General features: G+C 48.3%; 3 protein-coding genes across 3 annotated transcripts in view; 2 read left to right on the top strand and 1 right to left on the bottom strand.

Annotated features, from left to right (window-relative positions):
• Nucleotides 1-12,063, bottom strand: part of mau2 (MAU2 sister chromatid cohesion factor) — a 75,892-nt gene extending 63,829 nt beyond the window's left edge. The window contains exon 1 of the mRNA XM_086004404.1: nt 11,710-12,063. Within this exon, the coding sequence (XP_085860530.1) occupies nt 11,710-12,063 (354 nt within the window). The remainder of the gene's footprint in view (nt 1-11,709) is intronic.
• Nucleotides 12,064-14,741: 2,678 nt separating this feature from the next.
• Nucleotides 14,742-46,014, top strand: ndufa13 (NADH:ubiquinone oxidoreductase subunit A13). The gene is made up of 5 exons (XM_086004403.1): nt 14,742-14,900; nt 38,380-38,458; nt 41,476-41,547; nt 44,044-44,113; nt 45,776-46,014. The coding sequence occupies exons 1-5, from the start codon at nt 14,807-14,809 to the stop codon at nt 45,893-45,895; spliced, it is 435 nt and encodes a 144-aa protein (XP_085860529.1). The 5' UTR covers nt 14,742-14,806; the 3' UTR covers nt 45,896-46,014.
• Nucleotides 46,015-58,528: 12,514 nt separating this feature from the next.
• The window catches only part of yjefn3 (YjeF N-terminal domain containing 3), a 210,265-nt gene continuing 196,704 nt past the window's right edge, over nt 58,529-72,089 (top strand). The window contains exon 1 of the mRNA XM_086004401.1: nt 58,529-58,808. Within this exon, the coding sequence (XP_085860527.1) occupies nt 58,744-58,808 (65 nt within the window). The 5' untranslated portion in view covers nt 58,529-58,743. The remainder of the gene's footprint in view (nt 58,809-72,089) is intronic.

The raw sequence follows: 72,089 nt of genomic DNA, 5'->3' as shown, positions 1-72,089 counted from the left end.
TGCGAACACTAAGTACTGTAGGGAAAAAGAGAACACTTCAGCCATAACCTAATGGCAGTAACAAGCTCACGGCTGTGCATTCATCCAGGATTAAAACCCTTGAAAACTATTCCCAATGTGTTGAAATCTAGGAAATATTCTCGTTCAAAAATAAAAACAGGAATTGCTGAAAATACCAGCATGTCCATAAAGGTGTAAAGAAATAAAAGACAGGACAACGTTTAGGGAGCAGGCCTCCAGCCAAAACTGAAGGACCTAATGTGTATTTCCAGCTTTTTCTGATTTTATTTCTGATTTTTCTATTGATTGGCTTGCAGATGAGTTACCCAATTAGTTCGATCAAGGCCGAAGCAGCTCACTCGCCTCACCGTCACTCTGTGGTACACGGCAAAAAACTGCTGGCTTCTCGCTCCACCGGCACCATTCCATCACGTGTAGCCAAACCAACAGCAATTTCACACACCGCAAGATCGCAGAAGCAGCAACGAGAGGAACGGTAAACTAACTGGCGTTGGCTGAAAGAGGACTCGTGACCAAGATGCCGACAGATGCCAGTCCTTCTTTGCCGCTGGATCAAACTATTGGAATTTGGTACCCAACACCATTGCGGGAGCACCACCGGCTCAAGGACTGCAGCGGCTCAAGCAGAAAACCCACCACCACCATCTCAGGGCAGCCAGGGATGGCATTCAAAATGGAGCCTTGCCAGCATCACCAACATCCGGAGCGCAAATTAAATTAAACAAAATACTGCTCTAGGAACAAGGGTGGAGTCTGCAAACCAGCTAACATTTTGCCTGGAAGGTTGTCTCTCTAACAGGTTGGTCATAGTAATTCGCAAAGCAGCTAAGGAGCAGGCAACACGTGATAGCTATCTTTCAAAGAAACATTTACGACACCACAAGACACTGCACCCGTTACAGCGACTGCAGCTTTAACTTGAAAAAATTTGAAGTGTCAATAATTTGCTACCCATCAGACAGCATTCCTGTACGCTAGATAGAGCTTAAACAAAAGTTTTTAAAGTATATTTAACTCCCTAGTGTTTGGATTCTGTCTCGGTAATATTCTGCCATGTATAATATGGACTCAACATTAATGCTAAATTGCGGTGTGCCGTATCATAACCCATCGTTTCCCACTTCTGAAAGTGTTGTAGCACTTCCACTTACCATCGCAACGTGCACCAACAGCCACCCAAAGCAGTACATTTTACATTTTGCAAACTTTATATCCCGTAAACACAAACCACAAGCTATAAACCGAAACCCAGCAGAAAGTCACATACCAACAAACAGAAACTAACTTCAAATTACAAAATTCTGACGAGACTGTGAAAGGGACTCTGATCAGCAGACTGGAAACAAACTATTACAAAGAAACAGAAGCTCGCCATCGAAACACAAGGAGATTAAACTACAAACTCCAGTCCGATAGGTCAATAAGTGTACTGTGGGGTGTAACACCCAGCCGCACAGACCGGGTTCAGTCCCTGATCTGAGCAGACAGGCACAATCGCAACCAAGACACCAGTGAAGTACCACAACTGGTCTCACTCACACTGCCCCCAGATTAAAAGGGGAAATAGATCAGTCAGGGCTACCACTCCGGATCACTTCCTGGTGGAAATGCCCATTCGTAGACTTCAAGGTGAGGCCAGATACTATTTGTGATCCACTCCCCAATTCTCGCTCCACCCTTGTCAAATAGCCCGACAACACTCAGTGTCCCAGCTCTCTCACACAACAACAACTTGCCTTTGTAAAGCATCTTTAACGTGGTAACGTCCCAAGGTGCTGCACAGGAGCGTTATCAAATAAAATTTGACACCGAGCCACAGAAGGAGAAACTAGGGCAGATAAAGAGGTCGGTTTTAAGGAGCGTCTTAAAGGAGAAGAGAGAGGCGGAGGGGTTTAGGGAGGAATTCCTGAGCTTAGGGCCTCGGCAGCTGAAGGCACGGCCACCAATGGTGGAGCGATTAAAATCAGGGATGCTCAAGACTGGATGTTGGACAAGTGGTCTGACAATTTAGAGACAGTGGAGGGGTCGAGAGAAGTGGTGGCGAGGTAGGGCTGGGTGTCATTCGTGTACATGTGGAAACTGACGCTCTGTTTTCGGATGATGTCGTCGAGGGGCAGCATGTAGATGAGAACGTCTACTTGGTACTGGAAGGTTGCTGCTGGTATGGAACCATACTAATGTGGGATCGCTGCGCTCAGTTAAAGGAGAACGATAAGAGGAAAGAAAAAAAATGAACACGCACGCTGCCGATGTCAAAACATACAACAAATCCTACACGACAACCAGCAGCTCATAGAAACATAGAAGACAGGAGCAGGAGTAGGCCATTCGGCCCTTCGAGCCTGCTCCGCCATTCAACGAGATCATGGCTGATCATCCAAACCCTAGCACCCGGTCCCTACACCGACAGCCATCCCACCCAAGCCCTATCCGCGTAACCCCACGTATTTAATCCCCCCTAACACTAAGGGTCAATTTTTTTTTATCATGGCCTATCAACCTAACCCGCACATCTTTGGACTGTGGGAGGAAACCGGAGCACCCGGAGGAAACCCACGCAAACACGGGGAGAATGTGCAAACTCCACACAGACAGTCACCCGAGGCCGGATTTGAACCCGGGTCCCTGGCGCTGTGAGGCAACAGTGCTAACCACTATGTCACCGTGCTGCACAGAGTGCTGGAGCTTCAGTACACTGCATACTCTAGCCCGATTTTATTTTGCTTTCCTGCTGACCCACATTGACCAGGTCACTGATAAGGAACTTGGTACAACTGCAACAAATACAGGAAAGCTAGTCAGGATCTGCACCCCCAATGTCACACCAACCACCCAGACAACATTAGACTCTTTTGAAATTCAGAAACCACAAAGTGATGGAGCAATTATGCCTGCGGAACACAGAACATCTACGGAACTGGACAACACACTACAGCACGATAGTTCCAAACCTCATCGTTGGCTGGTACAATACAGATGCTTTTAAGATAAAATTGTGCATAATCATTAACAATCAGCCTCAAATTTTCCAACACATACCTTGACAGCTTTATAAAAGATGCTCGGAAAAGGAACTCAATCATACACCACAGACAGGGGATAAATGTCACGGGAAGATAGGAGCAGGAGTAGGCCGTTCGGCCCCTCGAGCCTGCTCCGCCATTCAATGGTGGAGCAGACGCGAGGGGCCGGATGGCCTACTCCTGCTCCTATCTTCTATGTTTCTATGTTAATGAGATCATGGCTGATCATCCAAATTCAGTGCCCTGTCCCTGCTTTCTCCCCATATCCCTTCCCTTTAGCCTTAAGAAATATGTAAAGATATCAAACCGGGAGAACTCAGCCCCCAGATACCTCAAGCAATAAAACAGCGATTCTATGCGCTGAGCTGTCGCTTCACAGAACAGCAGATGCTAAAGCGGAGAGACAATCGATTAAAACACAAGACCAAAGAATAGTCCTAACAGTCGGTAGGAAGGCAAAATAAAATTGGGGTACAGTGTGCAGTAGCTCCAGCACTCTGTGCTGTGAGCTGCTGGTTCACAATCAAGCCTCACAGCAAGCTACAGCTCTCCGCTGTGGTCAGTATGGGGGAGACCTGGTATTTCCCCACATGAAAGAAATTGAGAGAGACTCCTTAGGCCACTCACAAACTTGCTTACCAAATGTTGCAAAGCAGTGGGCTGGAACTGCCGGAGCACCCAGCTAGTGATAATGGATGGCACTGTGAGGACACAAGAATGCAAAGAAAATATATACCTCATACATTTACCATGGGGCAGCGTTTTTTTTCCAATCTTCCTTAAAATTACACCTCTCCCCAATCACCACAATCGCACGTCAGAAGCTGGCTCTCTCAGATATCCCTTGTTAAAGACAAAGTATTTGTTTACTTCCTGGTCCCCGCTCTCATTGTTCATCTCGGCTGTGCCTCAATTTTTCCGCCTGGGCTTTTATTCCTCTCGTCGTACTCTACAAATGTCAGTTTGGCTTAGTGGTGCTAGAGTCAGAAAATAGCCCAAGATGTCAGCAGCACATAACGCAGGCCGACGCATCCCAATGCAGTACTGAGGGAGTGCTACATTGTCGGAGATGCCTTCCTTCGAATGAGACGTTAAAACGGGACCCTGTCTGCCTGCTTCGGTGGACCAATGATGCCCTGGCTAACATTTACCCCTCCCTCAAACACCACCAATAAGGACAGATTAATTGGTCATTCACCTCACTGTTTATGGGATCTTGCCGTGCATGGAAATGGATGCTGCTTTTACCCACGTAATTTATTTCTGCGCGCGAAGCGCTTTGGAATGTTTATGGTAAGTAAGGATTCTTCCTTTCTGTTTCAATTTATTACATTCTATAAGCTTGACCAACACTTTATAAATCTATAAATGCAGAGAGTAGAAAAGCCAGGAACTTATGCTAAACCTATGTAAAACACTAGGTCGGCCCCAGCTGGAATATTGCACCCATTCCTGGGCACCACACTTCAGGGAGGAAGGCGACTTTGGAGAGGGCACAGGAGAGATTTACGAGAATGCTTCCGGGATGAGGGATTACAATTACACAGACGGACTGGAGAAGCTGGCGCGGTTCTCCTTTAAACAGAGAAGGCCAAGAGGAAATTTGATCGAGGTGTTTAAAAATCAGGAAGGGTTTAAATAGAGCAACTAAAGAGAAACCGTTTCCAATGGTTGAAGGGTCGAGAACCAGAGGCGACAGATTTAAGGTGGTTGGCAAAAAGAGAGGCAGCAGGAGGAGAAACTTTTACGCAGCGAGTGGTGAGGATTTGGAATGCGCTGCCTGATAGGGCGGTGGATACAGATTCAATTGTAGATTTCAGAAGGGAATTGGATAAATGCTTGAAGGAGAAAAAATTGCAGGGCTATGGGGAAAGAGCGGGACTGACTGGATTGCTCTTCGAAAGAGCCGGCGCAGACTCGATGGGCCGAATGGCCTCCTTCTGTGCTGTACTATTCTATGATTCAACACCCTGACAAGTTATAATCCAGTTGCTGCAAAACAAGCCACTTCACCTGTAATAGCCAACACCACCCAAACAAATATCACCCTCTCTCCACTGATTCAATTCTTACTTCTCTCTTTACTCACCCCTACCTCAGGTCCCAAACAGCTGTCTGGATGGACAGGTGGATGCTCTTTAATAGGGATATATTCTCAGACACCTTCTCCATTGTTTAAAACTCTACCGCCTGACAGGACTTCATAAGAAGTTGCTCTTCCACAACACAGTTGGTATTAAATCCTTTGTACATATTTTAAAAAGTTTGCCGCTTACTTAATTACATATCCGAGTGTCTAACACAGTTCTTTAAGTTTAAATCAGCGCAGGGCTCAAATTAAAGACCTATTACTAGAAAAGGCTTGGTTCAAAATTTATGTAAATTAATTAGAATTTATTATACGTATATGGATGGGGCATTAACCCATCCTCTTGTCTCCAAGCACTGGAGAAAATGATTGCATGAATGATTACTATTGTCTAGACTTCCTGTTCCCAACAGTGCCCCATTCAGGGATTAAAATCACAGGTTAAAATTACAATGATGCAATTGACAATCTATCTCTTGGGAAAGTAGATCACTTTGCTGTCAATGTCAATTGGCACAAATGACTTCAGGCAGGAATAAGAGAAACCAACACAGCATCTCTAGGTACCAGCAGAACAAGGATGGGCAGTTCAACTGCTTATACCACACTGATCCGATCATACATATTGCCCAGGAGCTTAGAAATAATTAGCAGTGACACAGCGACTTAACTTGCCCCCAAGGAAGCTCCAAGGTGCTACACTGCCAATGAACTAAATCTCACACAGGTACGGTTTAGGTGGGACAGATGATTGCTTTGCTCCGAATAAAATGAGGTGCTGTCCCAGTGTTTCAGGTCCTGGAGCACTATTCAAAGAACAGGGAGCTCTCTGCGTCCTGTCCAACATTCCTCCCTCAATCACACCAAAAGACAGATTAACTGGGGGTTGATCCCAGCACGAGACGTTAAACCGAGGCCCCGTCTGCTCTCTCAGGTGGACGTAAAAGTTCCCATGACACTATTTCGAAGAGGAGCAAGGGAGTTCTCCCCGGTGTCCTGGGGCCAATATTTATCCCTCAACCAACATCGCTAAAACAGATTATCATGGTCATGATCACATTTCTGTTGTGGGAGCTTGCTGTGTGCAAATTGGCTGCCGTATTTCCCACATTACAACAGTGACTACACTTCAAAAAGTACTTCATTGGCTGTAAATCGCTTTGGGATGTCTGGAGGTTGTGAAAGGCGCTGCAGAAATGCAAGTCTGTCTTTCTTTCACTGCCACAGAATAGCTGTCACATTCGCCCACACAAAAGTCCCCACACTTCAAACTAATGAACGCTATGAAGTACTTTGAGACATTTCAGTGTGATAAAGCACCATAGAAATAGAAGTATTATTTTCTGGTACTTCATCAAAACAGCATCTCCCCTCCCACCCTTTTCCAAATTACCATAAACCCACATCGCAGCCACACTTCAGAAGCTGGTAAAGCGCGATATCTTCCTGTCCCTCACCGAATACTTGTTCTTTGTTCAAAAGGCAAAATACTGCAGAATCTTGAAATCTGAAATAAAAACAGAAAACCCTGGAGACACTCGGCAGGTCAGGCAGCATCCGTTGGGAGACGTTTTAGGTATAAATTATCTCCTTCTCCTAGGATTAGCCTGACTTGCTGAGTGTCGCCAGCCTTTTCCATTTTGTAACAGTTACTTCCTGGTCCTCACTCGCTGTTGTGTTGTGCCTCATTTTTTATGACCCTGTTACAATAAATATATCAGAGAATCTATTCCTGCAATCTCCACTTATATAGCATCCCTGCCTGGCAGGGCAATGGAGAAAGAACAGGGGGTGGGACTAATTGGATACCGGATACCTAACACTCACACACACACTCACACACACACACACACTCACACACTCACACACACACACACTCACACACACACACACACACACACTCTAACACACACACTCTAACACACACACTCTAACACACACACTCTAACACACACACTCTAACACACACACTCTAACACACACACTCTAACACACACACTCTAACACACACACACTCTAACACACACACTCTAACACACACACTCTAACACACACACACTCTAACACACACACTCTAACACACACACTCTAACACACACACTCTAACACACACACTCTAACACACACACTCTAACACACACACTCTAACACACACACTCTAACACACACACTCTAACACACACACTCTAACACACACACTCTAACACACACACTCTAACACACACACTCTAACACACACACTCTAACACACACACTCTAACACACACACTCTAACACACACACTCTAACACACACACTCTAACACACACACTCTAACACACACACTCTAACACACACACTCTAACACACACACTCTAACACACACACTCTAACACACACACTCTAACACACACACTCTAACACACACACTCTAACACACACACTCTAACACACACACTCTAACACACACACTCTAACACACACACTCTAACACACACACTCTAACACACACACTCTAACACACACACTCTAACACACACACTCTAACACACACACTCTAACACACACACTCTAACACACACACTCTAACACACACACTCTAACACACACACTCTAACACACACACTCTAACACACACACTCTAACACACACACTCTAACACACACACTCTAACACACACACTCTAACACACACACTCTAACACACACACTCTAACACACACACTCTAACACACACACTCTAACACACACACTCTAACACACACACTCTAACACACACACTCTAACACACACACTCTAACACACACACTCTAACACACACACTCTAACACACACACTCTAACACACACACTCTAACACACACACTCTAACACACACACTCTAACACACACACTCTAACACACACACTCTAACACACACACTCTAACACACACTCTAACACACACTCTAACACACACTCTAACACACACTCTAACACACACTCTAACACACACTCTAACACACACTCTAACACACTCTAACACACACACACTAACACACACACACTAACACACACACACTAACACACACACTAACACACACACACTAACACACACACTAACACACACACTAACACACACACTAACACACACACTAACACACACACTAACACACACACTAACACACACACTAACACACACACACACTAACACACACACTAACACACACACTAACACACACACTAACACACACACTAACACACACACTAACACACACACTAACACACACACTAACACACACACTAACACACACACTAACACACACACTAACACACACACTAACACACACACTAACACACACACTAACACACACACTAACACACACACTAACACACACACTAACACACACACTAACACACACACTAACACACACACTAACACACACACTAACACACACACTAACACACACACTAACACACACACTAACACACACACGATTTCATGGACAATAACAAATTGCAGAAAAGTTCGAAGTGACATTTATATGTTCAAAAACTGAGACACAAACAAATCTAAACACATGGAGCTGTGTTTAATGTAAAAAAGCATCAAAATAGATCAGATTTTTAAACTAAGTCTCACCCCTTTTGACTATAACTTGACAGGCCTTATTACTCTGATCTACACCATTTCACTTCAAATCTACCCGCCTCACCATCAAACATACTTGTTGCTACAATATAAAACGTTAGAAATACACCTCAGCATCTGGAAGGGCTAAAACCAAATTAAGGTTTTAGAGACGACAGATCTCCAAATTAAGTGAAATGCTAATCTCTCTTTCCAGGTGACGATAACACTTTCTATTTTCCCTTTGATCTGTGTTGGTACAATAATTATCCCAGTGTCCTGGTCAACAGTCAGCCCTCCATCAACACCGTTAAATACAAATTAACTGATCATTCGTCTCATCGCTGTTTGCGCAACCTTGCTGTTTTTGCCGACATGACAACAGTGACTGCATTTCAACAAGTAATTCATTGGCTGTGGAGCACACTGGAGCGTGACAAGGCACTCTGCAAGTGCAATATTCCTTTTTTAATTGCACGTTACATCAGTTAAAACAGAAAATATTGGAAAGGCAGATGACGACATTTCAGGTGTGCACCCTTCATCCCAAAGAAGGACTACAAACCCAAATATCTTTCCCTCTGCAGATGCTGCCGAATCTGCTGTGCCTTCCCAGCATTTTATTTCCAGCATTTGCAGTTTCCCCACCTAATCCAGGCTGACACTCCAGTGCAGTGCTGCACTGTCGGAGGTGTCGTCTATCGGATGAGACATTAAACCGAGGTCTCATCTGCTCTCTCAGGTGGCCGTAAAAGATCCTATGACACTATTTCGAAGAAGAGCAGGGGGAGTTCTCCCCGGTGTCCTGGCCAATATTTATCTTTCAATTAACATCACTAGAAAACAGATTATCTGGTCATTATCACATTGCTGTTTGGGAGCTTGCTGTGTGCAAATTGGCTGTTGCATTTACTACATTACAACAGTGATTACACTTCAAAAAGTACTTCATTGGCTGTAAAGTGCTTTGGGACGTCCGGTGGTTGGGAAAGGCGCTATAGAAATGCAAGTCTTTCTTTCTTTCACCACCCCTATTTTATTTGTACTGCTACATCTATTATTATATTGTAATAACAAAATGATCTTCTATGCTGGCACCCTCTTTTATCTAAGCATTCCTGAAGTGTGGTGATAGTGGTGGGGAAATCTAACCGCCATTGCTTTGATGCCCTGGGGATGCCCAGTGTCCTGGGTGGAGGAGAGAGAGTCAGACTGTTTATCCCCCTCCCTCAGCCTCCGTCTCCTATTGTAAAGGCTTCCCTCCTACATAAGCACATAAGAATTAGGAGCAGGAGTAGGCCATATGGCCGTCGAGCCTGCTCCGCCATTCAATAAGATCATGGCTGAACTTCTACCTCAAATCCACCTTCCCGCCCGATCTCCATATCCTTTGATTCCCCTAGAGTCCAAAAATCTATCGATTTCAGCCTTGAATATACTCAACGTCTGAGCAGCCACAGCCCTCTGGGGTAGAAAATTCCAAAGATTCACAACCCTGAGTGAAGAAATTTCTCATCTCAGTCTTAAATGGACGACCCCTTATCCTGAGACTATGTCACCTAGTTCTAGACTCTCCAGCCAGGGGAAACAACCTCTCAGCCTGTCAATCCCCCTCAGAATCTTATACATTTCAATGAAATCACTTCTCATTCTTCTAAACTCCAGAGAGTATAGGCCCAATCTCTCCTCATAGGACAACCTATGAGGAGAGATTGAGTAGAATGTCAGGTGTCAGTCGTGGCTCAGTTGGTAGCACCCTCATCTCGAGCACAAAAATCTAGGCTGACACCCCTAGTGCAGTGCTGAGGGAGTGCTGCACTGTCGGAGGTGCCGTCTTTCAGATGAGACGTTAAACCGAGGCCCCATCTGCTCTCAGATGGACGTAAAAGACTTTATGGCATTATTTTGAAGAGTTGTCCCCGGTGTCTTGGCCATTATTTATCCCTCAATCAACATCACTAAAACAGATGATCATTACCATTTTGCCGTCTGTGGAAGCTTGCTGTGCGCAAATTGGTTGCCGCGTTTCCTACATTACAACAGTGACTACATTTCAAAAAGTACTGTAAAGCGTTTGGGACATCCGGTGGTCATGAAAGACGCTATAGAAATACAAGTCTTTCTTTCTTTAATCCTTATCCTGAGACTATGCTCCCCTAGTTCTAGACTCTCCAGCCATCTACCCCATCATAGACATAGACATAGAAGATAGGAGCAGGAGTAGGCCATTCGGCCCTTCGAGCCGGCTCCACCATTCAACGAGATCATGGCTGATCATCCAAACCCTAGCACCCGGTCCCTACACCGACAGCCATCCCACCCAAGCCCTATTCCCGTAACCCCATGTATTTAATCCCCCCTAACACTAAGGGCCAATTTTTATCATGGCCAATCAACCTAACCCGCACATCTTTGGACTGTGGGAGGAAACCCACGCAAACACGGGGAGAATGTGCAAACTCCACACAGACAGTCACCCGAGGCCGGATTTGAACCCGGGTCCCTGGCGCTGTGAGGCAACAGTGCTAACCACTATGCCACCGTGCTGCCTGTCCCTTCAGAATTTTGACGAAGGGTTTGGACCCGAAACATTGACACTATTTCTCTCTCCACGGATGTTGCCTGGCCTGCTGAGTTTTTCCAGCATTTTCTGTTGTTATTTCCCTTCAGAATCTTGAATGTTTCAATCAGATCACCTCTCATTCCTCTAAATACCAGAGTATAGGCTCAATCTCTCCTTGTAGAACAGCCCTCTCATCCCAGGGATCAATCTAGTGAACCTTGGTTGCACCGCCTCTAAGGCAGGTATATCCTTCCTCAGATAAGGGGGGCAAAACTGTGCACGGTGCTCCAGGTGTGATCTCACCACAGCCCTGCACAACTGCAGCAAGACTTTCTTACTAGCATAATAAACTATCTTTAGAAATACATGTAAACTCTGAGCCCCACTGCCAGTAGTGCGGCCTAGCCTCCTCCCCAGCCAAGCTCACCGCCTTCTCCAGGTGCGAGCGGGCCTGCTCGGTGTTCTTGGTGTGGTGGTAGAGGACGCTGCCGAGCTGCAGGTGGGTGCGGGCCTCGACGCGCTGCGACGGCTTGAACTGGAAGACGGCCTGCAGGCAGTGCACGCACAGCTTGATCTTGGGCGGGCTGGCGGTGCGGAAGCTCTCGGCGAAGCCCAGCAGCGCCAGGTACCAGGCGTCCGTGTACTGGGGCGGCTGGGGGGGAGGAGGCGGCTGGGGCTGGGGGGCCGGCGGCGGGGGCTGTGCCTGGGGCTGCGGCGGCTGCTGCTGCTGAGGGCCGCTAGCGCCAACCGCCGCCATCTTACCCGCATCCGCGCCAAACATCGCGAGAGCTCGGGCCCCGCTCCGAGAGCTGGGCCCCCCCCCCCCGGGGGGGCGGGGGCGGGCCCGTGACGTCACCGAGCAGCTGGCTCAGCCAGGTCCCTACAGAAATCAGCAGGGCGCAACTAACTCATTGCGTTCAATGCGGTTAGTGCATTCAGTGTAATCAGTGGAGTTGGTGCATTCAATGGGGTTAGTGCATTCAGTGTAATCAGTGGAGTTGGTGCATTCAGTGTACTCTTTTGATTAAATACAAAAACAAATTGACTTTAAATTAACAAAAGTGCATTCAGTGTAATCAATGGAGTTGGTGCATTCAGTGGGGTTAGTGCATTCAGTATACTCTTTTGATTAAAGACAAAAACAAATTGACTTTAAATTAACAAAAGTGCATTCAGTGTAATCAGTGGGGTTCGTGCATTCAGTGTAATCAGTGGGGTGAGTACATTCAATGTAATCAGTGGGGTTAGTGCATTCAATGCAATCAGTGGAGTTAGTACATTCAGTGTAATCAGTGGGGTTAGTGCATTCAGTGTAATCAGTGGGGTTCGTGCATTCAGTATAATCAGTGGGGTTCGTGCATTCAGTGTAATCAGTGGGGTTAGTACATTCAGTGGGGTAATTGCATTCAATGCAATCAGTGGAGTTAGTGCATTCAATGCTGTCAGTGGGGTTAGTGCATTCAAGGCATTCAGTGGGGTTAGTGCATTCAAGGCATTCAGTGGGGTTAGTGCATTCAAGGCATTCAGTGGGGTTAGTGCATTCAAGGCATTCAATGGGGTTAGTGCATTCAATGCACCCAAATGGGGTTCGTGCATTCAGTGGGGTTAGTGCATTCAGTGGGGTTATTGCATTCAGTGGGGTTAGTGCATTCAATGGGGTTATTGTATTCAGTGGGGTTAGTGCATTCAGTGGGGTTATTGCATTCAGTGGGGTTATTGCATTCAGTGGGGTTAGTGCATTCAGTGGGGTTAGTGCATTCAGTGGGGTTATTGTATTCAGTGGGGTTAGTGCATTCAGTGGGGTTAGTGCATTCAATGGGGTTAATGCATCCAATGGCAACATGAGGGAAAACTTTTTTATGCAGTGAGTGGTTAGGATCTGGAATGCACTGCCTGAAAGGGTGGTGGAGGCAGATTCAATCGTGGCTTTCAAAAGGGAATTGGGATAAGTACCTGAAGGAAAAAAAATTGCAGGGCTACGGGGAAAGGGCGGGGGAGAGGGACTAGCTGAAGAGTTTATACAGCGTCTTTCACGACCTCAGGATGTCCCAAAGTGCATTACAGCCAATGAAGTGCTTTTGAAGTGTAGTAACTATTGTAATGTAGGAAATGTGGAAGCCAATTTTGCACAAAGCCATTGGCTAGTAGTTCGGATTGGGAATCCCTCCCCCTACCCCTCTCCCTCTATCGTGGGTGCTGAGGTAGCTTCAGCTCAGCTAACGCAGCACAGACCAAGGATCAGATCTGAGACCTTTCTGCCATGTGGCTTGGTCCCACACTGACAAAGATAGCACCTTTCAGACCTGAGGACGTTGCAAAGTGCTCTACAGCCAATGAATTACATTTGAAGGTGTCACTGTTGCAATGTAGGCAGTGTATTTGCCAAACTGAGCTATCAAATTAGATTGTCGCTGGGTTAATATCTCTACCTAACACCATTGGGGGAATACTCTTATCACCACAAATTTTACAGCAGTTCAAGAAGGTGCACCACCTTCTCTAGGCTTACAGTGCTGCACTGTCGGAGGTGTCGTCTTTCGGATGAGACATTAAACCGAGGCTCCGTCTGCTCTCTCAGGTGGACGTAAAAGATCCCGTGGCACTATTTCGAAGAAGAGCATGGGAGTTATCCCTGGTGTTTTGGCCACTATTTATCCCTCAACCAACAACACTAAAACAGATGATCTGGTCATTATCACATTGCTGTTTGTGGGAGCTTGCTGTGCGCAAATTGACTGCCGTTTTTCCCACATTACAACAGTGACTCCACTTCAAAAGTACTTCATTGGCTGTAAAGTGCTTTGAGCTGGTGGTCATGAAAGGTGCTATAGAAATGCAAGTCTTTCTTTTATAGAGATGGCCAATAAATGCTGGCCTTGCCATTGTCACCCACATCCTGAGAACAAATAGAAAAAGAACATTTCTGCAGAGTTCTGACAAAAGGTCATCAACCTAAAACATTTATTTACTCTGTTTCTCTCTCCACAGATGCTGCCTGACCTGCTGAGAGTTTCCAGTATTTTGTTTTTATTTCAGATTTCCAGCATCCGCAGTATTTTGCTTTTGGAAAAAAAGGAACATTTTTAGCCATGGATTTTATCATAAATACGTATTTGGAGAAGTACGCCACAATAACATTGTGTTTTCGAGGAACATCAGTGCAACAACTCAACTCGCACTTTATTCGAAAGATTGCATTTATTTCTGTCTGCAGACTAAAATGTTTGCAGGTTCCCAGAACACAATAACCCAGGAAAAAATGCTGCATTGAGTGAAATGCAATAGATTGTAAACGGAGCATGAATCACTGGAGCAAATAACAAGACGAAAGAATTTGGCACCACTCTGCTTTAAGAAGTTGCTTGAGGAGCAAAAAAAAAAGTGGGTGACCACACCAAACCTGCTGGCGCTGGGTGATTGACAGTTTCGCCAGCGGAGCCAATCAGCGGCAGAGGGCGGGACTTCCGGTTAGCAAGGTTCGGTTGCGCGGCGGGGGGCCGGAAGTGGAGGCCGGTCCTGGGAAAATGGAGGCCGCCAAGGTGAAGCAGGACTTGCCGCCTCCTGGGGGCTATGGGCCTGTGGACTACAAGAGGAGCATTCCCCGGAGGGGCCTGTCAGGTAGGGTGGAGAGAGGAACATCTCAACTCTTCATTCAGTCTCACCCTTCTCTACAATGATGCCCCCAAAAAAACACTCAAGTGGTGCCTAGGTCCTTGAAGGTCTTCCAGCTCATTGGCTCTATTGTAGCTCAACTGGTTGTCGTCTATTTTTGTTATGTTGATTGAGAGATAACTCCCCTGCTCCTCTTCGAAATATTGCCATGGGATCTTTTACGTCCACCTGAGAGAGCAGACAGGCCCTCAGCACTGCACTGGGAGTGTCGGCCTAGCTTTATGTGCTCAAGTCCCTGGAGTGGGACCTGAACCCACAACCTTCTGACTCAGGGGCAAGTGTGCTACCCACTGAGCCACGGGTGACACTATATTATATTGTATTCCATTTGTCATGTTCTTGCCCACTCACTTAGCTTGTCTATATCCCCTTGAAGCTTGTTTGCATCCTCCTCACAACTTACATTCCCACCCAAATAACAACAGAAAATGCTGGAAAAACTCAGCAGGCCAGGCAACATCCGTGGAGAGAGAAACAGAGTCAACGTTTCGGGTCGAAACCCTTCTACATTCCCACCCAGCTTTGTATCATCAGCAAACTTGGATATATTACATCTCCATATCATTGATATAGATTGTGATTAGCGGAGGCCCAAGCACTGATCCTTGCGGTACCCCACTAGATACAGTCTGCCAACCCGAAAATGACCTATTTATTCCTACTCTGTTTTGTGTCCGTTAACCAATCCTCAACTCGTGCTAGTATATTGCCCCCAATCCCATGAGCCCTAATTTTGTTTGTGAGAAACTTGGCACTGAAACTAGTGTCTTAAACTTAAATAAAGGCAATTACAAAGGTATGAAGACAGAGTTGGCTAAAGTGGACTGGGAAAATAGGTTAAAGGGTAAGATGGTAGATAAGCAGTGGCAGACATTTAAGGAGATATTTCATAACTTTCAGCAAAGGTTTATTCCAGTGAGAGAGAGAGACTGAGAAGGATGCACCATCCGAGGAAGTTAGGATGGTATCAAATTGAAAGAAAAGGCATACAATGTTGCGAAGATTATTGGTAGGCCAGAGGATTGGGAAATTTTTAGAAACCAGCAAAGGATGACTAAAAAAAAAATAGAGGGAGAAGATAGATTATGAGAGTAAACTAGTAAGAAATATATAAACAGACAGTAAGAACTTCTACAGGTATATAAAAAGGAAGAGAGTAGCTAAAGTAAACGTTGGTCCCTTAGAGGATGAGACTGGGGAATTAATAATGGGAAACCGGGAAATGGCAGAGACTTTGAATAAATATTTTGTATCGGTCTTCATGGTAGAAGACACTAAAAGCATCCCAATAATAATAGTAGATAATCAAGGGGCTATAGGGAGGGAGGAACTTAAAACAATCACTTTCACTAGAGAAAAAGTACTAGGGAAACTAATGGGACTAAAGGCTGACAAGTCCCCTGGACCTGATGACCTGCATCCTAAGGTCTTAAAAGAAGTGGCTGCAGAGATAGTGGATGCATTGGTTGTAATCTACCAAAATTCTCTGGACTCTGGAGAGGTCCCAGCGGTTTGGAAAACTGCAAATGTAGCGCCCCTAGTCAAGAAAGGAGGGAGACAGAAAGCAGGAAACTATCGACCAGTTAGCCTAACATCTGTCGTTGGGAAAATGCTGGAATCCATTATTAAGGAGGTAGTCGCAGGACATTTAGAAAATCATAATACAATCAAGCAGAGTCAACATGGCTTTATGAAAGGGAAATCGTGTTTGACAAATTTATTAGTGTTCTTTGAGGATGTAACGAACAGGGTGGATAAAGGGGAACCAGTAGATGTAGTGTATTTGGATTTCCAGAAGGCATTCGATAAGGTGCCACATAAAAGGTTACTGCACAAGATAAGAGCTCATGGGGTTGGGGGTAATATATTAGCATGGATAGAGGATTGGCTAACTAACAGAAAGCAGAGAGTCGGGATAAATGGGTCATTTTCAGGTTGGCAAACTGTAACTAGTGGGGTGCCGCAGGGATCAGTGCTGGGGCCTCAACTATTTACAATCTATATTAATGACTTGGATGAAGGGACCGAGTGTACTGGAGCCAAATTTGTTGATGATACAAAGATAGGTGGGAAAGCAAGTTGTGAGGAGGACACAAAGTGTCTGCAAAGGGATATAGATAGGTTCAGTGAGTGGGCAAAAATTTGGCAGATGGAGTATAATGTGGGAAAATGTGAGGTTATCCACTTTGGTAGGAAGAATTAAAAAGCGAAATATTATTTAAATGGAGAGAGATTACAAAATGCTGCGGTACAGAGGGATCTGGGGGTCCTTGTACATGAAACACAAAGTTAGCATGCAGGTACAGCAAGTAATTAGGAAGGCAAATGGAATGTTGGCCTTTATTGCAAGGGGGATGGAGTATAAAAGTAGGGAAGTCCTGCTACAACTGTACAGGGCGTTGGTGAGACCACACCTTGAGAACTGCGTACAGTTTTGGTCTCCTTATTTAAGGAAGGATATACTTGCATTGGAGGCAGTTCAGAGAAGGTTCACGAGGTTGATTCCGGAGATGAAGGGGTTGTCTTATGAGGAAAGGTTGAGCAGGTTGGGCCTATACTCATTGGAGTTTAGACGAATGAGAGATGATCTTATTGAAACATATAAGATTCTGAGGTGGCTTGACAGGGTAGATGCTGAGAGGATGTTTCCCCTCGTGGGGGAATCTAGAACTAGGCATAGTTTCAGAATAAAGGGTCGCCCATTTAAGACGGAGATGAGGAGGAATTTCTTCTCTGAGGGTCCTGAATCTTTGGAATTCTCTACCCCAGAGCGCTGTGGAGGCGGAGTCAGTGAATAGGTTCAGGGCTGAGATAGACAGATTTTTGAACTACAGGGCAGTCGAGGGTTATGGGGAGCGGGTGGGAAAGTGGAATTGAGGCCAAAATTGGATCAGCCATGATCTTATTGAATGGCGGAGCAGGCTCAAGGGGCCGAATGGCCGACTCCTGCTCCTATTTCTTATGTTCTTAATAACCTCTTGTGTGGTACCTTATCGAATGCCTTCTGAAAATCCAAATATACCACATCCACTGGATCCCCCTTATCTATTCTGCTAGTTACAACCTCAAAAAACTCTAACAGATTCGTGAAACACGATTTCCATTTCATAAATCCGTGCTGACTCTGCCCAATCCTATTATTTTCTAAGTGCCCTGTTACCACGTCCTTAATATTAGATTCTAGCATTTTTCCTACTACTGATGCCAGGCTAACTGGTCTGTAGTTCCCCATTTTCTCTCTCCCTCCTTTCTTAAATAATGGGGTTACATTTACTACCTTCCAATCCGCAGGAACCGTTCTGGAATCTATGGAATTTTGGAACATGACAACCAATGCATCCACACAAGCCTCCTCCCACCCTTACTTCATCTAAACTTATTGCCATATCCTTCTATTCCTTTCCCCTCGTGTTTACCTAGCTTCCCCTTGCTAATGTTTTGAGGTTCTGGGACTAAATGAGACCTCTGAAGTGCCGAGGACAATTTTCTACTTTAAAGATGTTGGATAAATGCAAGATTGTTGTTGTAGACGGTGCATTGAATCGTGATCTTAATGCAGGGGGGCAGCAGACCATGCAGGACAGGACATTTGGAGATTGGGGGCCTCAAGAGGAAAGTTTAAAGGAGAACTGACTGTAATAGTATTGATAAAATGGCAGATCTTCCGAGGAAAATTTCCGAGGACGAAGATTTCACCAAGTGCCAGAAGAGTGACCACATTTCCTGGGGATTCAGGAGCTGCTTTAAGCCCCTGGGAACTTACGGTTGTCACAAACCTATCAATTATTTTGTTTGACACACAATGCACCAAGAAGCTAAGTAATGAGGTAAAAAAAAGTGAGGATGGTTGTTGAGAATTGAGAGCGAGTTGGAAATAAGAGATCAGATAAGTTCCAACTGAGAGAGGTTGGAGGTGATGGTGTTACTGGAAGCAAAGGATTGTAAATGAACGATGAAAGAAGAAAGACTTGCATTTCTATAGCGCCTTTCATGACCTCAGAACGTCTCAAAGCGCTTTACAGCCAATGAAGTACTTTTTAAAGTGCAGTCACTGTTGTAATGTCGGAAACGCAGCAGCTCATTTGCGCACAGCAAGCTCCCACAAACAGCAATGTGATAATCAGATCAATGTTCCCTCTAATTTTTTTGTGGGCTGCGTAGCCCCTTCACTGGGCCGTGCGACCCATTCAAAAATATGCCCGTGCGCGGTTTCTGCATTTAAAAGCTGGTGATCCGGCTGTGCAGGAGTTCCAGAGCGCCACGCAGCTTAAAGGGAACATTGATTCAGATCATTCCTTTTCCAGTGATGTTGGTTGAGGGATAAGTATTGGCCCAGGACACCGGGGAGAACGCCCCTGCTCTTCTTCGAAATAGTGGCCACGGGATCTTTTACGCCCACCTGAGAGAGCAGACGGGGCCTCGGTTTAACGTCTCATTTGAATAGATGTGACGAAGAAAATCTGTACAAATGCAGGAAACTTTTGTTTTAACCGGAGGTTAAATGTCCGGAAAGCTCTATCTACCGGCAAAATTCAGGAGCCGTTTCCTATACGTTTTTTTACTTCTCGTTGCTTTTTTTTTTCCAGTCAGGCTCTGCAAGGTCTAGCTGAAGCTGTTGCTTAGCTACAGAGATGCTTTTAAGCTGCGGCCGACTGTTTTGAAGCTGCAACAGGGTTTGTTGATTCACACGGAGCTCTAAAGCTCTGTATATGTTTTAACATTAGCGCTGGTTTCTACGGCAGTTTTGATGGTACGGCACCAGCTTGGTCTCGTCGGTGTCGGATACCAGAAAGTTTCCTGTGCTACACTTTTAAATTGTCCCAGTGTTTGTTTGCTTGTTATTAAACAGCAGCGGCAGAACATTAGGGAAATCAGGGGGATATCTGTTGCTGTAAGATGCAAAGATTGCCAAAAAATGTAAACAGGTGGAGTAGTTTATTTTAAGAAGTAAGTGATTTAGGATTGGAAACTTGCACCAGGCTCAGCAGCAATTAAGAGACAATTAGGGGTGAATGAGAACAGATGAAACGTCCCACCCAAAACATTGACCCTCTATTTCAGATGCTTCACAGTTCCAGCAATTGTATTTTTCCTCTTTAAATTACATAGAGTACAGCAGAGAAACGGGCCATTCGGCCCAACTGGTCCGTGCCGGTGTTTATGCTTCACTCGAGCCTCCTCCCACCCTCTTCATCTAGAATCATAGCATGGTTACAGCACGGAGGAAGGCCATTCGGCCCGTCGAGCCCGTGCCGACTCTCGGCTAGTCCCACTCCCCCGCCCTTTCCCCCGTCGCCCTGCAAATCTTTTTCCTTCAGATACTTACCCAACTCCCTTTTGAAAGCCGTGATTGAATCTGCCTCCACCGCCCTCTCAGGCAGTGCATTTCAGATCCTAACCACTCGCTGCGTAAAAATGTTTTTTCTTACGTCACCTTTGGTTCTTTTGCCAATCACCTTAAATCTGTGTCCTCTGGTTCTCGACCCTTCCACCAATGGGAACAGTTTCTATCGACTCTGTCCAGACCCCTCATGATTTTGAACACCTCTATCAAATCTCCTCTCAATCTTCTCTGCTCCAAGGAGAACAATCCCAGCTTCTCCAGTCTATCCACGTAACTGAAGTCCCTCATTCCTGGAATCATTCTCGTAAATCTTTCCTGCACCTTCTCTAAGGCCTTCACACCCTTCCTAAAGTGCCGTGCCCAGAATTGGACACAGTACTCCAGTTGGGGCCGAACCAGTGTTTTCTACAGGTTCACCATAATTTACACACCTTTGTACTCTATATACCTCTATTTATGAAGCCCAGGATCCCGTAACCCTTTTTATCTGCTTTCTCAACCTGCCCTGCCACCTTCAACAATTTGTGCACACGTACCCCCAGGTCTCTCTGTTCGTGCAGCCCCTTTAGGATTGTACTCTTTAGTTTATATTTCCTCTCCTCATTTCTTTCTACCAAAATGTATCACTTCACACTTTTCTGCGTTAAATTTCATCTGCCACATGTCCGCCCATTCCACCAGCCTGTCTGTGTCTTCTTGAAGTTATCACTCTCCTCCTCACTGTTCACTATACTTCCAAGTTTTGTCACCTGCAAATGTTGAAATTGTGCCCTGTACACCCACGTCCAAGTCATTAATATATATCAAGATAAGCAGTGGTCCTAGTACCGACCCCTGGGGAACACCACTGTGTACCTTCCTCCAGTCCGAAAAACAACCGTTCACCACTACTCTCTGTTTCCTGTCACTTAGCCAATTTCGTATCCGTGCTGCCACTGTCCCCTTTATTCCATGGGCTTCAACTTTGCTGGCAAGCCTATTATGTGACACTTTGTTGAACGCCTTTTGGAAATCCATGTACACCACATCAACCAGATTTTCCCCAGATTTTTTCTCCCAAATTGGCCATTGGGTTTTTTATCTGGTTTTTCACCTCTCCCGGGAGATCAAATGGGTTCGGGTGGGATGGAGAGTGGAAGTAGATTTGAGGTTAGGATCAGATCAGCCATGATCTTATTGAATGGCGGAGCAGGCTCGAGAGGCCGATTGGCCTACTCCTGCTCCTATTTCTTATGTTATGTTATGTTCTTAACCGTATTACCCTCATCCAACCCTCTCTGTTACCTCATCAAAAAACTTGATCAAGTTAGTTAAACACGATTTGCCTTTAACAAATCCGTGCTGGCTTTCCTTAATTAATCCACACCTATCCAAGTGACTGTTAATTTTGCCCCTGATTACTGTTTCTAAAAGCTTCCCCACTACTGAGGTTAAACTGACTGGTCTGTAGTTGCTGGGCTTATCTTTACACTGTTTTTTGAACAATGGTGTAACATTTGCAATTCTCCAGTCCTCTGGCACCACTCCCGTATCTATGGAGGATTGGGAGATTATGGCCAGTACCTCCGCGAGTTCCTCCCTCAATTCCCTCCGCATCCTCGGATACATCCCATCCGCTCCTGGGGATTTATCTACTTTAAATACAGCCAGCCCTTCTTATACCTCTATCAATTTTTATCACATCAAGTATCTCCACTACCACCTCCTTCACCATGTATATGGCAGCATCCTCTTGGTGAAGATAGATGCAAAGGACTTGTTTAGTACCTCAGCCATACCCTCTGCCTCCATGCACAGGTCTTTTTGGTGCCTAATTGGCCCCATCCCTCCTCTTGCTACTCATTTGCTATTTATATGGCTACAGAATACTTTTGGATTACCTTTTATGTTGGCTGCCATTCTATTCTCATACCCTCTCTTTGCCCCTCTTATTTTCTTTTTCACTTCTCCTCTGACCTTTCTATATATGGTGTGGAGATGCCGGTGTTGGACTGGGGTGGACAAATGTAAGAAGTCACACAACACCAGGTTATAGTCCAACAGTTTTATTTGAAATCACAAGCTTTCGGAGCGCTGCTCCTTCGTCAGGTGAAGTGGAGAGATGCATAAAGACACAGCTTATATAGTCAGAGAATAATGTCAGATGTTTACAGGTAATCTTTCTAACTGCCATTTATCACACCTCGGCAGAGAGATAATCACAGCAATCAAAGGTGTGAATGGTGTCCAAACAGGTCAGTCAGGAAAACATTACATCAAAGAACAATGAGGTGGGGTCACAAGGGGTCAAATGTTGCAGATGCTGGGGTCTGTATGAAAAACAAAAAACAGACAAAAAACATTTTTTTTGCTGGAAATCACAGCAGGTCCGGCCGCATCTGTGTAGAGAGAACAAGCCAACGACGACTCGAGGATGATCCACTTCTCCAGCTTCCACCCTAACCACGTTAAAGAAGCCATCCCCTATGGACAAGCCCTGCGAATACACAGGATCTGCTCAGACGAGGAGGAACGCGATGGACACCTGCAGACGCTGAAAGACGCCCTCGTAAGAACGGGATATGACGCTCGACTCGTCGATCGACAGTTCCGATGGGCCACAGCAAAAAATCGCATAGACTTCCTCAGAAGACAAACACGGGACACAACCAACAGAGTACCCTTCGTCGTCCAGTACTTCCCCGGAGCGGAGAAACTACGCCATGTTCTTCGCAGCCTTCAACATGTCATCGATGACGACAAACACCTCGCTAAGGCCATCCCCACGCCTCCACTACTCGCATTCAAACAGCCACCTAACCTCAAACAGACCATCGTTCGCAGCAAATTACCCAGCTTTCAGGAGAACAGCGACCACGACACCACACAACCCTGCCACAGCAACCTCCAAGACATGCCAGATCATCAACACAGATACCATCATCACACGTGAGGACACCACCCACCAGGTACGTGGTACATACTCATGTGACTCGGCCAACGTTGTCTACCTCATACGTTGCAGGAAAGGATGCCCCGGAGCATGGTACATCGGCGAGACCATGCAGACATTGCGACAACGGATGAACGGACACCACGCAACAATCGCCAGGCAGGAGTGTTCCCTCCCAGTCGGGGAACACTTCAGCAGTCAAGGACATTCAGCCTCCGATCTTCGGGTAAGCATTCTCCAAGGCGGCCTTCGAGGCACACAACAACGCAAAATCATCGAGCAGAAACTGATAGCCAAGTTCCGCACTCATGAGGATGGCCTCAACCGGGATCTTGGGTTCATGTCACGCTACATGTAACCCCACCTGACGTAGGGTCATCCAGACTCGAGTCGTCGTTGGCTTGTTCTCTCTACACAGATGTGGCCAGACCTGCTGTGATTTCCAGCAAAAAAAATGTTTTTTTTGTCTGTTTTTTGTTTTTCATACAGACCCCAGCATCTGCAACATTTGACCCCTTGTGACCCCACCTCATTGTTCTTTGATGTAATGTTTTCCTGACTGACCTGTTGGACACCATTTACACCTTTGATTGCTGTGATTATCTCTCTGCCGAGGTGTGATAAATGGCAGTTAGAAAGATTACCTGTAATCACCTGGCATTATTCTCTGACTATATAAGCTGTGTCTTTATGCATCTCTCCAATTCATCTGACGAAGGAGCAGCGCTCCGAAAGCTTGTGATTTCAAATAAAACTGTTGGACTATAACCTGGTGTTGTGTGACTTCTTACATCTTTCTATATATAGCCTGATTCTCAGTTGTATTTGCAACCTGACATCTGTCATACGTACTCTTTTTCTGCTTCATCATGTTCTCGATCTGTTTCGTCATCCAGGGAGCCCTGACTTTAGTTGCCCTGCCTTTCCCCCTAGTGGGAATGTACCTGAACTATTTCCTCTTTAAAGACAGCCCATTGTTCCATTACAGTTTGCCTGCCAATCTTCGATTCCAGTTTACTCGGGCAAGATCCGTTCTCATCCCACTGAATTTGGCCTTCCCCCAGTTAAACATTTTTACTCTAGATTGCTCCCTGTCCTTTTCCATAGCTAAGCAAACCTTATGATACTATGATCACTGTTCCCTAAATGTTCACCTCCTGACACTTGCTCCACTTGACCCACCTCATTCCCCAGAACCAGATCCAGCAATGTCTCCTCCCTCGTTGGGCCGGAAACATACTGATCAAGAAAGTTCTTCTGAACACACTTCAGAAATTCTTCCCCTTCTCTGCCCTTTACACTATTACGATCCCAGTCTATATTAGGATAGTTGTGAGAATATAGAATGCAAAAATAAGGTAACAACTCGCTCCGCATGGCCAAGGACCCTGCCAACCTAAAATGGAGGACCCTGTTAGCCTAAAATGGTGGTGCAATGTCGACATCGCTGAGTCACTTGCATATTGTAAGAGATGATCATGTTAACTCGGGAAAAGCTAAACTGATCTGTGGCTGCTAATATGGCTGGCACCCACGATGTCACACCTTGCTGGTGGAAACAGTGTAGGGCGGAGTGCAGAGGATATACAGACAATAGGCGATCAGAAAACACATTACCATTATTGAAAACGCATTACCATACTGATTAGGTGATCGTGAAACCATTACCCGCATATTTCCTAAACTATAAACCATTCAATGAAATGTGACTTCTTTATTTCAAACTGCCAGGCCAGGAAATCAATTTAAATGTGTACGTGCCCAGCTCGGGATTGGTGCAGACTGTAAGATGTGTTAATGTCTTTTCAAAAGTAAAGTATAATAATGTGACCCACAGTATGAAAGATTGCTTGCTCTGGTGGAACCTGTCGAGACTCTGCTGGAGTCAGAACTGTGCTGTATCAGAGTAAGTCTCCCGGGACGACAGAATAAAACAACTGTTGAACTAAACCAGTATTCGACTCAGTGTTTGTACTGAACCAGATTGAGGACCAAAAAATCCGTTTCAACATTTGGTGTCAGAAGTGGGATCTCAACGGACGATCACCGAGAATTCGCGAAATTAAGAGCCGAACTAGTTTTGGACGTGAGAGGAGGAAATGGGCCCCCGGAGTGAGTATGTTTAAATTTACCACTTCGGTTTTCCTCTGATCCGTAAGTCCGATAAAAGTTTTGCCACTCGCTAATTCTTGTGTGGTGTCCCGACGAGATCTGGGTCAATCTGGCGAATACTGTGTAAACTTAGGAAATAAGTATCCAAGTCGGGTAAAGCGCCGGCCTCGTATTTCACTTGGCCCGCTCAGGCTCCGATTGGACTAAAAAGTAGATAAGTGATTTTAAAGAAAGAGAAAAGGAATACTTGAAAGAAAGTAAAAAGAGAGAGTCGGGGACTCTAGAGCTATAGCAACTTGTACTCGGGGAGTGCAAGATAAGGGTCGTATAAGTAAAATAATTAGGCTAAGAATACCTGTACCAGGCGGTGACAGAGGCTAAATTTACGATTTGAATAATTAGGCTAAGAATACCTGTACCAGGTGGTGACAGAGGCTAAGAATACCTGTACCAGGCGGTGACAGAGGCTAAAATTACTATTTGACTATAGACGACTCACTGTGTTTTTGTTAAGTCTAAGTGTTGTACTGTGTTTTTGTTAAGTCTAAGTATTGTAAGTATTGTAGTGTTGCGTTTCATTTTGTGTGCCGGTATCCGTGAAATATATAAGACACGTGCAAAAAGTAACTCGAATCCTGAAAAAGAACCCTTAGTGTAAGAGAACCATGGGTAATTACCTAGATACCACAAGTGATGAGGGCAGTGCCTTACAAACCTTATGTGACAAATACCCGGACAAAGCCCAACAATTGAGACAACTCTCAGGGGGTTTAAATAAAAAGTTAGGCAGCGAACAATGGCCACTAGGGGGTCCCAAAAGCTTAGAAACGGTTAAACAAGCTCAAGAAGTGATTTGGAAAAAGAATATGGGAAGTAAGACTAAGAAATTAATTGGACTCTGGCGACAGTATTGCCAATAAATTAAAGACAGTTCCCTATTAGCCAGCTGGCAAGAGAATGCTGTTAAGTTAGGAATAAAGCTAACTGAAGGAGGGAATCCTAAACCCATTGAAATACTTAAGAAAGAATGTGCACATGAGAAAAGGTCAAAATCTGAAATGGCGCCAGATAAAAAGGATAAAAATGAACTACGTAGTTCAATGGTTGGCCTTAGGTTGAAAGAGGGAGACGGAACAGATGAGGACTTAAACAATTGGACAATTAGAACTCCTACCGCGCCACCTCCTCAGCCACCCCAATATAATAACATTTATCCCGACCAACCTCTTACAAATCAGACTGGCTTGATCCCTATTACGTCCGTTACCAGTCCACCGACACCCTCCCTTACTGTCCCAAGCCACTCCCCAATCACGCCGATTTCTGATGTTTATATAGACCCTGTTGCTTGTCGAACCCGATCGAAAGATCCAACAAATCCCAAGAAAGACGTGAAACCGGGGAATACCCCTAGTCTGAATTGGCAGAAGAAGAAACGTAGACCCAGACAATTAGTACAACATAAACCAGCAAAAGCAGATGACACTGACTCATGTAGTGACCTTACTGATTCTGAAGACAACCTTTCACCCTTAAACAGTTCCGACTCAGAACCCGAAATTAGCCTTACTAAACCAAAACGAACGCCCAGAAATCTGCCGGTAAGAACAATGCCAAACCCGAATGCAGCGGCTGCCGCAGCCAACCCCACCATAGATGTATTTTTCCCTTGGAAACCTAATGAGATAATGGCTATCCTAACCGGTATGCCAGACAGGAAAAAGGCGCCGGCTAGGTTTGTGGACTTTCTTCGAACCACGATACAGGTGTACAATGCAGACTCCCGAGATCTATGGGCTTTGATTCAACAAGTTTTAACTCCTTCCGAACACACTAGATTTTTGGAACGCCTGACTCACCCTAATCATGCCGCTTTAGAGGCCGTCCACGCCCTCACAGCTGATAGGGAGCGACGCATGTTTGCAGCACTCAATGCTACACTCCAAAAACCTATCAATATATCTAATGTCCTAGATACTAAGCCAAAGAAAGATGAGGGACCTGAGGAATTTTTGGAAAGATTCTGTGAGGTTTATCAGGGACAGTCAGGGGACACCAATTACCAAGCAGGAGCCAATTCACCCCAATTCTGCGCCATTCTGATGAACTGTCTCCCGGCTGCTGTGGCGACAGCCGTTAAAACCAATAATATGAACTGGGCAGAAAATACTCCAACTCAAATGGCTAGAGCCGTAAAGTATCATTGGCAAGAGAGTAAAGGTTCGGAGAACCAACCCCAGAAGACAGTAAAAACAGAATATGTCGTGAAGGAAGTCCCAATTCAACCACACACGATAGACAAAACAGGGTATCAGATGGAACCTCAATACTGTAACCCTGGAGGGGTAGACTCTCAGAATTATGGATATTACCCTCATCCAAACGGCTTCAATGCTACTGCATACGGCCAACCCTACGCCACTCCACAACAGAATTACGGAGGTAGAGGAAGGGGTAGAGGACAAGGACGGGGATACCAAGGTCAAAGACAAGGGCAGTGTTATAACTGTGGAAAGGATGGACATTGGGTCAGAGACTGCCCATCCTTAGCCTCTGGAGACCCACCTAGGAGAGGCAGGGGAGGATGGAGAAGAAACGGAGGAGGACCTAGAGGCAGGGGAGGATATACCAATTTCTCCCAGAATAATCCATTCCCACAGAATTGACTAGCTAATCTAGTGACCAGCAGTTCACAGTCGGCCCAAGAACCCTTATTAATGTTGCAAATCCAGGATCAATGGTACCCCTTTTTAGTAGACACTGGAGCCGCCATGTCCTCTGTCCAATCGGACCTTAAACTTCCCCGATCCAACAAGACCCAGGAATTATCAGGCTTCCAAGGTCAAAGGACCAAGTATGCTATGTCAGAACCAGTTCAGGTGACCTACAAAAATCAATCTGCGACCCACCAATTTGTAATAACTACCGGCTTGGACTGCAATTTAATGGCCAGAGACTTACTATGTGCATTCCAACTCAAACTTGATTGTGGTGATGAAGGAATAGCAATCGGACATTGGGCAAATAAAAGGCAATGTTATGTTTCGACTACACCTCAATGGTGGTCACTCGACCTCAATGCATCCTCCTATCATGTGACACTGGCATATGATCGAAGTGGAAAGGATAGGACCCTTGAGGAGTATTTTAAAAATCAGGAAGGTACGGAATGGACAATCTACCTCAAGGCTGTAGTAACTGGACCTGAGGGAAAAGCAGAGTTTGTGCAGGTCCCCTTACACTTGTGGAAGCAGCCTTCGACAGTGGCCCCTCATATCACGCGGGAAGTTAACCAGTCTTTCCACGCCAAAGATTTGGGGCCCATGGTAAAACGAGCAATCGATCAGGCAAACCCTGAATGCCACCAGCCGCAACAGTTACCCGGAGGTCTGATGGTCCAATTTTACCAAAACCCTGAGCCTAGCCTGACAGTGGTGCATCGTCATGTAGGGAAAGATATACTGGAGTATGTGAATCCCCAGGTATGGGCCGAAGACCCAACGCATGTAGGTCTAACCGGCATACAACCCATCGAGATCCCAGTGAAGGAAAATGTGACCTTGCCAACGGTACGACAATACCCTTAGAAGCAGCAAGCTATTCCGAGTATAGACAGACTCATTAAGGGATTGTTGGAGCAGGGGATTTTGGTAACATGCCAATCCAGTTGTAATACACCCATCCTAGCTGTTCCGAAAACTGGTAAGCCTGACCAGTATCGCCTAGTGCAGGATTTACGAACAATAAATGCAATTGTTCAGCCACTTCATGCACTGGTACCTAATCCAGCACACATCTTGGCCTCGATACCTGCTGATGCTAAAGTTTTTGCGGTAGTCGACCTCCAGCATGCCTTTTTCTCCCTGCCACTGGCCGCTACTAGCCAATACCTTTTTGCCTTCACGTACAATGGCCAGCAGTATACGTGGACTCGATTACCCCAGGGCTTTGTGAATTCACCCACCCTGTTTTCGCGGTGCCTTCAACAGCAATTACAGACACTGACATTAAATCGTGGCTCTAATCTGATCCAGTATGTGGATGACCTTCTCATTGCCAGCCCTGATGAGCTAAGTAACAGAGAGGACACTATTCAGTTGTTGAACTATCTCTCAGAATTGGGATATGTGGTATCTCCAGCTAAAGTACTAGTGGCTAAGAAGACAGTTAAATTTCTTGGAGTTATGTTATCAGCAGAGAACCGCAGTCTGGAAACCAGTAGAATACAGCCAATATGCGAGACACCAGCCCCTAAAACGGCCAAACAAGTCAGACAGTGGCTGGGAATGGTTAATTATTGTCGACAGTGGATACCTAATATTGCAGTATTAACCAAACATCTGACTCCCTACACGGCTAAAGAGGGAGAGTTTGAGCTGGAACTAGAGGCACAGCAGGCATTTGAGGAATTAAAACAGGATCTGGTCCAAGCACCAGCCCTGGGACGACCCCTGTACGATAGACCATTCCAGTTATACTGCACAGTAATGAACGATTGCTCAACAGCAGTCCTGACCCAGAAGCATGGAGATAAGCATCGACCGGTAGCTTATTATTCATCAAAAATGGATCCGGTAGCTTTAGGACATCCCTATTGCACCCAGATCCTTACAGCCGTCTACAACAGTCTACAGTCAGCCGCTAACATGACACTTCAACAGGATATTACTGTGTATAGCTGTCACTCAGTCACTGCGTTACTGGGGCAATTGCAGACCCAACACCTGACTACCGCCAGGCAAAATAAGTATGAAATATACTTACTGAACAATCCTAGGCTTACATTTAAACACTGTAGCACTATCAACCCTGCCAGTTTCATTGCAAACCCGCCTTCCGAGAGTGATGAACCAAGCCATGATTGCTTACACCTCATTAAGGATGATACCTCAGTCCGACCTGATTTGTTTGACACTCCTATTACGGATCCCGGTATTACCATGTATACGGATGGCAGTTCTTCAATTGATGACATGGGAAAACGAATTTCTGGTTATGCAATTGTAAATCAGGAAGGTGTCACCTTAGAATCAGCAGCCTTTGAATCCCCTTTTTCTGCCCAGCAAGCCGAACTGTTTGCACTCATACGAGCTTGTACTTTGGGAGAAGGATTACGAATCAATGTATATACAGACTCTAGATATGCCTTTGGAGTAGTTCACGACTTTGGACAATTGTGGAAAAATAGAGGATTTCTAACCTCCTCGGGCAGTCCGATCTCTCACCGTCAGTTAGTTTCAGACCTCCTGCAAGCCCTTTTACTCCCCAAACAGATAGCTGTGATTAAATGCTCTGCCCATACCACTGGCCAAAACCCGGTAGATATAGGAAACCGCCGCGCTGATGAGGCGGCCAAAATTGCTTCTAGGAGTCACCAAATGATTGTGCCCCGAATTATGAGGCAGACTAAAAATTCCAACAAGAATCAGTCTACCTCGGAAAAACTAATGCCAACCATCCAAGAGGTGATTAAGTTGCAGGAGGACGCTCCTGATAGTGATAAGCATTTATGGAGAGAATCGGGATGTGTATATAACCCTTTATCAAAACTCTGGACTACTCCCGCGGAACAGACTTGCATGTCTGATGAGTTAGCTCTTTGGGTTATTGAATGTGTACACTTTGCAACTCATTGTGGTGCCAGGGCAGTGAGTGATGTGCTTCTAAGTACTTGGTGGCATCCAAGGCTTCAAGCAATAGCACAGAACATTAGCGATCGATGCCTGACTTGTCAACAACACAACCCTGGAAAGGGAGTGTCTTGCGAATGGGGAAAAACCCCTTTACCTGAGGGTCCCTTTGAGACCCTGCAAATGGACTACATTGAGTTGGAAAGATGTCAGTGTTACAAATACGTACTTGTCATTGTAGATGTATTTAGTAAATGGATCGAGGCATATCCAACCACAGACAATAAAGCCTCTACTGTTGTTAAGGTATTGCTGAGAGAGATCATACCTCGGTATGGTATTCCAACTCGGTTAAGTTCTGACAACGGTCCTCACTTCACTGCCAAAGTGAACAAGGAACTTTGTAGCCAGTTGAACATTCATCAGCAATTGCATTGTGCTTATCGACCACAGGCTGCAGGACTTGTCGAAAGAACCAATCAGACTCTGAAGAACAAACTTGCTAAACTGGTAGCCGAAACCGGCTTAACCTGGTTGAAATTGCTTCCTGTGGCTCTCTTTCAGATCCGCACCACACCCGCGGGTAAAGCACGACTTACCCCTGCTGAGATTATCTATGGTAAACCACTCAAGACTCCCTGGAACCAAAATGCTGCTACAACGGTGCATTTTCACCATATGACTGAAGAAATGACGACCTATGTCTTGGCTCTTACTAAGGTTTTACGTGGGCTGCATTCACAAGTCCGTGCTGCATATGGTGAACTTCCTGACTTATCTGGTTCTCTAAAAATTGAACCAGGTTCGTATGTGATGGTTAAGAACTGGACTCGTAAAAGTCTAGATCCAAGGTGGGAAGTTCCATATCAGGTCTTACTAACAACCCCGACTGCAGCTAAGGTCGAGGGAAGAAGCGCATGGGTGCACTTCCACCATTGTAAATTGATTGGAGAAACCAATCAAAAGGGGGGGGAGATAATCAGTAGATTTCAGTACAGTATAGAGTAGATTTTACGAACAATCATTAATTTTATTTTAATTGATAAGAGACTACAGAACTCACGCTCGGCCTTGATAAAGGTGACTGCAGTTTTACGAGGTCTGGTGTTGTGTTTGGATTGTTTTGGCCTGCCAAAATCCTACTTTTATTATACTTATTATACGATTTCTAATTTTTAATTTTTAAAATTTTAGCTTTAAGTTTTTAACTTTGGATCTTGTGTAAGCAGTTTGTTTTCCAGATTAATAACTAATAAGTCGCATTGATTGATCACGGAGGATCAAGATGAGGACCTTATTACTGCTTCTGAGCGTTATCCTGCTCGCGGGCGGGGCGTTCAATCGACTGAAGAAATGTGCCGAAGAGATATTCTCCAGTGCAAAGACAAGAATCTTAAAGCTTTCGGATCCTGGAACGTGACTAAATGGGACTTCTGTAATGGACTATTAAAAAAGGAAATCATCAGAAGAAGAAATTGAATTACTAAATATAGAGGGTGAAGCGAGTGAGATGTTAAAGGAGCAAGTCGAGAAGGAATTAATGGAGAAGGAGTATAATAGACTCAATAAAGTAGAGATGGACCAGTAGGATGAAGCCCAGAATCACTGGGTACCTTAGATGGTTATCATGGAATGATAAAAGGGGGGAATGAGAATATAGAATGCAAAAATAAGGTAACAACTCGCTCCGCATGGCCAAGGACCCTGCCAACCTAAAATGGAGGACCCTGTTAGCCTAAAATGGTGGTGCAATGTCGACATCGCTGAGTCACTTGCATATTGTAAGAGATGATCATGTTAACTCGGGAAAAGCTAAACTGATCTGTGGCTGCTAATATGGCTGGCACCCACGATGTCACACCTTGCTGGTGGAAACAGTGTAGGGCGGAGTGCAGAGGATATACAGACAATAGGCGATCAGAAAACACATTACCATTATTGAAAACGCATTACCATACTGATTAGGTGATCGTGAAACCATTACCCGCATATTTCCTAAACTATAAACCATTCAATGAAATGTGACTTCTTTATTTCAAACTGCCAGGCCAGGAAATCAATTTAAATGTGTACGTGCCCAGCTCGGGATTGGTGCAGACTGTAAGATGTGTTAATGTCTTTTCAAAAGTAAAGTATAATAATGTGACCCACAGTATGAAAGATTGCTTGCTCTGGTGGAACCTGTCGAGACTCTGCTGGAGTCAGAACTGTGCTGTATCAGAGTAAGTCTCCCGGGACGACAGAATAAAACAACTGTTGAACTAAACCAGTATTCGACTCAGTGTTTGTACTGAACCAGATTGAGGACCAAAAAATCCGTTTCAACAGTTGAAGACCTCCATTATCACTACTCTATAGTTCTTGCACCTCTCTGTAATTTCTACAAATTTGCTCTTCCATATCTTTCTCACTATTTGGCGGCCTATAGAATACACCTAGTGTAATGGCACTTCTATTTCTCAACTCTAGCCATATAGATTCTGTCCTTGACCCCTCCAGGGCATCCTCCCTCTCCAGCACTGTAACATTCTCCTTGACCAATACTGCCTCACCACCTCCTATCTTCCTTTTCCTATCTTTCCTGAACACTTTATAACCAGGAATATTTAATACCCAATCCTGACCTTTTTTGAGCCAGGTCTCAGTTATTGCCACAACATCATATTCCCATGTGGCTATTTGTGCCTGCAGCTCACTTACCTTGTTTACTACGCTTCGTGTGTTCACAGACATACACTGTAAACCCATCTTAGACCATCCTGTATTCTCTCTTAGTTTGACCCCACCTAATAACTTACTATTTCTTACTTTAGTGCTCTCTAACCCTATCAGAATATCCTTCTATTCCTTTCTCCCTCATGTGTTTATCCAGCTTCCCCTTAAATGCATTCATGCTGTTCGCCTCAACCACTCAATTCACAATTCACAATACAAATCGCTTTATTGGCATGATAAGTTACATCTTATGTTGCCAAAGCATCAAAATACATTTATGGTTGAGCACATAAACGCAGTTCTATTCATACAGTGTATAAACAGGTATATCCCTGAGTGTATAAATATACATTCGCATTGTTTATATATATTCATTTCTTAGTTTACTGGTTGTCCCTCTGTTCATGGCAAGCTGTAACATAGTGTGCCGCCAGTGTTACACAGCTTCTCTCCTCTCCCAGTAGGAATGGGAGTTTTTGGTTGTCATTCAGATTTCTGAATTCAGGGCATATTTGTGACAATTTTTGGTAGAAATTCTCCCTGATGCCCTGATATTTTCCACAGGCTGTGAGGAAGTGTATCTCTGTCTCCACTACTCCCTGACTGCAGTGAGAGCATATCCTGTCTTCTCTTGGCAGCCTGGTCTGCCTGTGTCTGCCTTTTTCGATCGCTAGGCTATGTTCGCTAAGTCTGTACCTTGTCAAGGTTCTTCTCAGTTTGTTATCCTTTACCATGGTCAGGTAATCAGCTATGTTATATTGTCTGTTTAGGGCCAAGTAGCAATTGAGTTTGCTTTGGGTTTTTGTTGTTTCTGCCCAATATGTCAGATATTTTTCCTTTTGCTTAGCGACGATTGTGTTGGGTCGAATTCTTTGTGTTACCCTGTCACTGTCCTGGGGCTGGTTATTGTTAGTATTGTTAGTAGTTACTTCACTGAGTCCCAGGACTAGTTGACTGAGGGTATTCTTCTTTATGGTCAGCTCTTGGCATTTCAGGGCGTCGTAGTGATTTGGTGGCTCTTTTTTGGATAGTGATTATTAATGGATATTGGCCTAGTTCCGCCCTGCATGCATTGTTTACTGTTTTCCTTTGAGTCCGGAGGATACTTTTACAGAATTCTGCATGTAGGATCTCAATTGGGTGTTTGTCCCATTTTGCGAATTCTTGTTGTGTTAGCGGTCCCCATACTTCACTGCCATAGAGTGCAATTGGTTCAATTACTGATTTGAAAATTTTGAGCCAAATGCTAATTGGGATTTCTATTTGGATTGATTTTTTGATGGCATAGAAAGCCCTTCTTGCTTTCTCTTTCAGTTCATTCACAGCCAGTTTGAAGTTTCCCGTAGAACTGATTTTTAAGCCCAAGTATGTGTAGTTAGTGGTTTGTTCAATTTTGGTTCCTACTGTGAAATTTATTTTGGGTCCCTGATGTTTGGATCTTTGCTGGAACACAAGGACTTTGGTTTTTTGGGGATTTATTGTCAGGGCCCAAGTCTGGCAGTACGACTCCAGCAGGTCCAGGTTCTGCTGTAGACCCTCTTTAGTTGGTGACAGCAGAACCAGGTCGTCTGCATAGAGGAGGAATTTAACCTTGGATTCATATAGGGTGAGGCCGGGTGCTGTAGATTGTTCAAGTAGTTTTGCCAATCCATTTATGTAAATATTAAAGAGTGCCGGTGAGATTGGCGAGCCCTGCATCACCCCCCGCCCCTGTGGGAAGTATTTTGTTTGTTTGTCTCCAATTTTAACTGCACATTTGTTGTTTGTATACATTGATTTAATTACATCATATGTTTTCCCTCCTACCCCGCTTTCGATAAGTTTCAGGAATAAACCGTCATGCCAGATGGAGTCGAAAGCTTTCTGGAAATCATGCGTAGATTTTGCTTTTGTTATGGTGAACGTGTTTGTCAATTAGGGTCTGTAGGGTGAAGATATGATCGGATGTTCTATAGTTTGGCAGGAATCCAATTTGGCTTTTACTCAAGACATTGTGCTCCTCAAGGAAGTTTATAAGTCTTTTGTTTATGATGCTACAGAATACCTTCCCCAGGTTACTGTTTACACAGATGCCTCGATAGTTGTTTGGGTCGATTTTGTCCCCACTTTTGTATATGGGCGTTATGAGTCCTTTGTTCCAGATATCAGGGAAATAACCGACACTCAGAACCAAGTTGAAGAGTTTTAGGATAGCCAGTCTCATTTTGTTGTCTGTGTGTTTAATCATCTCGTTTAGTATGCCGTCTGTCCCGCAGGCTTTTCCTGGTCGCAGGTCCTTGAGTTTTTCAAGAAGTTCTTTTTCTGTTATTATGGCGTCTAGCGGGTTTTGGTTATCTTTTATGGCCATTTCTAGCTTTTCCAGTTTTTTGCATATTTGGTGTTGCTCTGGTCTTAGTGTGTTTTTCTGGTATAATTTTTCAAAGTGGTTTACCCATGTGTCCCCATTTTGAATGGCCAAATCTGTGGTAGCGAGTTCCACATTCTCACCACTCTCTGGGGAAAGAAGTTTCTCCTGAATTCCTTATTGGATTTATTAGTGACGATCTTCTATTGATGGCCCCTAGTTTGGGGTCCAACTCTCCTCATGAGTGACATTTGACTGGGCTGTGATGACTGTAATTGACCTGAATTACATTGCAAAAAAGCACACAGTTACAGACACGTACACACACACATTTCTTGGCCTTCAGAATTGGCTGTGAAGCACTTTGGGACGTCCTGAGGCTGTGAAAGGCGCTGTAGAAATGCAAGTTCTTTCTTTGTGAACAATTGGTATTCAGAGTGGGATCTGTGACCCCCCCTCCCCCCAGTGAGGTTTTGTGAAGGGATTTTAGGGAGTCTGCAGATCAACGTTTTTGTCTGGGGGGTGGGGGGGTCGCGGGGAAGTTGGATGTCCCGTGAGCGTAGTCCGTGGAGCACTCTGATTTTCATTACTTGTTGACTTAGTGTTGCTGGACACAACTATCGCAATCTCTGCAGTGACAACAGCAACAACTTGCATTTATATAGTGCCTTTAACGTAGTAAAAGTCCCAAGGTGCTTCACAGGAGCGTTCTCAAACAAAGCTTGACCGAGTCACATGAGATATTAGGACAGGTGACCAAAAGCTGGTCAAAGAGGTAGGTTTTAAGGAGCATTTTAAAGGAGGAGAGGCGGAGAGGTTTAGGGAGGGAATTCCAGAGCTCGGGGCCCAGGCAGCTGAAGGCACGGCCGCCAATGGTGGAGTGATGGAAATCGGGGATGCTCAAGAGGCCAGAATTGGAGGAGCGCAGAGATCTTGGAAGGCTGTAGGACTGGAGAAAATTACAGAGATAGGGAGGGGGCGAGGCCATGGAGGGATTTGAAAACAAGGATGAGAATTTTAAAATCGAGGCGTTGCTGGACCGGGTGCCAGTGTAGGTCAGCGAGCACAGGGGTGATGGGTGAACGGGACTCGGGGCGAGTTAGGACACGGGCAGCAGAGTTTCGGATGAGCTCAAGATTACGGAGGCTGGAAGGTGGAATGCCGGCCTGGAGTCATCTCTAGTAAAGATTCAAATTTTAGTTTTCTTCTCTTGTGTTTTGAACATAGGTCCAATAATGCAGCGTTTCTATTACTGGACGAGTAATCCAGAGAACGTGAGTTCCAATCCCACCATGACAGCTTGAGAATTTGAATTTAAGTTTTAAAAATCTGGAAATAAAAAGCTGATCTCAGTAAGAGTGACCATGAAGCTGTCAGATTGTCGTTAAAAACCCAACTGGTTCACTGATGTCCTTTCGGGAAGGAAACCTGCCGTCCTTACCCATCTGGGCCTATGTGTGACTCCAGTCCGACACCAACATGGTTGGCTCCTAACTGCCCCTCTGAAGTGGCCCAGCGAGTCACTCGGTTGTATCCAGAGTAACTAGGGATGGGTGCTAAATGCTGGCCTTGCCAGTGACTCCACATCCCAAGGAATAACTTTTTTTTAAACAGAGTCTCGACAGGAAATGATTTCGTTCAACTTAATTTTCTGATGCGAGCTTGCTAATCTGTGCATTACTGGCGAGGAGTGTTGCCGCAGTTTACTTGTATATCCTTTAATGTAGTACTCGCTGCTCACGATGTGGTCCCGCCTACACTGGGGAGACCCGACGCAGATTGGATGACCGCTTTGCGGAACGCCTCCGTTCAGTCAGTAAGCGCGACTCCGAGCTTCTGGTCGCCTGTAATTTTAATTCTTCGCCCTACTCCCACTCTGACCTCTCTGTCCTCGGCCTCTCACACTGTTCCAATGAGGCTCGAGGAACAGCACCTCATCTTTCGATTCGGCACTTTACAGCCTTCCAAACTCAACATGGAGTTCAACAATTTCAGACCATAACCACCACTCCCATTTTTTCGGACAGCAGCTGTTGATGATTCTGCTATTCCCATTTACACCTCCTCTAGACCCATCTTTTGTCTCTACCTGTCCCATTACCACCATCTGCTTTGCACCATCATCCCTTTTGTCTTTTAATATCTTCTGCTTTCCCTTTTGTTCTTTCCTCCCCTCCCCCTCTCCCTACCCCTGTACTTGCTTCAAACCTGTTACATCTCGAACTTTGTCCAATTCTGACGACAGGTCATCTGTTTCTCTCTCCACAGATGCTGCCTGACCAGCTGAGTATTTCCAGCATTTTCTGTTTATACGCCACGGTTACCATCTGTGTGTTTATACCCGATAGGTTACAGCATGTTTGGGATTGGAATCGGAGTTTTAATCTTTGGCTACTATAAGCTCTTCAAGTGGAACAGGGAGAGAAGGTATGTCGTGCCCCCTGGGCCTGGGCTAGTTTATTGTCGGCTCAATTCATAGAATCATAGAAATTTATGGCACAGAAGGAGGCCATTCGGCCCATCGTGTGTGCGCTGGTCAAAAAAAGAGCTATCCGGCCTAATCCCACTTTCCAGCTCTCGGTCTGTAGCACTGCAGGTTACGGCACTTCAAGTGCATATCCAAGTACTTTTTAAATGTGATGAGGGTTTCTGCCTCTCCCACCCTTTCAGGCAGTGAGTTCCAGACCCCCACCACCCTCTGGGTGAAAAAAGTTCTCCTCAACTCCCCTCTAATCCTTCTACCAATTACTTTAAATCTCTGCCCCCTGGTTATTGACCTCTCTGCTAAGGAAAATAGGTCCTTCCTATCCACTCTATCTAGGCCCCTCATAATTTTATACACCTCAATTAAATCTCCCCTCAGCCTCCTCTGTTCCAAAGAAAACAACCCCAGCCTGTCCAATCTTTCCTCATAGCTAAAATTCTCCGGTCCTGGCAACATCCTCGTAAATCTCCTCTGCACCCTCTCTAGTGCAATCACATCTTTCCTGTAATGTGGTGACCAGAACTGTACACAGTATTCTAGCTGTGGCCTAACTAGTGTTTTATACAGTTCAAGCATAACCTCCCTGCTCTTGTATTCTATGCCTCAGCTAACAAAGGCAAGTATCCCGAAGGCCTTCTTAACCACCTTATCTACCTGTCCTGCTACCTTCAGGGATCTGTGGACATGCACTCCAAGGTCCCTCTGATCCTCTACACTTCTCAGTGTCCTACCATTTATTGTGTATTCCCTTGCCTTGTTAGCCCTCCCCAAATGCATTACCTCACACTTCTCCAGGTTGAATTCCATTTGCCACTTTTCTGCCCATCTGACCAGTCCATTGACATCTTCCTGCAGTCTGCAGCTTTCTTCCTCACTATCAACCGCACGAGCAATTTTTGTATCATCTGCAAACTTCTTAATCATGCCCCCTACATTGAAGTCTAAATCATTGATATACAGTATGCACCATGTGCACAGCATGGCCTGTTTCTGTGCTGTAGGTTCAATGAATTCCACCAGCTGGTGTCAAAAATCCAGAATCAACAGCTCTTGGGTGACACTCTGCCCCCTGCTGGAGATCAGAGGGAAAACCTCCAACGCTGGGAATGATCGAATCTTTTCAGGTTTAAGAACACAAGTTGATAAGAATTAGGAGCAGGGGTAGGCCATTCAATAAGATTATGGCTGATCTTCGGCCTCAACTCCACTTTCCTGCCCGATCTCCATATCCCTTGATTCCCCATGAGTCCAAAAATCTAGCGATCTCGGCCTTGAATATACTCAACGACTGAGCCTCCACAGCCCTCTGGGGTAGAGAATTCCAAAGATTCACAACCCTTTGAGTGAAGAAATTCCTCCTCATCTCAGTCCTAAATGGCCGACCCGTTATTCTGAGACTGACCCTAGTTCTAGACTCCCCAGCCAGGGGAAACATTCAACATCTACCATGATTTTATTCTCCACGTGAGCCTCTTGCTGTAATGAAAGTCTGCTGCTTATCTCCCCCCCCCCCCCCCCCCCTTTAATATTCCTCCTTTTCAAGCAACTTATTTAATTCCTTTTTAAAGAGACGTTATAGACTCTGCTTCAACAGCGGTTTACAGCAGAGAATTCCACATTCTAACCTCCTCTAATTGATTTTGCGATTATCTTCCCATTTCTGCCCACTTTACTGTCTGACTGAGCAGTGGAAGCAATCTGGGACTATTCACCGTATCGGGACCTTTTATAATCTCGAAGACCTCTATCAGGTCACCTCTCTCAGCTCTAGTGGGGGAAAAAATCCTTAACTTCTCAAATCTCTTCGTTAATGTAATCTTCAATTTACAGTAACAACCTAGTGAATCTCTGCTCCACCTCCTCCATTGCATTTATGCCCATTCTATAACGGGGTGCCGTATCTCTTCAGATTCACCAGAGTTGTCAGATTGCACAGCAGGTCAGTTAGCATCTCTTAAAATCCGTCTTTCGGTTCAGACGTTAAACCGAGGCCCCGTCTGCCCCCTTTCAGGTGGACGTAAAAGATCCCACAGCCACTATTTTGAAGAAGAGCAGGGGGGGCGGGGGGGGGTGTTCTCCCCGGTGTCCTGGGGCCAATATTTATCCCTCGACCAATATCACTAAAAAAAAAAAAAACATTATTTGGTCGTCATCACATTGCTGTTTGTGGGAGCTTGCTGTGCGCAAATTGGCTGCTGCGTTTCCCACATTACAACAGTGACTCCACTTCAAAAAGTACTTTGGGCCGTCCTGAGGCTGTGAAAGGCGCTATAGAAATGCATGTTTGTTCTTTATTTTCTTGCTCTGTCATCCCACAGTAAGATTTGTATCTTAACACTTCATTTTATGAAATCTTTACCAAGTGTTTTTGCCACGATTAGAAACAGAAGATAGGAGCAGGAGTAGGCCATTCGGCCCCTCGAGCCTGCTCCGCCTTTCAATGCGATCATGGCTGATCATCCAAATTCAGTACCCTGTCCCGGCTTTCTCCCCATACCCCTTGATCCCTTTAGCCTTAAGAAATATATCCAACTCCTTCTTGAATATATTTAATGAATTGGCCTCTACTGCCTTCTGTGGTAGAGAATTCCACAGGTTCACCACTCTCTGGGTGAAGAAATTCCTCCTCATTTCTGTCCTAAATGGCTTACCCCTTATCCTTAGACTGTGACCCCTGGTTCTGGACTCCCTGACCATCGGGAACATCCTTCCTGCATCTAGTCTGTCCAGTCCTGTCAGAATTTTATAAGTTTCAATGAGATCCCCTCTCATTCTTCTAAACTCCAGCGAGTATAAGCCCAATTGACCCAATCTCTCCTCATATGTCATTCCTGCCATCCCAGGTATTATAACTTTCTGTTTTCATTAACCAGTTTTAATATTTTTGTTCTTGCAAACCTGTTTCTGCATTAATCTTTGGTGACAGATTTCCTGTTTCACGTGTATTTTTATTTTATAGGCGCCTGCAAATTGAAGACCTGGAAGCCCGTATAGCAATGCTGCCCCTGCTGCATGCTGAACAGGATAGGAGGCAAGTTGGAGAGGTGTCTGCTTTTGAATAGGTTGAGAAAGAGTGCGTGTGTTTCAGTGTGGAGTTGGACCCCTTTAAAGCCACAAAGTTTAATTGTTAAGTAAACACAGACGCGGGTCAGTAAGAGTCTGATTGTTAATACGTTAGCAAAATACTGCGGATGCTGGAAATCCGAAATAACAACAGAAAACGCTGGAAAAACTCAGCAGGCCAGGCAACATCCGTGGAGAGAGAAACAGAGTCAATGTTTCGGGTCGGAGACCCTTGGTCAGAACTGGAAAAAAGCAGGAAATGGAAAGCAAGTTTAGGGGCTGGGAAAAGGGGGAGGGGATGAAAGAACAAAAGGGAAGGTCAGTGATTGGATAGAAAGCAGGAGAGATTAAGAGACGAGAGGCGAGAGGAGGTGGTAATGGGACAGGCTAAGGAACAAATGATGGCTCTAGATGGGGTGTGAATTGCGCCGGCAGAGTGAAGGACAGCTGTCCTGTGGGAGGGAAGAAAAAAAAGGGCCAAACAAAAAGTGCGGATAAAAAAAAGAAGAAAATATATATATGTGATAGGGGCCGAGGTTATGATCTGAAATTATTGAACTCGATATTGAGTCCGGAAGGCTGCAGAGTGCCTAATCGGAAGATGAGGTGCTGTTCCTCGAGCTTACGCTGAGCTTCCGTGGAACAATGCAAGAGGCCGCAGACGGTGAGGTCTGAGTGCGAATAGAGCGGTGAATTAAAGTGACAGGCCACCAGGAGCTTGGGACTGAACGGAGGTGTGATTGTTATTTGGTTGGAGATCTTGGCAGATTGGATCGTGCTTGTCAGTTGCAGGCCACAGCTTGGGATCGCCCAGCATTTTATATTAAAAGTCTTGCACTTCCTATAAACGTCACACTTGCTTCCTGTCACACTTCAGGTGTCGTACTTTGTTGGTAACAGCGTTGTTGTTATGAAACAGCAGCTCGTACGACCCCAGAAGCAATGCCATGGGGGAGGGGGCCATGGCCTAAGGAAAGTTGGTTGCGCTTGTTCTCGCTGGAAGTTTTACTCTCATTTCCAGCAGCAATTTTCCCGCTAGATATAGAATAAGGGACAGTGTCAAGCGCACAGTGCAATAACTCAGCCTGTCGTAGGCCTGCTTCCTAACTGGCACTGTTGGGAGGCAATCCTGTCCGCTATTTAAAGAATGGTGGGATGTAACAATGTTTTCAGTCCGGGCCTTTTTCATTCACGCACCGTGCGTGGAATGGGCGAGTGCCGTAGAGGCCAAAAACCGGGGAGCATTCAAGAAACAGTTGGATTTTGTAATTGGACATTAAAGCTATAGAGTGTCAGCCATGGTTCAGTAGCACCCTTGCCTCAGAGTCAGAAGGTTGTGGGTTCAAGTCCCACTCCGTGAGACTTGAGCACTTAATTCAGGCTGACACTCCATAGAAACATAGACGATAGGAGCAGGAGTAGGCCATTCGGCCCCTCGAGCCTGCTCCGCCATTCAATGAGATCATGGCTGATCATCCAAATTCAGTACCCGGTCCCTGCTTTCTCCCCATATCCCTTGATCCCTTTAGCCTTAAGAGCTCGGGGGTCGCGTAAGGGCTCCAGAGAAGGCTAAGAGTAGATTTCATGGAGGTTTTTAAAAATATGAAGGGTTTTGATAGGATTTGAATACGGAAAGCCTATTTCCTCCAGTTGGGGTGTCAGTGATGAGGAGGGTCATGAATTTAAAATCATCACTGAGCGAGGAGAGGGGTTCGGAGAAATTTAGTCCCACAGAGGGTTGTTGGAGCAAGGATTGCTTTGCCAGAGGGAGTGGTTCAGGCAGTGACCAATGCATCCTTTTATGGGGAAAATTGGATGAATATGTGAATCGGAACAAGAGACAGGCCTATGGGGAGAGAGGAGGGCAGTGGGATCAGTTTTGGTTTGATCTGGCAGAGTGCTGGCACAGACATGATGGGCAGAATGGCCTCCTTCTGAGCTGTGAACTTGTAGGGTTTTCTCCTCATGCGGGCTGAATGGCCTTTCCCCTCCATATCTAGGAGTGACCTTTCACTCCACAGATGAATACAGTCGTACAGGAAACTTTGGTTTATCCGGAGGTTAAAAGTCCGGAAAGCTCTATCTACCGGCAAAATTCAGGAGCCGTTTCCTATAAGTTTTTTTACTTCTCGTTGCTTTTTTTTTCCCCAGTCAGGCTCTGCAAGGTCTGTAGCTAAGCAACAGCTTCAGCTAGAGACGCTTGCAGCTGCAGCTGACTGTTTTGAAGCTGTTGCTAAGCAACAGGGTTTGTTGATTCACACGGAGCTGAAAAGCTCCGTATGTTTCAACATGTCCGGCAGTTTTGATCTAACGGCAACAGCTCGGTCCCGTCGGTGCCGGATATCACAAAGTTTCCTGTACTAGAAAAATAGAATTAAAAAAAAACCTTTATTGAAATTTGTCTTTCCGTTCTGCCGCTTTGTCTTTCATATATCTGATTCTCTCTCTCCCACTTTTTTTTTAGGATTCTGCGTATATTAAAGGAGAACCTTGAGGAAGAGGCCAAAATTATGAAGGATGTTCCAGGCTGGAAGGTAAATGGGGCTCATTTGATGCATTGATGTAGCGCTGGGTGGCATAGTGGTTAGCACTGTTGCCTCACAGCGCCAGGGACCCGGGTTCAAATCCGGCCTCGGGCGACTGTCTGTGTGGAGTTTGCACATTCTCCCCGTGTTTGCGTGGGTTTCCTCCGGGTGCTCCGGTTTCCTCCCACAGTCCAAAGATGTGCGGGTTAGGTTGATTGGCCATGATAAAAATTGACCTAGTGTTAGGGGGGATTAAATACACGGGGTTACGGGGATAGGGCTTGTGTGGGATGGCTGTCGGTGTAGGGACCGGGTGCTAGGGTTTGGATGATCAGCCATGATCTCGTTGAATGGCGGAGCAGGCTCGAAGGGCCGAATGGCCTACTCCTGCTCCTATCTTCTATGTTTCTATGTAACGGGTTAGGCGCTTGACTTCAGTTCTGGGACTTGGGTTTAAGACCAGCCCAGATTGATGCAGTGAAAACATCACAGAATCACAGAAACCCCACAGTGCAGATAGAGGCCATTTTGGCCCATCGAGCCTGCACCGACACATATCCCACCTGATCCCTGTAACCCCACGTATTTAATCCCCCTAACACTATCAATTTATCATAGCCAATCAACTTAACCCGCACATCTTTGGACTGTGGGAGGAAACCGGAGCACCCAGAGGAAACCCACGCAAACACGGGGAGAATGTGCAAACTCCACACAGACAGTCGCCCGAGGCCGGATTCGAACCCGGGTCCCTGGCGCTGTGAGGCAACAGTGCTAACCACTATGCCACCGTGCTGCCCCTAAACATCCTCTGCCTATTGGCCGTAACAGCCGTGTTATGTTAGCACAGTGGTTATGTCACTGGACTAGTAATCCAGAGGCCTGGACTAATGATCCAGAGACATTAGTTCAAATCCCACCACAGCAGCTGGGGAATTTCAATTAATTAAATAAATCTGGACCATGAAAACCCATCTTGTCGTCAAAACCCATCTGGTCCACTAATGTCCTTTAGGGAAGGAAACCTGCCGTCCTTACCCGGTCTGGCCTATATGTGACTCCAGACCCACAGCAATATGGTTGACTCCTAACTGCCCCTCTGAAATGGCCCAGCGAGCCACTTGGTTGTATAAGGTGGCTCACCAGCACCTTCTCAAGGGCAACTAGGGATGGGCAATAAATGCTGGCCTTGCCAGCGACTCCCGTGAACGAATTAAAAAAAAAAAAAAACATGCAAAATAAATCCGGTGAGTGGCGAGCCTCAACCCATCCCAAAGGGCTTGTGCCGACAGCACAAACTTAATTGGCAATGTCGGGTCGGTGTAAGGATGGGAACCGGGGGGTGGGGTAAAGTTATCGCACTGATGCAATAAGCGTGCTCTTCTGAGTTTAGGGTTGGAGCAGGTTGTTGGGGCAGGGTGGCGTATTCGTTGTTTTTGTATCTTCGCACTCTTCCCTCGGAGGATAGCGCGAAGCAGAGGAATGATCCGCGGGGTGATTAACTGTCTTGACAGGCCGCGACACAACCCATACGATGCATGCGCACGCACCAGACGCGAATGCCATAGCAACAGGAGGTGGCCATTCAGCCCGTAGAGTTCCATTTTGATTGAAGTGGGGGGGGAGTTCCATTTTGATTGAATAACTGTGTGACTGCATCTCCTGTTGCAGGTTGGCGAGAGCGTTTACCACTCCGACCGCTGGTTCACGCCCTCGGTGGAGGAAATGTTTAACCTTCGACCCCGGGAGGAATACATCCAAGCGAAGTACGGGTTCCAGTGGTACGTGTGAGCGCCACGCGAGGGCAGCTGGACTTTAACTGGGGGAATCTGGCCTTTGGCCCCGAAAGGTCACCTCCACAAGAACTCTTGCTCCGCGTGTGGTATTGTTAATAAAAACTGTTGTGCGTCTTTGGTTCAGTTTTGTGTTTTTTTTGCATTATTTTAAGAAATTGGTTTAATCTGTGTAAAGAAATAAAGAAAGACTTGCGCCTTTCACAACCTCGCGATGTCTCAAAGTGCTTTACAGCCAATGAAGTACTTTTGAAGTGTGGTCACTGTTGTAATGTAGGAAACAACGACAGCCAATTTGCACACAGCAAGCTCCCACAAACAGCAATGTGATCATGACCCAGATAATCTGTTTTAGTGATGTTGGTTGAGGGATAAATGTCGGCCAGGACACCGAGGAGAACTCCCCTGCTCTTCTTCGAAATAGTGCCACAGGATACTTTACATCCACCTGAGAGGGCAGACGGGGCCTCGGTTTAAACTCTCGTTCGAAAGACGGATTAGAAAAGAGAAGACTTAGAGGAGACCTGATAGAGGTCTTTAAAATGATGAATGGGTTGGACAGGGTAGATGTGGAGAGAATGTTTCCACTTGTGGGAGAATCCAAAACTGGGGGCCATCAATACAAGATAGTTACTGATCAACCCAATAGGGAAATAAGGAGAAATTTCTTCACTGAGTGGTTAGAATGTGGAACTCGCTACCACAAGAAGTGGTTGCGGCAAACAGCTTAGATGCTTTCAAAAGGAAACTAGAGGTGTACACGAGAGAGAAGGGGATAGAAAGATACGGGAGGAGGCTCGTGTGGAGTCTGAACACCAGCCCAGACTAGTTGGACCGAATGGCCTGTTTCTGTGCTGTATATTCTATATAATTTGTCTCTTCCCCTTTATAGACTCCAAAAATGTTTTAGCAAAAACTTGGAAATGGCCAGGATCCATCAGTGTGCACCATTCTCCGAGGCCGTCCGCAGATTTCATCCCGCGTATGTGATCCTTCCACAGTCGTTGTAACAGGACTAGAGCAATTGCGTAGACACAGAGCGAGTGTTTCCACTTGTGGGGGAGAGCAAAACTAGAGGCCATCGATATAAGACAGTCACCAAGAAATGGGGAATTCAGGAGAAACTTCTTTGCCTAGAGAGTGGTGAGAATGTGGAACTTGCTGCCACAGGGAGTGGTTGAGGCGAAGATGCATTAGTGGAGCGCAAACACCGACACGGACTGTTTGGGCCGAATGGCCTGTTTCTGGGCCGTGTAGTCTATGTAAGTGGAGTTAGTTCTGAAAGGAAGACTTGTTCCTCCTTCGTCAACTCGATCTCCAGAAGTAAATACCAAGCCGAGTACTTAATCCCGCTCCCAAGGTTTCCGGGGACCCTCTACAGGACTTTCTAAAAATCCATCTTAAACAAGAGGGGAAGTTATTTGTTGTGAAAATGTAGCCCTCCAATCACCTGAGATCGACGCAAAGTCTCCCCTCGTTGATTGTGAGAAGGCAGCTTGGGAATCTTCAAACTGAGTTGGATGAAATGCACAGGTGAAAAACGATGGTTGATGAGATTTATTTGGGACAGGTGCACTCGGAGATGGTGGTGAAATAACCACGGATAAAATTGAGAGCTCGAGGAGATTCAGCAGATTAGCCACTCATCAATTGATGGCCATTTAAGAGCAGAAATCAACTCGAACCACTAGCAAAACAGAATTTAAGTCCATGCTTTGGTCAGACCTCACCTTGAGCGCTGTGTCCAGTTCTGGTCAGTCCCACCTTGAGCACTGTGTCCAGCTCTGGTCAGTCCCACCTTGGGCACTGTCCAGTTCTGGTCAGACCCATCTTGAGCACTGTGTCCAGTCTGGTCAGACCGCACCTTGAGCACTGTGTCCAGTTCTGGTCAGTCCCACCTTGAGCACTGTGTCCAGCTCGGGTCAGTCCCACCTTGGGCACTGTGTCCAGTTCTGGTCAGACCCATCTTGAGCACTGTGTCCAGTCTGGTCAGACCGCACCTTGAGCACTGTGTCCAGTTCTGGTCAGTCCCACCTTGAGCGCTGTGTCCAGTTCTGGTCAGTCCCACCTTGAGCACTGTGTCCAGTTCTGGTCAGTCCCACCTTGAGCACTGTGTCCAGTTCTGGTCAGTCCCACCTTGAGCACTGTGTCCAGTTCTGGTCAGTCCCACCTTGGGCACTGTGTCCAGTTCTGGTCAGTCCCACCTTGAGCACTGTGTCCAGTTCTGGTCAGTCCCACCTTGAGCACTGTGTCCAGTTCTGGTCAGACCCACCTTGAGCACTGTGTCCAGTCTGGTCAGACTGCACCTTGAGCACTGTATCCAGTTCTGGTCAGACCACACCTTGAGCACTGTGTCCAGTCTGGTCAGACCCACCTTGAGCACTGTGTCCAGTTCTGGTCAGTCCCACCTTGAGCACTGTGTCCAGTTCTGGTCAGACCACACCTTGAGCACTGTGTCCAGTCTGGTCAGACTGCACCTTGAGCACTGTGTCCAGTTCTGGTCAGACCCACCTTGAGCACTGTGTCCAGTTCTGGTCAGACCCACCTTGAGCACTGTGTCCAGTTCTGGTCAGACCCACCTTGAGCACTGTGTCCAGTTCTGGTCAGACCCACCTTGAGCACTGTGTCCAGTCTGGTCAGACCCACCTTGAGCACTGTGTCCAGTTCTGGTCAGACCCACCTTGATCACTGTGTCCAGTTCTGGCCAGACCCACCTTGAGCACTGTGTCCAGTTCTGGTCAGTCCCACCTTGAGCACTGTGTCCAGTTCTGGTCAGACCCACCTTGAGCACTGTCCAGTTCTGATCATCGAAACATTCAAGTTCCAGAGGTGATTCTAGAAAGATTTGGAGATTCATCCCGAATGTCAGAGGGACGGGGTAAGTGGAAATAGTGGAGCAATTTGGACTTTTTAAATAACAACAGAAAGCGCTGGAAAATCTCAGCAGGCCAGGCAACATCCGTGGAGAGAGGAACAGAGTTAATGTTTCAGGTGGAAGACGAAAGGTCTTCGACCTGAAACGTTAACTCTGTTTCTCTCTCCACGGATGTTGCCTGGCCTGCTGAGTTTTTCCAGCGTTTTCTGTTATTATTTCAGACTTCCAGCATCCGCAGTATTATGCTATTAGACTTTTTAAAGTTGGGTAGAGGTGCTATGGGAGCGGTAGATTTGGAAAATACTTCAAACTAAACACTGACTTCAGGACAAGGGGATTATAGAGTCAAACTACTTCAAGGCAAATTTAGGACTGATTATCCAGAAGGATTTCAATACTTGGAATAGTCATTTGGCCTGGGATTATCTTTGAAGCAATTGGATTCTCAAACTGCCCATATTTGAGCTCCTATTCACTGGATTATTAGTCCAGGCCTCAGGATTATTAGTCAGTAACATAACCACAACACCACTGTACCCCTGTGTGGGACTTAAAGTAGAAAATACTGGAAATGTCACACACCATCCTGACTTGGAAGTATATCGTCCATTCCTTCATGGTCGCTGGGTCAAAATCCTGGAACTCCCTCCCTAACAGCGCTGTGGGAGCACCTTCACCGCACGGACTGCAGCGGTTCAAGAAGGCGGCTCACCACCACCTTCTGGGGCAATTAGGGATGGGCAATAAATGCCGGCCTTTTCGACGACCAATGTTCCCCCTCAGGTGGGCGAGGTCCCACACAGGCTGCTGCCGCTGGGCAAAGTTAAAGATCAGAGGAAACATTGCCAGCGACGCCCACATCCCGTGAATGAATTTGAAAAAAAATCGCACAAGAGCTAATTGAGCAGAGCGAAGATGTTCCGTCAGGTGTGGCCACACCTGGGAATCCTGACCCCGTCTCCTCTCCGAGATGCCGATTGGTTCTTTGCTAATGTTTTATGCTTTTTAGCTCTTGTAATTGACAGCGAGTTACTGACGTGAGCTCGAGATAGAGAGCGAGAAATGAATGACCCTCCGGCTCCAATGTCACCGTTGTGCTTTGAGATTGTGTCAACGGGTCTGCAATGTGCTCATTGACCTGCTTCAGTTGGTAGCACTCTCGCGCCTGGCTCAGAGAGCGGTGAGTTTTAAGACTTACTTAAAGGATCGAACTCTTAATCTGGGCTGACACTCCGGTGCAACGTTTCAATGTCGGAAGTTCCGTCCATCTAATGGAGGCTCTGACTGTCTCTTTCGGTAGCTCAGCTCGTAGTTGTTCAAATTGAGATCCTCAGTGTTTTTTCCGATTTCTGTGGTGTTGGATTTTTTTTAATTCACTTATGGGATGTGGGCATCCAAGGCCAGCATTTATTGCCCGTCCCTAATTGTCCTCGAGAAGGTAGTGGTGAGCCGCCTTCTTGAACCGCTGCAGTCCATGTGGTGAAGGTGCTCCCACAGTGTTGTTAGGGAGGGAGTTCCAGGATTTTGATCCAGCGACGATGAAGGAACGGCCGATATATTTCTAAGTCAGGATGGTGTGTGACTTGGAGGGGAACTTGGAGGCGGGGGTGTTCCCATGTGCCTGCTGCCCTTGTCCTTCAAGGTGGAAGAGGTCGCGGGTTTGGGAGGTGCTGCCGAAGGAGCCTTTGCGAGTTGCTGCAGTGCATCTTGTAGATGGTACACACTGCAGCCACGGTGCGCCGGTGGTGGAAGGAGTGAATGTTTAAGGTTGGGGGCTGGGGTGCCAATCAAGCGGGCTGCTTTGTCCTGGATGGTGTCGAGCTTCTTGAGTGTTGTTGGAGCTGCACTCATCCAGGCAAGTGGAGAGTATTCCCTCACACTCCTGACTTGTGCCTTGTAGATGGTGGAGAGGCTTTGGGGAGTCAGGAGGTGAGACACTCGCCACAGAATACCTAGCCTCTGACCTGCTCTTGTTGCCACAGTATTAATGTGGCTGGTCCAGTTAATTTTCTGGTCAATGGTGACCCCCAGGATGTTGATGGTGGGAGATTTGGCGATGGTAATGCCGTTGAATGTCAAGGGGAGGTAGATAGACTCTCGCTTTTTGGAGATAGCCATTGCCTGGCACTTCTGTGGCACGAATGCTACCTGCCACTTATCAGCCCAAGCCTGAACGTCGTCCAGGTCTTGTTGCATGCGGGCATGGACTGCTTCATTATCTGAGGAGTTGTGAATGGCACTGAACACTGCAGTCATCAGCAAACATCCCCATTTCTAACCTTATGTTAGAGGGAAGGTCATTGATAAAGCAGTTGAAGATGGTTGGGCTTAGGACACTGCCCTGAGGAACTCCTGCAGCGATGTCCTGCGGCTGTGTTGATTGACCTTCAACCACCACAACCATCTTCCTGTATGCTAATACTTACTTCAGGGAATCGAACCTTTCTTTTGAAAATCAAATCACGCGGTTCCCGGGAGTGTGTCAGTATTTACAGGGGGTCCCTGGGAGTGTGTCAATATTTACAGGGATTCCCCAGGAGTGTCAGTATTTACAGGGGGTCCCCAGGAGTGTGTCAGTATTTACAGGGGGTCCCCGGGAGTATGTCAGTATATACAGGGGGTCAATGGGGAGTGTGTCAGTATTTACAGGGGGTCCCGTGGAGTGTGTCAGTATTTACAGGGCGTCCCCGGGAGTGTGCCAGTATTTACAGGGGGTCCCCGGGGAGGGTGTCAGTATTTAGAGGGGGTCCCCGGGAGTGTGTCAGTATTTAGAGGGGGTCCCCGGGAGTGTGTCAGTATTTACAGGGGGTCACCAGGGAATATGTCAGTATTTACAGGGTGTCCCTGGGAGTGTGTCTGTAATTACTGGGTGTCCCCGGGAGTGGGTCAGTGTTTACAGGGAGTCCCTGAGAGTGTGTCAGTATTTACAGGGGGTCACCAGGAGTGTGTCTGTAATTACTGGGTGTCCCCGGGAGTGGGTCAGTATTTACAGGGGGTCCCCGGGAGTGTGTCAGTATTTACAGGGAGTCCCCGGGAGTGTATCAGTATTTACAGGGGGTCCCCGGGAGTGTGTCAGTATTTACAGGGGGTGCCCGGGAGTGTGTCAGTATTTACAGGGGGTGCCCGGGAGTGTGTCAGTATTTACAGGGAATCCCCGGGAGTGTGTCAGTATTTACAGGGGGTCACTGCAACAAATTAATTAGTCCCACATGTTATTACTGCTTATGGGATCTTGCTAATCTGCCTACTCGAATGCAGCCGCTGCACTTGAAAGTAACTCACTCTATATGAAGCACTTTGAGCCGCTTCTGGGAGGTGGGGCCGGCGCTATATAAACGTAAGTGTTTTGGAAATTCATGCCCTTTGCAGCAGTATACATTTCTTCCCCACCAGAGGGCAGCGTATGCCTTCTGTATCTTGCCTTCAATCCAATTTGCCGCTCTCTTCCTTGTTGAGGGACATTGTACGGGACTGTTGCTACACCGTGCTTTCTTCAAATAAAACCCTACGTTTCTAGAATCGCCTCAAGTTTAAATCCTACATCCAGGGATTAATCTAGCTGTTGGGACTCTGCTGGGTTAAGGAAAGAAAGACTTGCATTTCCATAGCGCCTGTCACGACCTCAGGACACCCCAAAGCGCTTTACACCCAATGAAGTACTTTTTGAAGTGCAGTCACTGTTGTAATGTAGGAAACACGGCAGCCAATTTGCGCACAGCAAGCTCCCACAAACAGCAATGTGATAATGACCAGATAATCTGTTTTAGTGATGTTGGTTGAGGAATAAATATTGGCCCCAGGACACCGGGGAGAACTCCCCCTGCTCTTCTTCGAAATAGTGGCCGTGGGATCTTTTACATCCACCTGAGAGAGCAGACGGGGCCTCGGTTTAATGTCTTATCCGAAAGACGGCCCCTCCGACAGTACTGCCCCCCCTCAGTACTGCCCCTCTGACAGTGCGGCGCTCCCTCAGTACTGCCCCTCCGACAGTGCGGCACTCCCTCAGTACTGCCCCTCCGACAGTGCGGCGCTCCCTCAGAACTGCCCCTCCGACAGTGCGGCACTCCCTCAGTACTGCCCCTCCGACAGTGCAGCACTCCCTCAGTACTGCCCCTCCGACAGTGCGGCGCTCCCTCAGAACTGCCCCTCCGACAGTGCGGCACTCCCTCAGTACTGCCCCTCCAACAGTGCAGCGCTCCCTCAATACTGCCCCTCTGACAGTGCAGCGCTCCCTCAGTACTGCCCCTCCGACAGTGCAGCACTCCCTCAGTACTGCCCCTCCGACAGTGCGGCGCTCCCTCAGAACTGCCCCTCCGACAGTGCGGCACTCCCTCAGTACTGCCCCTCCGACAGTGCGGCACTCCCTCAGTACTGCCCCTCCGACAGTGCGGCACTCCCTCAGTACTGCCCCTCCGACAGTGCGGTGCTCCCTCAGTACTGCCCCTCCGACAGTGCAGCGCTCCCTCAGTGCTGCCCCTCCGACAGTGCGGCGCTCCCTCAGTACTGCCCCTCCGACAGTGCGGCGCTCCCTCAGTACTGCCCCTCCGACAGTGCAGCGCTCCCTCAGTACCGCCCCTCTGACAGTGCGGCACTCCCTCAGTACTGCGCCTCCGACAGTGCAGCGCTCCCTCAGTACCGCCCCTCTGACAGTGCGGCACTCCCTCAGTACTGCGCCTCCGACAGTGCAGCGCTCCCTCAGTACCGCCCCTCTGACAGTGCGGCGCTCCCTCAGTACTGCCCCTCCGACAGTGCAGCACTCCCTCAGCACTGCGCCTCCGACAGTGCAGCGCTCCCTCAGTACTGCCCCTCCGACAGTGCGGCACTCCCTCAGTACGACCCCTCCGACAGTGCGGCGCTCCCTCAGTACTGCCCCTCCGACAGTGCGGCACTCCCTCAGTACGTCCCCTCCGACAGTGCGGCGCTCCCTCAGTACTGCCCCTCCGACAGTGCAGCGCTCCCTCAGTACTGCCCCTCTGACAGTGCAGCGCTCCCTCAGTACTGCCCCTCCGACAGTGTGGCTCTCCCTCAGTACTGCCCCTCCGACAGTGCAGTGCTCCCTCAGTACTGCCCCTCCGACAGTGCGGCTCTCCCTCAGTACTGCCCCTCCGACAGTGCGGCACTCCCTCAGTACTGCCCCTCCGACAGTGCAGTGCTCCCTCAGTACTGCCCCTCCGACAGTGCGGCTCTCCCTCAGTACTGCCCCTCCGACAGTGCGGCACTCCCTCAGCACTGCACTCGGAGTGTCAGCCTAGATTTCTGTGCTCAAGTCTCTGGTGTGGGACTTGAACCCACGACCTTCTGCCTCAGGTGAGAGAGAGAGAGCGGCCCACTGAGCCACGGTTACGGAATGCTGGGTCTGTGACGGGGAGCCTGAAGGTGTCACCTGACACAACTGTCAGGCCAGGTTAATTTTAACTATTAACGCGTGACTTGCTGTCCAAACAGAGCCAGATAAATGCCAGTAACAGGGCCCGAACATCGAACAAAGCCGCTGATCTCTCTCACAGTGGCCTGGGTGGTGAGGTGAATTGGATGCTGGTCCTTTCACTTCTCAGCAGTTCAACTTCAGGGCATGGTGAGGGGGTTAGAATCTCTTCTGTGAGCGCCCTACTTGAAATTGGTGTCGGCCATTCACAATCCAGTTGGTCGTCGTTCCTGACCCACAGCACAAAACTTTCACTAATTTAAGACCAATTGGAAATCACTCCCAGGGCAGGTACAGCATGGGTTAGATACAGAGTAAAGCTCCCACTACACTGTCCCATCAAACACCCCCAGGGCAGGTACAGCACGGGTTAGATACAGAGTAAAGCTCCCTCTACACTGTCCCCTCAAACACTCCCAGGGCAGGTACAGCAAGGGTTAGATACAGAGTAAAGCTCCCTCTACACTGTCCCATCAAACACTCCCAGGGCAGGTACAGCACGGGTTAGATACAGAGTAAAGCTCCCTCTACACTCTCCCATCAAACACTCCCAGGGCAGGTACAGCACGGGTTAGATACAGAGTAAAGCTCCCTCTACACTGTCCCATCAAACACTCCCAGGGCAGGTACAGCACGGGTGAAATACAGAGTAGAGCTCCCTCTACACTGTCCCATCAAACACTCCCAGGGCAGGTACAGCACGGGTGAAATACAGAGTAGAGCTCCCTCTACACTGTCCCATCAAACACTCCCAGGGCAGGCACAGCACGGGTTAGATACAGAGTAAAGCTCCCTCTACACTGTCCCATCAAACACTCCCAGGGCAGGTACAGCACGGGTTAGATACAGAGTAAAGCTCCCTCTACACTGTCCCCTCAAACACTCCCAGGGCAGGTACAGCACGGGTTAGATACAGAGTAAAGCTCCCTCTACACTGTCCCATCAAACACTCCCAGGGCAGGTACAGCACGGGGTTAGATACAGAGTAAAGCTCCCTCTACACTCTCCCATCAAACACTCCCAGGGCAGGTACAGCACGGGTTAGATACAGAGTAAAGCTCCCTCTACACTGTCGCATCAAACACTCCCAGGGCAGGTACAGCACGGGTTAGATACAGAGTAAAGCTCCCTCTACACTGTCCCATCAAACACTCCCAGGGCAGGCACAGCACGGGTTAGATACAGAGTAAAGCTCCCTCTACACTGTCCCATCAAACACTCCCAGGGCAGGGACAGCATGGGTTAGATACAGAGTAAAGCTCCCTCTACACTGTCCCATCAAACACTCCCAGGGCAGGTACAGCATGGGGTTGATACAGGGTAAAGCTCCCTCGATCCCTGCACCTTCTGCCTCAGAGGTAGGAATGTAGCCCCTAAGCCAAAGGCTCACTCCTGGGTACAGCAGGAACATCCCAGGTCTGACTCCGTAAACTTGAGCTGCTCTGAAACTCAGCTGCCCGTGTCCTAACTCACACCCAGTCCCGTTCACCCATCACCCCCTGTGCTCACTGCCCCGTGTCCTAACTCGCACCCAGTCCCGTTCACCCATCACCCCCTGTGCTCACTGCCCCGTGTCCTAACTCGCACCCAGTCCCGTTCACCCATCACCCCCTGTGCTCACTGCCCCGTGTCCTAACTCACACCCAGTCCCGTTCACCCATCACCCCCTGTGCTCGCTGACCTACATTGGCTCCCGGTCCGGCAACGCCTCGATTTTAAAATTCTCATCCGTGTTTCCAAATCCCTCCATGGCCTCGACCCCTCCCTATCTCTGTAACCTCCTCCAGCCCCAGCAACCCTCCGAGATCTTTGCGCTCCTCAATTTTTCCCTCTTGCGCACCCCCCGATTTCCATCACTCCACCATTGGTGGCCGTGCCTTCAGCTGACTGGGCCCCGAGCTCTGGAATTCCCTCCCTAAACCTCTCCACCTCCCTCTCCTCCTTTAAGACGCTTCTTGAAACCTCTATGGGCAAGCGTTTGGTCACCTGTCCTAATATGGCATTATGTGGCGCCTGTGGTGTCTCCGGAAGTGTTACTGCATTAAAGGCGCTATATAAATGCAAGTCGTTGTTGATGCCCCCCCTCCCCAGGTCTGTGCTGATTTAGCTGCTCTGAGCCAGGCCAGCACGTGTCGCTGCAATTGGCCTCAGTGCCCAGGGGCTGTGGAGATGAAAATGTGCCTCAGTCCCTCTCCTGATGCTGAATATATAAATATATGTGTGTGTGGCGATCGGGTGTGGGCTGGATTGAAGTCTGCTACGATGCCTCCCAAGTGCGAATAGCCTGCCAAGGCTCACCCTCTCTAGGCTCAGTAGTGGGGAATGACCATTGGCTGAGGAACCGAGTTGGGGGTCTAGTCCCACGCACCTGTATCTTCAGGAGCGGAGGGGACAAAACTGGAATAGGGGCAAACAGTTTTTCCATTAGAATGGCACTTCCCTCACAGACACTTCACACGGTAAACACTCTGACGTAAGAAAACTACTTGGCACTTGGTCTAAGCGTTAAACAAAGCTTTAATCAACTGTTTTACAACATGGAGGTCTAGTTGTGTCCTTCACTAGTTCCTGTTACGAATGTCCTGCGCAAGCTGGGCCCGTGCCCGAGTATTTATACCCTCCCTGGACAGCGCCACCCGCAGGCCGCTCAGTATTATTTCATAAGTCTTTCTTCCATGAATGACTGATTCATGTCACTCTCCTTGTTACTAATTTCACCAGACACCTCACACACACATTACACACATTACACACACACTGAATTCCCATTGAGGTCAATGGGAATCAGGGGGAAAACTCTCCACTGGCTGGAGTCAGACCGAAGGAAAATGGTTGTGGTGGTTGGAGGTCAATCATCTCAGCACCAGGACATCGCTGCAGGAGTTCCTCAGGGCAGTGTCCTCGGCTCAACCACCTTCAGCTGCTTCATCAATGACCTTCCCTCCATCATAAGGTCAGAAGTGGGGATGTTCGCTGATGATTGCACAGTGTTCAGCACCATTCGAGACTCCTCAGATAATGAAGGAGTCCGTGTCCGCAGGCAACAAAACCTGGACGACATTCAGGTTTGGGCTGATAAGTGGCAGGTAACATTCGTGCCACACAAGTGCCAGGCAATGACTATCTCCAACAAGATAGAGTCTAACCACTGCCCCTTGACATTCAATGGCATTACCATCGTCGAATCCCTCACCATCAACATCCTCGGGGTCACCATTGACCAGAAACTTAACTGGACCAGCCACATAAATACTGTGGCAACAAGAGCAGGTCAGAGGCTGGTTTTCCTGCGGCGAGTGTCTCAACTCCTGACTCCCCAGAGCCTTTCCACCATCTACAAGGCACAAGTCAGGAGTGTGATGGAATACTCTCCACTTGCCTGGATGAGTGCAGCTCCAACAACACTCAAGAAACTCGACACCATCCAGGACAAAGCAGCCCGTTTGATTGGCACCCCATCGACCACCTTAAACATTCACTCCCTCCACCACCGGCGCACCGTGGCTGCAGTGTGTACCATCTACAAGATGCACTGCAGCAGCTCGCCAAGTCTTCTTCAACAGCATCTCTGAAACTCACGACCGCTACCACCTAGAAGGACAAGGGCAGCAGGCGCAGGGGAAGACCACTACCCCAAGTTCCCCTCCAAGTCACACACCATCCTGAGTTAGAAATTTATCGCCCGTTTCTTCATCGTCGCTGGGTCAAAATCCTGGAACTCCCTCCCGGACAGCACTGTGGGAGTACCTTCACCACACGGACTGCAGCGGTTCAAGTAGGCGGCTCACCACCACCTTCTCAAGGGCAATTAGTGATGGGCAATAACGGCTGGTCTGGCCAGCGACGCCCACACCCAGTGAATGAATAAAAAAAACACACACACATTACGCATTACATACACACACACATTACACATACACACACACATTACACACACACACACACATTACACACACACACATTACACACACACATTACATACACACACACACATTACACATTACATACACACACACACATTACACATTACACACACACATTACACATACACACACATTACACACACACACATTACACACACATTACATACACACACAGACATTACACATTACATACACACACACATTACACATTACACACACACATTACATACACACACACACATTACACATTACATACACACACACATTACACATTACACACACACATTACACATACACACACACATTACACACACACATTACATACACACACACACATTACACACACACATTACACATACACACACACATTACACACACACACATTACACTGGCCAATCCTGGTGTGCTCTTGCTTCAGGCCAATCTCTTTCCTGTCTATTGAAGCTGGCGTGCTTCCGATTGGCTGATATGCCAGCCAATGGGCGAGGGCGCTGAATCACAAATGAAGATGCAGTGTATCACTGAATCCACCGAGTCTGACAGCAGCTCACAGACTGAGCATCAGGACCCGGCCTCACCTCCCCACTCTCCCCACACAGGCACAGCGGCAACTGCCCGAGGACATGGCCAGCATCAACCACGGCACCGAACAGCAGGCAGGACAGAGCGAGCCTGTCAAATTCCTCAGGTAAGCCGGAGCCCTGCGAGAAGCGGGCTGATGGAAGCCCTTTCTTGCTGTCTGAATAGAGCTGCACTGATTGTTCCAAGGCTGTGAGGTCGGTGGTGTTTGAGCTGCCTTGCTGAGCAAGGTTCAGAACTGCCTGGACACGAGCTTCCCGCGAGGACGGAGTTGTAAGAGCTCCTGTGGTCTGGTTTGAAATCTAATTCAGCTCCCAGCGCCCCGAGTCTGAAGGGAGCTGGGGATTGAGGATAGGGGTCCTCGACGAGATGTCCTGTATGTATCAAACTGCAAACGTACCCAGGCAGAGAGGGATCTGTGAACTTTTTAATTTTGTTGTTTAGGTGCAAGCTAAATAAAAAGTCGCCTTCGTTAGAATTTATTGTTAGGTAGAAAACGTCGGATATCTCGGGGATTGATTGAACGCTTCGGATTGTTTTTTTCGGGGGGGTTGGGGGGTGCAGGAGTCCGTGAGCGGGGCAGGGCACATGTTGAGACATGAACCGCTGCCCTGCCCACCCTCGAATCCCCCCCCCAGCCCCTCACCATGCCTGCCCTTCACTACCCCCCCCACCCCACTGAACATCAACTTATTGCGTGTACGACACACACACACACAGAGTGTTTGTTTTAAACCGGGAGGCTGTCTTGGGTGTGCGAGGGATAAATTTGCGTTGTACCCCAGTCAGGTCAGTGGTGTTTAAGTTGTGTCATCTTCAAAGGTCGGGCGGTGTCAGCGCTGCCTCCGGGATTGAGTTCAAACGGTCGAATGATTCGTGGGGTGGGGTGGGGGGGGTGGGGTGGGGATGGGGTTGGGGTGGGGGTGGGGTTGAGGTGGGGTGGGGGGTGGGGTTGGGGTGGGGTGGGGTGGGGGTGGGGGTGGGGATGGGGTGGGGGCGGGGTGGGGTGGGGGTTGGGGTGGGGGTGGGGGGTGGGGTGGGGTGGGGGTTGGTGTGGGGGCGGGGTGGGGGTGGGGGTGGGGGTTGGGGTGGGGGTGGGGGGTGGGGTGGGGTGGGGGTTGGTGTGGGGGCGGGGTGGGGGTGGGGGTGGGGTGGGGTGGGGGTGGGGTTGGGGTGGGGGTGGGGGTGAGGTGGGGGTGGGGGTGGGGTGGGGGCTGGGGTGGGGTGGGGGTGGGGTGGGGGTGGGGTGGGGTGGGGTGGGGGTGGGGTGGGGTGGGGTGGGGGTGGGGTAGGGGTGGGGTTGGGGTGGGGTGGGGGTTGGGGTGGGGGCGGGGTGGGGGGTGGGGTGGGGTGGGGGTGGGGTAGGGGTGGGGTGGGGGTGGGGTGGGGTGGGGGCGGGGTGGGGTGGGGGCGGGGTGGGGTGGGGGTGTGGGCGGGGTGGGGTGGGGGTGGGGATGGGGTGGGGTAGGGGTGGGGGTGGGGTTGGGTTGGGGTGGGGGCGGGGTGGTGGCGGGGTGGGGTGGGGGTGGGGTGGGGTGGGGGTGTGGGCGGGGTGGGGGCGGGGTGGGGGTGGGGTGGGGTGTGGGCGGGGTGGGGTGGGGGTGGGGTGGGGATGGGGTGGGGTGGGGTGGGGATGGGGTGGGGGTGGGGGCGGGGTGGGGTGGGGGTTGGGGTGGGGTGGGGGTGGGGGTGGGTTGGGGTGGGGGTGGGGTGGGGATGGGGTGGGGTGGGGTGTGGGCGGGGTGGGGGCGGGGTGGGGGTGGGGTGGGGTGTGGGCGGGGTGGGGTGGGGGTGGGGTGGGGATGGGGTGGGGTGGGGATGGGGTGGGGGTGGGGGCGGGGTGGGGTGGGGTGGGGTGTGGGCGGGGTGGGGGTGGGGGTGGGGATGGGGTGGGGTGGGTGTTGGCGGGGTGGGGTGGGGATGGGGTGGGGGTGGGGGCGGGGTGGGGTGGGGGTTGGGGTGGGGTGGGGGTGGGGGTGGGTTGGGGTGTGGGCGGGGGTGGGGGTGGGGTGGGGTGGGGGTGGGGGTGGGGTGGGGGTGGGGTGTGGGCGGGGTGGGGTGGGGTGGGGGTGGGGATGGGGTGGGGTGGGGTGGGGGTTGGGGTGGGGTGGGGGTTGGGGTGGGGTGGGGTGGGGGTGGGGGTGGGGCGGAGTGGGGTGGGGGTGGGGGTGGGGGTGGGGGTGGGGCGGAGTGGGGATGGGGTGGGGTGGGGATGGGGTGGGGGTGGGGTGGGGGTGGGGGTTGGGGTGGGGTGGGGGTGTGGGTGGGGCGGGGTGGGGATTGGGCGGGGTGGGGATGGGGTGGGGTGGGGATGGGGTGGGGGTGGGGGTGGGGTGGGGTGGGGGTGGGGGTTGGGGTGGGGTGGGGTTGTGGGTGGGGATGGGGTGGGGTGGGGATGGGGTGGGGTGTGGGCGGGGTGGGGGTGGGATGGGGTGTGGGCGGGGTGGGGTAGGGGCGGGGTGGGGGTGTGGGTGGGGATGGGGTGGGGTGTGGGCGGGGCGGGGTGGGGGTGGGATGGGGTGTGGGCGGGGTGGGGTAGGGGCGGGGTGGGGGTGTGGGTGGGGATGGGGTGGGGTGTGGGCGGGGCGGGGTGGGGGTGTGGGCGGGGTGGGGTGGGGTGGGGGTGTGGGCGGGGTGGGGTGGGGGTGGGGTGGGGGTGGGGTGGGGTGGGGTAGGGGTGGGGGTGGGGATGGGATGGGGTGGGGTGGGGATGGGGCGGGTGGGGTGGGGTGGGGTAGGGGTGGGGGTGGGGGTGGGGCGGGGTGGGGTAGGGGTGGGGATGGGATGGGGTGGGGTGTGGGTGGGGATGGGGCGGGTGGGGTGGGGTGGGGGTGGGGTGGGGTGGGGTGGGGTGGGGTAGGGGTGGGGTGGGGTGTGGGCGGGGTGGGGTCGGGGTGGGGTGTGGGTGGGGGTGGGGTGGGGTGGGGTTTGGGTTGGGGTGGGGGTGGGGTGGGGTGTGGGTGGGGTGGGGGTGGGGTGGGGTGGGGATGGGGTGGGGTGGGGGTGGGGGTGGGGTCGGGGTGTGGGCGGGGTGGGGATGGGGTGGGGTGGGGTGGGGGTGGGGGTGGGGTCGGGGTGTGGGCGGGGTGGGGATGGGGTGGGGTGTGGGTGGGGATGGGGTGGGGTGGGGTGGGGTGGGGGTGGGGTGGGGTGGGGTGGGGTGGGGTGGGGGTGGGGTGGGGCGGGGTGGGGGTGGGGTGGGGTGTGGGTGGGGATGGGGTGGGGTGGGGTGGGGTGGGGTGGGGGTGGGGTGGGGTGTGGGCGGGGTGGGGGTGGGGTGGGGTGTGGGTGGGGTGGGGGTGGGGTGGGGTGGGGGTTGGGGTGGGGTGTGGGCGGGGTGGGGTGGGGTGGGGGTGGGGTGTGGGCGGGGTGGGGCGGGGTGGGGGTGGGGGTGGGGTGGGGTGGGGGTGGGGCGGGTGGGGCGGGGTGGGGTGGGGATGGGGTGATGTGGATGAATATTTACTCACACGGGGTTCAAAGCGTGAGCTGTTGGTACGACTACCTGAGTGAACCGTGATATAATTTATTTTTAACACGTTGCCGGTGATTTCGTAGAGCGGCCGGTCTCCGTGACGACCCGCACTCGCTGCTCAGGGAGGCTCCGTGGTGGGAATGGAACTTAGCGAGATTACCCGCCGTGATTCGTCCTCAGACAACCCCCGCCCCCCACCTCCTCCGCGCGCCCAGTGGGGAGCCTCGTCAATGGGGGCGCGGGGTAGAAAATCAATGGCGCGCCGTGTGTTGTAGCCCTAAACTCTGACCAGCGCTCCCGCTGAGCGAGTCTTCCTGCTGGGAGGGCAGCATTGGAGGATTTACCCCATTATCGTGCCCGCGCCCCCGATCGGCCTCTGGGTAAAAGTGCCCCGGGCTGGCAGCAACACCTCAAACAGACCAGCAGGCTGTCAGTTCTGCGCTCCGCACCTCGGGAGGATATATCGGCCTCGGAGGGGGAGCAGCCCAGATTCACCAGAATGATACCGGGGCTAAAAGGGTTAAATTACGAGGACAGGTTGCACAGACTGGGCTTGTATTCCCTCGGGTGTAGCAGATTGAGGGGTGGATCTGATCGAGGTGTTTAAAATGTTAAAAGGAATTCAATAGGGTGGATGGAGAGAAACAATTTAATCTGGTGGAGGAATAAATTAGAGTTCGGCAATTATAAGTGAAATCCGGAAGCACTTTTTCTGCACACAAAGTGCAGGAGAAATCTGGAACTCTCCCCCCCCCCCCCCCCCAAAAAAGCTGTGGATACTGGGGATCAATTGAAATGTTTAAGATTGAGATCGATAGATTTTTGTTGGGTAACGGTATCAAGGGAGCTAAAGTGGGTGGATGGAGTTGAGGTACAGATCAGCCATGGACTAATTGAATGGCAGAACAGGCTCGAGGGGCTGAATGGCCTCCTCCTGCTCCTCCCTTCCATTCTGTGCTAATTAGATGATCCCAGCGGAGGTGGGAGTTACCGTTAACCTCAGCGCCCCAGAGCCCCAGACGGCACAACAGAATCGGGCAGGGTTCCCGCGTTCGATCGCTATCTGCTTGACTCCCGCTGGAAGGCACAACCATGTGCGCGGATAGCGGGTCAGGACACGATTGTGATGCCTGCCTTGGCCAAATATCCGGCGCAATGCACTGCTCTCTGTGCGCGGCCAATGGCAGAGGGCAGGGGCAAAACCCTGGCATGGGTGTAGCGGGGTGTCTAGACGTGCCTGCTTCTGAAACACAGGCACAAGCACCACATGGAGCTCAGGGCAGAAAGCCCAGCCCATCTGCTGTGATGTCCCAATGGGACAGAAACATCTTTTACCGCAAGTGTAACAGACCGACGCCTGATCCCCTCTCACAGTCTGTCACATTTAGTCACCCATTTCTTGTGGTTTCAAGTGCTCATGTCAGCTCGTTCTAATTCGGGAAAGGGAGTCGCGGGGAATACCAATGGAAAAATGCAAAAATTCAGCTGACTCCACTTCACAGATTCGGCAGCTTCCAGGTTCCAGGGTCTATGCGGAGTTAACAGATCTCACCCGGGCTGGTGGTCATTCCAAAGGCCCCACGGGTTTAAGGCAGGGGCGGGAGGGAATCATCAAGGGGTTCCTGTTCTTTATTACAATGCAGTGACCCCGGTCGCACGGCGTTTGTGTATGGGCCTGGGGTGGGGAGACTGCCAGCTCTGGCTGGGATGCCCCTCCCACAGTCGAATAGCCTGCCTAAGCTCACTGTCTGGGCTGGCACTTGCCACCCGTGGGATTGAACCCAGGCTAGAGTCAATGCTTCCAGTACAAGAGCGGCCCCATTCTCATCTCCAACACTGCCTGGGATGAAATCACTCAAGAACTGAGATCTTAGTGTCTTCATTCCAAACCAACTGGGGTCTTTCTACACTGAACCATGAAGGGAAGTATTAAAACCCAATAAAACAGGCTGACTGCATCTAAGGGGAAGCTCGATAAGCACATGAGGAGAAAGGAATAGAATTTGTTGGTAGGAGTGGGAGGAGGCTGATGTGGAGCATAAATGCTGGGATAGACCAGTTGGGCCGAATGGCCTGTATCTGTGACGCACACTCGATGTAAGAGGGAGGAAAATATAAAACAGGGACAACCCAACATTCAGAATCACAGAGACAGGTTCAGAATAACAAGCCACTCTCTGTACCCCGAGATCAGAATAACAAACTCTGTCTGTACCCCGAGATCAGAATAACAAACCCTCTCTGTACCCCGAGATCAGGTTAACAAACTCTCTCTGTACCCCGAGATCAGGATAACAAACCTAAGAAAACTACTAGGCACTTGGTCTGAGTGTTAAACAAGGCTTTAATCAACTGTTTCACAACATGGAGGTCTAGCTGCCCTTCACTAGTTCCTGTTTACAAAATGTTCTGAGCAAGCTGGGTCCGTGCCCGAGTATTTATACTCTCCCTGGACAGCGCCACCAGCAGGCCGCCCAGCATTATTTCATAAGTTATTTCTACATGAATGGCAAGATTCATGTCATTCTTCCCGCCTGAAAGATTGGAAGTCCGGCGGCTTCTTTCTACCGAATTAGTCGGACTAAGAATAGACGCAGTCGTTTGGATCTCCGTCGGTGGCTGGAAGGCACGTCTCCTCGGACCGTGTTTTGGTCGCTGGGTTGCTTGGTTCATACCGGCGGGCTGGCAGAGTCCGTGTTGCCTTGATCGACCTGAGGGGGACTGGGGAGATCGTGGCTCCGGGTGCGTTTGGATCTCCGTCGGTGGTCGGAAGGCACGTCTCCTCGGACCGTGTTTTGGTCCCTGGGTCTCTTAGTTCGTACCGGCGGGCTGGCAGAGTCCGTGTCACCTTGATCGATCTGAGGGGGACCAGGGAGATCGTGGCTCCGGGTGCGGGCCCCCACAGGCGCAGAGCTGGCTTCACCCTGCCCAGCAGTCAGTGACTGACCGGCGTCCCGGCTTCGGGTGGCCATCCCGCGGGGAGCGCTCTGTTCCCTGGGTTGATCCGGCGGAATAGCTGGCAGACCCCTTGACGTCCCGGGTAGGGCATCATCCTCAGAGGAGCGCAGGGTATCGGCGTCATTGATACGGATCCCACCATCGATTGGGTCCGTGGGACCGGTTGGGCAGGGAGCCAGATCCTGAAGTGACACTGTGGATTCCCGGCCATCAGGGTACCGCACGTATGCGCATGTAGGATTGACATTTGTCAGTTCCACTTCGTCGACGAGGGGATCACTCTTAGAGGATCGGACGAATCTTCGGAGCAGCACGGGGCCAGGAGCTGCCAACCATGATGGTAGGGACGTCCCATGAGTGGAGCGACGCTGGAACCCGACGAATCGTTCGTGAGGAGTAGCGTTGGTGGATGTAGAAAGAAGAGACCTGATGGAATGCAATGCGTCAGGGAGCATAGTTTCCCACTGCTGGTCTGATAGGTTGTGTGACCTCAGTGCAAGACGAACAGCGTTCCAAATGATAGCGTTGTATCTCTCAACCTGTCCGTTTCCAATAGGATGATACGGTGTCGTTCTACTTGTGGCGATTCCCCGTTGGGAAAGATAACTTTTTTGAGTTTGCTTGACATGAAGGAGGGACCCCGATCAGAGTGGATGAAATTGGCCGTACCGCAAAGGGAAAAGACCTGATCGAGGCATTTGATCACTGTGGAAGTAAGCATATTGGGACAGGGGGAAGCAAAGGGAAAGTGTGAATATTCGTCCACCATAGTCAGTAAGTAGGTGTTTCACGTTGAGGAAGGCAATGGCCCTTTAAAGTCAATGCTGAGTCACTGCATAGGCTGTGTAGCGTGTATGAGCGAGCCATCCGATGGACGGAAGAATTGCGGTTTTAATTCCGTGCAAATTCTACAAGTGGAGCATGTTCTTTTCACATCTTCCATAGAAAATGGGAGATTTTCAGATCGCACAAAATGCAACATACGGGTAACGCCAGGATGGCATAAGTCAGTATGAAGATCCGCAAGAGCCGAAGTTGACATGGAAGAGCAGAATGCACGCGTGAGGGTATCCGGGGCCACATTCTCTTTGCTGGGTCGATAATGTATGGTGTAGCCAAAGGCGGCCAATTCCATCCTCCAGGGCTGTATTTTGTTATTCTTGATCTTAGTGCGTTTCCAGTTATCCAGCATAAAGGCCAAGGAGCACTGATCAGTTATAAGCGTGAAATGGCAATGAGCGAGAAAATGACTCCATTTACGTACTGCTTCGATGATGGCCTTAGCCTCCTTCTCGACAGGAGGATAATGGAGCTCGCTACCCTGCAAAGTTCTGGACAGAAATGCAACGGGTCGACCACCTTGATTCAAGGTAGCCGAGATCGCCACCTCCGATGCATCTCACTCGACCGCGAAAGGAGGATTTTCATCGATGGAACGAATCGTGGCTTTTTCCAGTTGTCGCTTGAGGAGGTCAAAAGCTGAAATAGCCGTTGCCTCCAACGGAAATGACTTCGCATGAAGCACTGGCTGGATCTTGTCAGAAAAGTGGGGTATCCACTTCACATAATAGGCAAACATGCTGAGGGCCCGACGAAGAGAGCCGAGATTCGTAGGAGGAGGGAGCTCCTGAAGTGGACAAAGTCTCTCCGGATCCGGTTTGATGACACCATTGCCCACCCAGTAGCCAAGGATGTTGACTGATGGTACTGATTTCACAGATTTGGACTCATTTAAGGTTAAGTTGCGACGACGGAGAACGTCAAGAAATTTCTGGAGTTTGGCATCATGTTCCTTCTGGTCATGACCAGCAATGGTGATATTATCCAGATATGGAAAAGTGTCCGTTAAGTTCTCCTGTTTGACTCGGCTATCCATTGCCCATTGAAAGATGGCCACCCCATTGGTGACCCCAAATTGAAGGCGACAAATCTGATAAAGCCGACCATTGGCCTCAAAGGCCGTATACTTTTTGTCAGAGTCCTTTAACGGTACTTGATGGTATGCGCTGTTTAAATCAAAAGTTGAAAATACCTTGTAGTTGGCAAGGTTATTGACCATGTCATCGATGCATGGTATTGGGTAGGCATCCAGGTCGGTATACTGGTTAATAGTTTGCGAGTAATCGATGCAAAGACATTTCTTGTGTTGCTTCAGAGGATTTTTAACAACGACGACTTGAGCCCACCAGGAAGATGAACATGGCTCAATGATACCATCAGCTAGAAGGCGAGAGATCTCTGCCTCGATAAAGGATAGATCATCTTGGCTGGAACATCGTGATTTAGTGACTATGGGTTTACATCGGGGGGGAAAGATTGGCAAACAAGGAGGGCTCGTCGAGCGAAGCCGCCGAAAGCGCACAAAATGGTACTTTGGAAATAGTAAGCTCTGGCTTTGACCCTCCAAACTCGAAAGTGAGTCTTTTGTGTTGTTTCTGGAAATTCTATCCCAGGAGCACATCACTGCATAGGTTTTTGAGCACCCCGAGCCGGGTGGAGAAATAAGTGCGGCCATTGAGAATAAGGTCGACAAGACAAAAGCCGGAAGAGTTGGTGGTCAGTGTCGTCAGAACCATTGCAATTTCCCTGTCCGAGGGGTAAATACGCAGTTTTAACTTACTGACAGCCTGCTCACTGATGAAGCTGTCAGAGCTGCATGAGTCGATTAGTGCACTCAAAATGTGTCCATTTACCGAAACCTTCGTGGCTGCATGGGACAGGCTTTGGGGAAAAACAGCTGTGATGGGAGAAGGAGCAGTTTTACCCTTGACAGCTGTAACCTTAGTAGTGGCTCTTGGGGGAGGAGCAGTTTTATAGATTGCAGCTGTAACCTTAGTAGTGGCTCTTGGGAGAGGAGCAGTTTTATAGATAGCAGCTGCAAAAGTAACAGGGGCTCTTGACCGGTATACCTTAGAAAAGTGACCTTTCTTACTAACAAAGGCTCTTGACTGGCATACCTTAGATAAGTGACCTTTCGTACTGCAATGATTGCAGGTTGCATTACGAGCAGGACAAAATTTCATATAGTGGAATGCACCTCCACAGAAGAAACACTTCCTTTCAGATTGCCAAGATGCCGCTAGGGCAGGGTCATCATCAGTGAGGGCTTCTAGGGTAGGGTCATCATCAGCTAGGATAGAGTCGTCATCAGTGAGGGCTTCCACCTGAGGCCCATTGGAGGAGTCACCAAAAGTGATAGCAGCAGTCCGTGCACGCGGTAAAAGATAGGCATCTGCATTTTTATTGCTAAGTCCAGAGAACATGCCTGGTCAGCTTGAGGGTTTTATTCTCCAACAGACGCTGGCGTATGAAGGGAGACGCAATTCCATTAATAAAGGAATCACGAATTAACTCCTCCTGGTACTGCTCAGCCGAGACAGCTTTGAGATTACAATCCTTGCTGAGCCTGCGAAGCTTTTGAAGGAATTCGTCAAGTGATACCCCGGGTTGTTGTCGAGTTGTGGCCAGTAGATGCCGAGCAAAAATTTTGTTTGGGGTCTTAACATATAGTTGCTGTAGTATTTGGATAGCGGAGTCATAGTCTACACAGTCTTCGATATAATCAAACACATGAGGGGATACATAATTGGCAAGTATCTCTAACTTATCAGGAACATTCTCACCACACACCCTGAGGAAGTTGCTGAAGGTACGATACCAGTATTTCCATACCTTAGCAGTTGTAGGTGAATTCAGGTCCAGGTCAAGATGGGCGGGTCGGAGTAGTTTCTCCATGATGGATTGATTACTACCTCTGGTTCCCTTCTACTGTTTGAGTCGTAGCCGCCTGTTCCCAAAACCACTCAGAGCATGGAGCAGCAAACAGTTGATTAAATTGACGTAAGAAAACTACTAGGCACTTGGTCTAAGTGTTAAACAAAGCTTTAATCAACTGTTTCACAACATGGAGGTCTAGTTGTCCTTCACTAGTTCCTGTTTACAAAATGTCCTGACCAAGCTGGGCCTGTGTCCGAGTATTTATACTCTCCCTGGACAGCGTCACCAGCAGGCCGCCCAGTATTATTTCATAAGTTATTTCTACATGAATGGCAAGATTCATGTCACCCTCTCTGTACCCCGAGATCAGGATAACAAACCCTCTCTGTACCCTGAGATCAAGGTAACAAGCCCTCTCTGTACTCTGAGATCAGGATAATAAACCGCTCACTGTACCCTGAGATCAGGATAACAAACCGCTCACTGTACCCTGAGATCAGGATAACAAACCCTCTCTGTACCCTGAGATCAGGATAATAAACCGCTCACTGTACCCTGAGATCAGGATAACAAACTCTCTCTGTACTCTGAGATCAGGATAACAAGGCCCCTTTAACACCTTCGCTCCAGATTATCGAGAACATGAATCCGGATTGGCGACTGTCCAACTACAGATCTAAAAAAAGTTTCATTCATTTTCCGAATGGTTGAAAATGTCAACCCTGTTGTATTGCAGTGGAGTGATGTGATCCCAGGGTTTCTGATGTCGCACTCATACATCATTGTATCCCTGCAGTGTCTGTGGTATTTTTAATGTCATTTGAATCATTAACAGCAGGCTGCAAAAGGTTGTTTTTCAAATTTATTTTAGAAATATTGCTACTTCCCTTTAGGAAGGCGGAGAATGCTTGCAATAAAAGCAAAGCCGGCCCTCATTAATTACTGTGTGCAGAATCTTTTGTTGCTCCGTCATTTGTTTTTTATTATGCTCCAATTTTCTCTTGTTTTCACAAAGAAAGATAGAAACAAGAGAGAGAGAAAGTAAAGAAAAAAGAGAGAGAAAGAAAGGGAAAGACAGCTAGAGAAAGAGAGAAAGAAAGAGATAGAGAACAAAAGAGAAATAGATAGAGAGAAAGAGAAAGAGAGATAGAGAGAGAAAAAGAGAGATAGAGAGAAAGAGAAAGAGAGATAGAGAGAAAAAGAGAGATAGAGAGAGACAGAGAGAGAAAGAGAGATAGAGAGAGAGAAAGAGAGAGAGAAAGAGAAAGAGAGACAGAGAGAAAGAGAGATAGAGAGAGAGAAAGAGAGAGAGAAAGAGAAAGAGAGACAGAGAGAGAAAGAGAGATAGAGAGAGAGAAAGAGAGAAAGAGAGATATATAGAGAGAAAGAGAGACAGAGAGAGATAGAGAGATAGAGAGAGAGAAAGAGAGAGAGAAAGAGAGATAGAGAGAGAGAAAGAGAGAGAGACAGAGAGAGAAAGAGAGATATATAGAGAGAAAGAGAGACAGAGAGAGAGATAGAGAGAGAGAAAGAGATATATATATAGAGAAAGAGAGATAGAGAGAGAGAAAGAGAGAGAGAAAGAGAGATAGAGAGATAGAGAGAGAAAGTGAGATAGAGAGGGAGAAAGAGAGAGAGAAAGAGAGAAAGTTAGGGAAAGTGAGATAGATAGAGAGAGAAAGAGAGATCGATAGAGAGAACGAGAGAGAGGAAGAGAGATAGAGAGCGTGAAAGAGAGATAGAGTGAAAGAGAGATAGCGAGAGTGAAAGAGAGATTGATAGAGAGAAAGAAAGATAGAGAGAGATAGAGAAAGAGAGATAGAGAGAGAGGGAAAGAGAGATAGAGAGAGGAGAGATAGAGAAAGAGAGAGATAGAGAGAGAGAAAGAGATAGAGAGAGAAGGAGAGATAGAGAGAGAGAGAGTGATAAAGATAGAGATAGAGTGATAGAACGAGTGATAGAGAGAGAGAAAGAGAGAGCGAGAGAGAAAGAGTGAGAGAGAGAAAGAGAGATCGAGAGAAAGAGTGAGAGAGAGAAAGAGAGAGATAGAAAGAGAAAGAGTGATAGGGAGAGAGAAAGAGAGATAGGAAAAGAGAAAGAGTGATAAAGAGAGGGAAAGAGATAGAGAGAGAGAAAGAGAACGAGAGAGAAAGAAAGAGAAAGAAAAAAAGAGAGAGAGAAAAGAAAGAGAGAGAAAGAAAGAGAAAGAAAGAAAGAGTTGGAGAGAAAGAAAGAAAAAAAGAGAGCTTGCATTTGTTTTGTGTATCCCATGTTCTCTGAAAGAAAGAGTTGGGGTAGGAGGTGTTCCAATGAGTCTTGATTTCAGTGCAGCGACCTTAAATCTGTTTAAGGCAGGACCTTAAACTTGTAACAATTAGGTTGAATGGTCAGTGGCATTGGGTTACAAGACAATAATTCTGAATTTGTCATTTCAACTCACCAACTTTTGTTGGTCCCATTAAACTGTATTGTTCCCACATATAAATAAAAGTTGTCACCCCGGAACCCCTTCTCCTGAAGGTCATGGTTCTCGCTGGGGTACTCTCCATGGGTTCCTCGCTGAGTGATTAATAGGAATGCTTAAAATTCTGAAAGGATGGGACAGAGTAGATAGCGGCAGATTGTTTCCGGTCATTGACAGGCCAAAGACGAAGAGCCGTAGATACAGGAATAAATGGAAGAGACATAGAACAGAGGGCAGGAGAAATAGAGAAAGAAGCAGGAAATGCTGGAAACACTCAGTGGGTCAGGCAGCGTCTGTGGAGAGAGAAACAGCGTCAACGTTTCAGGTCGATGACCCTTCGTCAGAACAGAGTTGTGAGGCTGTGGAATTCACTTCCGGGGTTAGTGGTTGAGGAAGAAACTGTGCCAACATTGAGGATTAGATTGGAGAGGAGGATGAAGGAAAAGGGGGTGAAGGGATATGGGAACAGAACGGGTAAATGTGATCAGAACTGCTTGTCCGTGTGGAGTGTAAACACCGACATGGACTGGTTGGGCCGAATGGCCTGATGCTGTTGTGCATTGGCGAAGAGAGACAGAACGAATCAGTCATACAACAACAACTTGTATTTATATAGCGCCTTTAATGTAGTAAAACGTCCCAGGGTGCTTCACAGGAGCGATTATCAGACACAAATTTGGCATTGAGCCACATAAGGAGATATTAGGACAGGTGACCAAAAGCTTGGTCAAAGAGGGAGGTTTTAAGGAGCGCCTTAAAGGAGGAGAGAGAGGCGGAGA

Source organism: Somniosus microcephalus, chromosome 13 (assembly GCF_052327205.1).
Source record: "Somniosus microcephalus isolate GS21.2 chromosome 13, FLI_Smic_1.0, whole genome shotgun sequence".
Lineage (NCBI taxonomy): Eukaryota > Metazoa > Chordata > Chondrichthyes > Squaliformes > Somniosidae > Somniosus > Somniosus microcephalus.
This window is presented reverse-complemented; position numbering and strand designations above follow the sequence as displayed.

Excerpts from the sequence above, each read along its gene's own strand:
- ndufa13 (XM_086004403.1), top strand. The coding sequence starts at position 14,807 with ATGGAGGCCGCCAAGGTGAAGCAGGACTTGCCGCCTCCTGGGGGCTAT. Across the intron at positions 14,901-38,379 it reads TCCCCGGAGGGGCCTGTCAG|GTTACAGCATGTTTGGGATT; the intron begins GTAGGGTGGAGA and ends TATACCCGATAG. Across the intron at positions 44,114-45,775 it reads AGGATGTTCCAGGCTGGAAG|GTTGGCGAGAGCGTTTACCA; the intron begins GTAAATGGGGCT and ends CTCCTGTTGCAG.